At 44.1% G+C, this 71,441-nt stretch overlaps 1 protein-coding gene across 1 annotated transcript; it reads left to right on the forward strand.

Annotated features, from left to right (window-relative positions):
- The first annotated feature begins 267 nt into the window (after window positions 1-267).
- On the forward strand, window positions 268-33,657 carry Anapc4 (anaphase promoting complex subunit 4). The gene is made up of 28 exons (XM_021162022.2): window positions 268-570; window positions 1,833-1,938; window positions 5,838-5,970; window positions 7,769-7,843; window positions 7,957-7,983; window positions 8,075-8,119; window positions 8,875-8,959; window positions 9,563-9,667; window positions 11,145-11,228; window positions 12,893-12,979; window positions 14,251-14,315; window positions 15,253-15,295; window positions 15,414-15,490; window positions 17,114-17,214; window positions 17,299-17,350; window positions 22,182-22,237; window positions 22,444-22,490; window positions 23,247-23,303; window positions 23,610-23,666; window positions 25,546-25,639; window positions 28,529-28,626; window positions 29,234-29,295; window positions 29,376-29,414; window positions 29,508-29,609; window positions 30,850-30,924; window positions 31,776-31,949; window positions 32,810-32,933; window positions 33,310-33,657. Exons 1-28 carry the CDS (start codon window positions 442-444, stop codon window positions 33,532-33,534), a joined length of 2,424 nt encoding a protein of 807 aa, XP_021017681.1. The 5' UTR covers window positions 268-441; the 3' UTR covers window positions 33,535-33,657.
- The last annotated feature ends 37,784 nt before the right edge of the window (window positions 33,658-71,441 follow it).

Genomic DNA, 71,441 nt, shown 5'->3' on the forward strand with positions numbered 1-71,441 from the left:
CGGGCAACCCAGAGTAGGGGACCTCCGAGACACCAGAGCTCGCTCCGCCCTAGCCACGCCCAGCCACGTCCTAGCTCCGCTCCGCTCCCTTCTAGCCCCGCCCTCCCCCGCTGTAGCCTAGGCTAACTTTGCCTTAGGCACTCGCTCGCCCCGCCCACACGGCTCCGCCCTACATCAAGCCTCGCCCTGCGCTCTCCCCGCCCCACCGGCGCGGGGCCGCTGTGCCACTCACTTCCTCTCGCGAGGACGTCCCGGCGTCGGCGCCGGAAGCGTCCGCTCGGAGCGCGGAGGGCGGAGTGAGAGGGCGGGGAAGGCCGCTGGCTAGGAGTAGGCCGAGTCTGCGACTCTGGCAGGTACCGCTGCTGGCAGGGCTTTGCGCCAAAGCTTTGTGGCTGGGTGCTCCGGCGGCCTTCACGCGCACGTCGTTGCAGGGCCGCACCCATGCTGCGCTTTCCGACCTGTTTCCCATCCTTTCGGGTGGTGGGAGAGAAGCAGCTGCCACAGGAGATTATTTTCTTGGCCTGGTCCCCCAAGCGAGACCTCATTGCTTTGGCCAACACTACAGGCGAGGTAAGTGAGCTGGTGAGAGAGGTCGCCTGGGCTGGGACCCTCGAGCCTCTGTTTCCCCTTTGGCAGACGTGGCGAATCGCACATCTCTCCTGCCCCTACATCTCAGCGTGGCTGTTAACTTTAAGAGACTGTGTAAAGTACCGTGCCTTCCAGACAGGATGTGTATTCCATTTCCTGTATGGCCTAGAAGAACAAATTCCCTCCAAGTTCTGCACACCCAGGACTCCAGGAATTGATTTGGCCAGGGATGCACCATCAGACCCCGCCCAAAGTTGGTTTCAGATTAGTAGAGAATGAAGATGAACTGTCAAGTCCAACTGGAAGTGTGTGCAGTTGCTACAGAGGATGCTTGGTTCTGAGGTTTTACATCTTTGTTACATCTAGCTATTTAGACGATCTTTAAGTTGAAAGGCTGATGCCTCACAGGATTGCAGACAATGCGTGTGGACGTTGTCAGCATTTCTGACATTAGGAACATGAACATGTGATATCAAGTATAACTAGAACCATACCCATCTTTCTGTGGAGGATGACTATTACCTGACAGCCATCTTGAAAGGATCCCATCACCCGTGCCACTTAACACCCTCACCTATGTAAAACTAGGTGGTAAGGAAGTCCTAGCACCCAGAAATGCTTAGTGTGCCAGATTGCATTATCGTGTTGTGTGGCATGGCTCTGTCTCTTAGATCCATGGCTGGTGACATAGCTAAGGCGTGGGCTAAGAGTGCAGTCATTATTGTTGTTATTTTATATGTCACCTACATATTCGTGCTGTTTGTGTTACTTCTTTTGTGTGTTGTCTTGGACAGGCTTTTTAACCTTTTCAAAAAGGTAAGTTTAAAAGATACAAAAGGGGCTGGAGACTTGGCTCAGCTATCAAGAGCGCTTGCTGTTCTTATAAATGACCTGGGTTTGGTTCATAGCACCCACATGGTCACAACTGTCAGTAGCTCCAGTTCCAGGGAGAACTGATGCCCTCTTCTGGCCTCCTTGGGCACTGACTGCACAAATGTGGTACAAATACATACATGTAGGTGTACCTTAAAAAAAAAGAAAATATGTAGAGTACAGGGCTAAGTTGGGCCTTCTGAGTTCACCCATTTCTTTGAAAATGTCTTACATTCGTTTGGACACTGTTGTTCTGTAGATCGCAAAAATACTCAAAACTAGTAATTAAAATTTTTGTTCTGTGGGTCTAGGTTCATTTTATCTCTGCAGGTGAGTTTGCAGCTTTCTGCTATCATGTCTTTTCATCTTAGGTTTTACTGCATCGCCTTGCAAGTTTTCATCGAGTTTGGAGTTTCCCACCAAATGAAAGTACAGGAAAAGAAGTGACCTGCTTGGCCTGGAGACCAGACGGCAAACGTATGATAATGCTACAAACGTGTATCTCTTATTTCCAAAAGGATAGTCTAGAAAGAGGACATTTATCTTGGTATATTTTAGAATTATGGTTTTGTTTCTGTTGAGGTCTTACTGTATAACCCTGACTGGCCTAGGACTCTGTGTGTAAACCAGGCTGCATTAGAACTTACAGAGATCCACCTGCTTCTGCCTCCCAGGTGCTAAGGTTAAGGACGTGTGTGGCCTACCGTATCCGGCCCTATATTAGAACTATAAGTACTAGTTTGAGACTTTTTTTCTTATTAGAATGCTTATATTTTTCATGAAGGTCTGTTGTTGGCAGGGATACGTCTTTAATGAGCCCTGTCTTTGTGGCAGAGAGGATCAAAGTCTGAGACATTTACAGAATAATTGGCTTTGGTTCTCTCTGCTCTCTTGTCCTACATCATTTGATCCAGGTACCATTCACCACTCATGAGTTCATTCAGTGCCATCACAGTCTTTTTCTCCCCCAAATTCAGTTAGTACTAAATGTGAGGTTCATAAGTCTCCTCAATGTAAGCAAGGTTACCACTCCGGAGGGGCTGTGCACTGTGACTCTACGTTTCCCAAAGGTCTTTTCCTGCTGCCGTGCCGTGGCTCAGCTCATTCATCTTCCATGGGTGTGTGTGTGTGTGTGTATCTTGTTTAGTTTCTTTCTTTCTTTTTTTTTAATTTTTTTTTAAATTTTTTTTTTTTATTTTGAGACAGGGTTTCTCTGTGTAGCCCTGGCTGTCCTGGAACTTACTCTGTAGACCAGGCTGGCCTCAAACTCAGAAATCCGCCTGCCTCTACCTCCCGAGTGCTGGGATTAAAGGCATGCACCACCACTGCGCTGTCTTGTTTAGTTTATTAAATTGATAGTTTCTGGAGCAGTTAGTCCTAGTGTTAGAGTAGTAAAATGCTATGGGCTGCAGCTGGAAGTTTATCAGGGTGTCCAGCTTGTGGTCTGTAAGTCACATGGGGCTCTGTATAACAATGAATGTGGCCCAGCACAAAATTTTAACGTGCTTAAAACTTTGGGGTTTTTTGTTTCTTTGTGGAGGGTTTTTAAATTATTACTAATTTTTCTTTTTTGTTTTTTGTAATGTGATTGCATAGTTCTCTATGTAAACTTCATGGTTAACAACATTGTATCACTGTGGCAAAAGGTTGAGGAAGCCTGAAGGTACTTTAAGAAGAAAATAAATTATGTTTGTAATATGATTATGTCCTCCTGCTTAGTTTTGGGTGTTTGGTTGGTTGGTTGGTTGGTTTTTTAAATAACTATAAGTACTTAAAACTTGTTTGAAAGCATGTCAGCTAGAGAGAACTGTTCTGGTGAGCAGCTCTGACAGTCCTCCCTAATAAAATGTGTGTAGAGATCTGTTTGTGCATTTTGATCTGAATTCATCTATTCCGATAGGTTTAGTTCAGGCCAGTGTAAACCTGAGTTGCTGCGTTGAATGTTACGTGAACACTAATCACTGTGTCTCCATACTGTAATGTCCGTCTGTTGGCCGTGATGCTTTCAGCTGTATAAGCAGTGCATAACCATTGTGAACAAGTGGGAGAACTTTGTGGGATTAATTCCTAAACATAGAATTTCCAGGAATGCTCCAAGCATAGCCATTCTCGACTCCTTTTTCTTAGAAGATGAGTAGAACATATAAAATCAGAGGGGTGTGGGCCAGGGGGATGGCTCTGTGCAGGCGACAGTGTTTGCTGCCAAACCTGAAAACCTGAGTGTGATCTCCAGCATCCACGTGGTGACAAAGGAGAAATGATTCCCAAAACTACCCTCTGGCCTCCACACATTTGCTCCCATGAGCACTCACGAATAAGAATAAATGTGATAGAGGAACTTGTCACCCCCATCCCAGGTTACACTTGGGGCTTCCTGCATGCTCTTGTATTTACTAATAAAAGAAAATAATACTTTGACTTTACTGATCTGTAGCTCTGAAATTAGAGGTTGTGTTGTTGTTTGTATTTTGAGATAGGGTTGCACTTTGTAGCCCAGGTTGGCCTTGGGCTCGTAACAGTACTCCTTCCTCCTACCTCAGGATGCTAGGATTACAGGTCTGAGCCACCACACCTGACTTATGAAAAACAACCTTTTTGAGTTAACATTTTGAGGACTTTATTATTCATATAAAAGTATAGGATCTCCCGGAGAAATCATTAAAACCAAATGTGTGTTAAAATGTGTCTCATATAAACAGAAAGTTTCATGTTTTTTGTTAGAAAGCAATTGTTTCAAGTGTTTTAAGTGTTTTGAGAATGGTGGCTGGAGCCCAGCCTGGTGGTGTGCAGGCCTCTATTTGGAATGGTGAAGCAGGAGGATTACTGACTCTGAGTCTCAGGGATATAGCTTAGTAGTAGAGTGTGTGACAGACTGTTGATTCAGTTTCCAATACAGAAAACAAACAAAATCATAAAAGAAAAAAAATAGTCTAGCCCCTTTCCTCAGGCAAAGTTGCCTGTAGTGGAGTGAGGTGAAATTCACTGGTCAGCTTCGAAGCTCTGCAGCTGTCTATGTTAGGATGATAATGACTTACAGAGGAGCTAACTAGGTAATTCAGGCACATCAGAGGACAGATTCCTAGCATTCAGTCATCTTGCTTCTTGGCATGGGATAGAGTACAGAGAATAAGAAGACTTCGTGAGAACAGCACATGGAGCCCCTTTCTGTCGTATAGGCTGGTGTTTGGGATGTCTCTTGGTGATGAAGAGATAATCTCCTGGGACCCGTTAAGTAGTTTCTTGTTAAACAAAAGGTCCCAGTCTACAGACTTTGTGGTGTAAGTTAATAAGTAAAATTCGTGGGAAGGGAGTAGACAGATAATTTTTCTTGTTTGTTTGTTTGCTTATTTGTTTATTCATTCATGCATTTATTCATTCATTCACTTTACATCCCAGTACCAACCTCCTCCTCCCATTCCTCCCTCCCTTTCTCCTCTGAGAAGAGGGAGGCCCCCTCCTCCCACAACACACCAAGACCTGCAGGACTAGGTACATCCTCTCCCACTGAGGCCAGATAGGGTGGCTCATTAGGGGAACAGGATCCACAGGTAACATGTCATGTTTGAACACTTGACAATAAGCTTAAATAATGGGTTTAACTATATGCAAAGATCTCTCTAGTTTTTAAGATATTCTTTACAGGAATAGACACACCTATAAAAGTCTCACCAACATAGCTGCTTAAACAGGAACTGAACAAAGAAAACAACAATAACTGTGTTAATATGGACAGGGAAAGTCCAGGAGGCCTCAACCCCTCATGAAGAACTACAGGCAATAAGGAATTCGAGTGCAGGAGAAATCTCTTCCCCAGGGAAGAGCACATAACTGCTGATCCAATACTAAATGCTCAGCCCTGAAAACACCCACACAAGTAACATTATGCACATTGAGCAGGTTTTATTTATGTATTTAGGGATATGTATGTATTTGTGTAAGAACAATTAATAGAAAAAGGACATGAATTTGGAAGAGAGCAGGGAGTACTGTATGGGAGGATTTGGAGGGGGGAAGGTAATGGGAAATGATGAAATTATAACCTCAAAAAATAAAAGCTTCAAGGCAAAAGCGATTGTCTTAATTACATTTACTGTGATGTGTGTGGGGTGCCTGTGCCACAGCGCATGTATTCCGTCAGAGGACAGCCTATAGAAGTGGGTTTTATTCTTTCACCATGTGGGTCCTGGGGATTAAAGTCAGGTTGTCAGGCATAGTGACACATTTTTTCAGCTTCTGAGCCACTGGCCCTCAAAGAAGAATATTTAGATAGTTAGAATGTATTTGGAATAGAAAACTGGATAATAAGTGACATGCCCCAATAATTTTCTGAAATGTTATGCTAACTTATTCTGATTATTTCCTTACTTTGTTTGTAGTTTTGGCCTTTGCTCTTGCGGATACCAAGAAAATTATTTTGTGTGATGTAGAAAAGCCTGAAAGCTTACACTCCTTCTCTGTGGAGGGTCCGGTGTCTTGTATGCATTGGACGGAAGTGACTGTGGAAAGCAGGTAGAGTACCCCAGGGTGTGAGTGTGTGGGGACGGGCATGGGTGGTGGGGGTGGGGTCATGACTGTAGATAGATTCTGGATAACTGGAGAAGTTTTCAGAGCTTGTTTCTCAGGTTATTTCTCAGACATGTCCTTGGCTAGGCCACTCTCAAACTTGAGGTCCTCCTGCCTCTTGGCCTCCCAAGTGTTGGTGTGGGGATTGTAGACATATAGAGGTACTTCTAGCTAAGATTCTCATTGTTTAGAATGGAAACGAGGGCTGGTGCTGGGAGTGTGCATACATTGCAGTTTTTAGTTTAAATTATAAGTGTGAAATGGTTGTGGTTTTTATGATTTTATTTGTGTGTGTGCTGTCTGTTTTGTGAGGAGCTTCAGCCTATGTTAATGGATGTTCTTAAGGCATGAACATGGCTCAGCAGAGCAGCCAGCCTGCCGGTTCCTTCTGTTTACCTGGCTGGTGTCTTTCCCTTGTTGTTTGGAGCAGGTTTTCCTTAGTTTGTGTAGACGAGGAATGTTTGGGTTATAGTGAGGAATGTCACCCATGACACTGGCTCACTTGGGAGACAAGGTTTTGAAAATGCTTTTTTTCCCAATAGTGTTTTCTTCATGACTTTCACTAAATTACCATCAAATGAAGTTATAAATCATGAATTTTAATGGACAGCTTTCTTAAGTGGGACCTAAAAAAGAAAAAAAAGATGACAAGGATTTAGCCTGAGGTTTGAAGTTCATTATAGAGAAACCAAAGTGATTAGCACGTCTTCAAATAAGCAAGGATTGCAAAGAGTTATGGTTTTCTAGAAGGTGAGGGAAAGAAAGCATGTCTTGTGATTTGTGTCCCAGCCCAGGTACCTGCTCCTTAACCAGTGCGATTCTAAAGGCTTAGGAGTGAATGCTCCAGGGATGTTCTAGGATCTCTCAGGACAGCTCTGCAGGAGAGTTGCTACTTTTCCACTTTCTCAGCCATTTATTTCCAACTGTATTTGAAAGTGGAATTGAGAAAGAAAAGGCAATAGAGATTATTTCCCATCCACACATGGTGGTGGTACACACCTATAATCCCAGCTGTCAAGACTATTTTAGGAAGCTGGAAAGATGGCTCAGCTGTTAAGAGCACTTGCTGCCCTTGCAGGGGATCTGAGTTTGGTTCCCAGCATCCACATGATGGCTCAAAACCAACCATAACTCTTAATTCCAGGGATCTGATGTCCTCTTCTGGACTCCTCAGGCACACATGTTTTATACATAGATTCATGCAGGCAGAACATGGATGCACACAAGTAAACCCAAAAGAATTAAAAAATTATAGAGTATTTCTTGATTAATGGTATAGTTTCATATATCCCCCCAGACTGCCACATCCCCAAGTCTGCATGAGTCATAGAAGCAGTCATTAAATGATAGAATAATCTTGGTTGTTTTAAATTACTCTTTGTACTTTGTTTTCTGTGGCTTCTTAGATTAGCACTCAGAAATTATAAGTTCTCAGTCTACCTGAATATTGAATACATATAAACATACTTCATATGCTTACAGAAAGCTTTTATTAATATTCCTCAATATGTAAAGTGAGTAGGCCAGTAAAACATGCATACAAATAAATTGGGTGTTCTAGCGCTTTCTGTTCATACATGGGGTTGTTAACAGTGTTTGTTTTACAAGGGTAACAGTTTTTTTTTTACATGTATTTATGTGGTAAAGTTATACAGCTATACAGAATCTCTTGTAATTGCATTTTTAATGGAAAGAGAAGTCGAATCTTTGCTGCTGTGTAATGCTGGGCTCCCGTTTCTTTTAGCGTTTTAACATCGTTTTATAATGCTGAGGATGAATCCAATCTTCTCTTGCCTAAGCTGCCCACATTGCCAAAAAAGTACGTATCCGTTTTATCCCTTTGAAACGAGCCTTGCCGATTCACCTTCTCCTTTCACACGGTGCCGTGTGCTGTGCGCTTCTCACCAGTGTGCCTTCTCTGTTTTCTCCCAGTTACAACAGCACCTCAAAAATATTTAGGTAAGTATACCTTCCTTATTTCTAACAAAGTGGTCTTTTATTATTTTTAAGCTAATATTGAAGAATGACCCAATTTATGTTTTTATTTTAGTGAAGAAAATTCTGATGAAATTATCAAGCTCTTGGGAGATGTCAGGTAAATCCTACAGATATCTTATTTGATTTCTTGAAGTTAATATTTTGTATCTGAGGCAGTTTCCAGAACTGAACAGTTGATTCTTCATCATGTTACTTCACTGTTGGCATTGAAATCTTTGAATAGCATACAGATGGCAGGGTCAGCTGTGTGACCATTGGATGTTCTGAATTTTAGTAATATTATAGTGTATCTTAAGAGCATAGATGTACTAGAGTGTCTAGATCTAATTTAAAAATTCTCAATTATTAAAACCTATTTAATGTAATTTTTATCACCTTCATGATAGAACTGATGGCACTACGTGTTAGCTGGTAAAAGGATCATTCTGTTACTGATTGTGCGTAAATACAGTTGGTGCCATAGAATTTTACTGTAAACAGAATTTTTTGTTGTTGTTGTTGTTGTTTTTTCAAGACAGGATTTCTTTGTGTAGCCCTGGCTGTCCTGGAACTCACTCTGTAGACCAGGCTGACCTCGAACTCAGAAATCCACCTGCCTCTGCCTCCCAAGTGCTGGGATTAAAGGCGTGCTCACCATGCCCGGCGTAAATAGAATTTTTTTAGGCTCTTGGAAGTTTGTTATTGGAAGACTTGGGAAAAAAAATGTAACAGGCCTTAGTGGTAGGGGTCTTGCTGCGGTCACACCCATGTATAGTGCAGCTGGAAGCGTAGCTTAACAGTCCTACCTTGGGTTAAGAATATAGCCCACTCTGCTGTTGTCGGGCCTCAGTTTGTTGCATTGTTCTCAATTAGGCTGAACATCCTTGTCCTTGGAGGAAGCTCTGGATTTATTGAGCTTTATGCTTATGGGATGTTCAAAATTGCCCGAGTAACAGGGGTAAGTTCTTCTTTAAATTTTTCTGTTTCTCTTAGAAAATAGCAGCTGATTACTTACAGAACAAGATGAGAGCAAGTTGAGTTCGTGTTGGTGGTGGTGTTTTTCACGAGTTCTTGTTGAAATGATCAGAGGTTAATTTTAGTAGCAAAGAATTTAGTGTTACTGTGTTTGTAGCAGTCAGGAGCTATTGGTGGAATTAGTCAAGTTTTTTCATTTTAAAGAATGATTGGCATGAGCCATTTGATTCAGATTTACTGGTTTTTAAGCCTGCAGTGGGCAAGAGTTGAAGTAGGTGATTGGCATGTGAAAGTAGTCCTAAGCTCAAGTCTTCAGTGCTGTAACTCTAACTCAGAAAGGGAGAGAATATCTTAGAGTCTATGCAATATGTTGGTTCGTCAGATTTGGTGTGGGTCCCTTCATGGGAGGAGGACAGACATTAGGATAATAGTGTGTTCTTGGACCACTCCATAGGGAAGTCAGGAATCAGGGTTGTGCATTTCTACTTTTTAAAGTTCTGTGTGAATTTTTGCTTACATTGTTATAAGCAGATGCAACCCGTCAGTAATAGCAGATGTATCTGGCATGGTGATAACTGTTTTGCAGATTGCCGGAACTTGTATTGCTCTGTGTTTATCAAGTGATTTGAAGTCATTATCAGTGGTCACAGAGGTTTCCAGCGGTGGCGAATCAGAAGTTTCATATTTTCAGGTGAGTATTATAGCTATTCCAGTGTCAGGTACATGCTTTTCCCTTGGTGATAGGAATTGAACTCAGGGCAGAGCATGCGCTCTGCTATTGAGCTGTACCCCGCTCAGTTATGTAATTATGGGTTTTAACTACTCATATCACTGAAGTGTAATAAGTAAAACATGAAGGCCTCCTTGGGATGTCTAAATCTTGTATATTGAGTGTTATTATAGTGAATGTTATTTCTTGATATACTATCATTTAGTTTTCATAGTTAAGACTGTTTTGATAGTCTGTTATTGCCTTACTAATTGGTTATTTGACCAGCTTAGCTTTATACTGAGGTTTGTTTCCTTTTTTTCTTTAATCTTTGTCTCTCTTAGTAATGAAAGCTTATATTTTATTGGTTACTTAATGTGACAAGTGCTTCAAACACAGCAATATAATGGATAGGTAGTACTGTGTCCTAATTTGTAGATGAGACTTTGGGCACAAGAGGAACTGTAGAGCTCACTTAGTGTCATCACAGAATTGGAAAGTCATGCTAGGCTTTCTGGTTCTGGTCTGTGTTCTCAGCACATTGCCACAAGGATTAAATGATCACTCAGAATAAGGAAAAATCTTTTATAAACTGGCTTGTGTTATAGACCAGGATACTGCCTGGGCTTTTATATTTATATTATAGCTTTGCTTTGTTAGGAAATCTTCCCAAGTGTTTCTTCTGAGCTATCCCAGTGTTTTAAGTATGTCTGAACTCTCAGAAGGAGGACCAAAAGAATGTGTGGTGTGGTGTTTGCACAGTCTATTCAGAACATCCAAGAGCTGGGGACTATGGCCGTTTGCCTGGGCTCTTTTTGTGAGACTGAGAAACTGTTGATTAGCAAGTTTGCACCTGAGCTCTAGTAACGTGATTTTCTTTTCTGTGAGGTTTGTGATAAATTTGTTTTTTATTGTAGTTTTGAATTAGATCGCATGAAATATGTAGGCTTGCCTCCAACTCATTGCACATAGTTGAAGATGACCTTGCATTATGCCTCCTCCTCCTCCTCCTGCCTGCACCTCATCCTCCTACCTGCACCTTCCAAATGCTGTGATTACAGATCTGTACCAAGGCCAGACAATGACGGTCTCATTGAAATATGACTCATACTAACTGACAGTCATGCATTAATCCATAACCTTTAGTTCTTTTTACTTGCACTCAGTTTTTAACATTAATCTGTGGTCGTTTTAGATGTTGTCATAATGGTGCTATAGGTTACTGCATTTGTAGCTAAAGGAAGGGAGGGGGACTCAGAGTTGTGCCCCAGTTGGAAATCCTGAGGTAGTCACCTACTGGTTTCCACACTCACGGGACAGGCCTCTAAGTTTTTCTGGCATGTATTTAGATAAAGACTCTTTAAGCTAAGGGATTGTTTTTAATCTGGATGTGAATCATTTGTCTTCAACAGAAGTAAATGCTCCTGTAAGTCATTTTATTTATTGTTGTATTGTGTAGCTTGAAACCAATCTGCTGTATTCCTTCTTACCTGAAGTAACGCGGATGGCCAGGAAGTTTACTCACATCTCAGCCCTTTTACAGGTACGCATCCATATGACCGCCCTTTACTGGAAACTTTATAAAGAAAAACTATCGAAAGTTCATATGGTAAAGCTATCTGCAATAGGAGTGCTATAAACTACTCTTCTTATAATACTTATTAAAGTGAAAGCAAAAATTTAATTGAGAATCTCCTGTCCAGCCCTGTTAACTGCCTCCAAAAAAAAAAAAAGGGAAAAAAGGGGAAAAAAAAATCCTGTAATCTAAACTATTTATAATGAGAATGTAACTTAAAATTTTTTTATAGAAAAATTACTGTGCAAAAAGTATCTTCATGGGCTGGAAGGATGGCTCAGCGTTTAAGAGGACTGACTGCTCTTCCAGAGGTCCTGAGTTCAATTCCCAGCAACCACATGGTGGCTCACAACCATTTATATTGGGATCCGATGTTCTCTTGTAGTGTGTCTGAAGATAGTGACCATGCACTCACATACATAAAATGAATAAGTAAATCTTGAAAGAGAAAAAGAATCTCTATAAACTCAGCTTTTTTCATAATAAATCCATCCTAAGTTAGTTCATGGTTCTGTACTTGAGCAGTTTGGCTAGGGTGATCCAGAAGGTTCTATTGATCTGTGCCTGGAGTAGCTCACCTTAGAGAAACTTGTTATGCAGACAGATACATGTTCCAAGGCTGGAGCGGCTATGTCTCTGCTCCACCTCCCTCATCCTCTGGCCAGCCTGCCTGCCTGTGAGCATCCACATGGTGATGGCTGCACGGTTCTCAACAGTGTGAGTCTAAGGTGCAAAAACTTGGAGGCTTTGAGCTCAGTTTTGCTTTCTGCTGTGTTCTGTTAGAACAAGGCACGGACCAGGCTAGACTGTTTTCCCTGATGGAGCATCTACAAAGAAGTACTGATCTTTTGTTTGCTTTACCTCAGTCTTTATTTTGCTCGATGTTAATCTTTTTTTTTTTTTTTTTTTTTTTTTGGTTTTTCGAGACAGGGTTTCTCTGTATAGCCCTGGCTGTCCTGGAACTCACTTTGTAGACCAGGCTGGCCTCGAACTCAGAAATCCATCTGCCTCTGCCTCCCAAGTGCTGGGATTAAAGGCGTGCACCACCACGCCCAGCTAAAATATATATATATTTTTTTAAGATTTATTTATTTATTATATGTACGTACACTGTGGCTTTCTTAGACACACCAGAAGAGGGCATCAGATCTTGTTACGGATGGTTGTGAGCCACCATATGGCTGCTGGGATTTGAACTCAAGACCTTCAGAAGAGCAGTCGGTGCTTTTACCCGTTGAGCCATCTCACCAGCCCGATGTTAAAGATTTCTAGAGGTTTGTTTTTTCTTAGGGATCCTGTCTGACAGTTGAGTACCTAAACAAAGCAGCATCATGACAGTATGTGTAAAATACAAAAAAAGTACTTGTTTTCCCAAATACAAACTTGGGAATGTGTCATTGTAAATTTGTAAGAGTCACTGGATAATTTAGTTTCTTAATTAAGTGATTACCAAAGCTTAGTCATGTATTTCTTTTTCCTATAGCTTTATTGAGTTAGAAGAGTAGTTGAAAGTAAATTCTGCCAAAGAAGAATGCAATAACATGTTGTTTTGATATTTTTTACTGATATTTTTTACTGATATTTGATATTTTTACTGATATTTTTTACTGTACTTTTCTTTTTGTTAATAGTATATAAATTTGTCACTGACATGTATGTGTGAAGCATGGGAAGAAATTCTGATGCAGATGGACTCCCGTCTCACCAAGTTTGTACAGGTAATGTACTCCTAACCGAGCTTCCCTGTGCAGATACTGAGCTCGTTCTGTCTGTGTTTACTTTGAGATATATGAGGGTCAGAACTGGGCAGAGCGGCACACTTTGTAATCCCAACACTGGAAGAGACAAGACAGAAAGTCTGCCACAAATTCAAGACTGATGTGGGCTACAGGATGACGCCCTGTCTCAAAGAGAAGGTGGCAGGCCAGAGAGCTGCCTGAGTAGTTCAGAGCATTTGCTGCCATTGTGGAGGGCCCACGATTGAGTTGGTTGGCTCACATCCAACTGCAGTTACAGCTTTAGAGGGATCTGACATCCTTAGCCTTTGTGGATACCTTTTATACCTATATTCATGTGTGTGCATACACACACACACACTCTATAAAATACAGTCTTAAAAGAAAAAATTGGGGGCTGGAGAGATGACTCAGAGGTTAAGAGCACAGACTGCTCTTCCGAAGGTCCTGAGTTCAATTCCCAGCAACCACATGGTGGCTCACAACCATCCGTAATGAGACCTGACGCCCTCTTCTGGTGCATCTGAAGACAGCTATAGTGTACTTATGTATAATAATAAATAAATCTTAAAAAAAAAAAAAAAGAAAAATTAGTTTGATTTGCAAAATGCTAAGATTTATTTTAGATGGTTCAGTACAACCTTAGTATTTAGGGGCAGGGTGTGAGAAGAATATATTAGTCAGTTTTCTGTTTCAGTAACAGTACTGTGGCTTGTAATATATCAAGAAGGAATTTTTTTTAGCTCTTAGTTTTAGATTCTGACAGTTGTGAGGGTTATGTAGCATCATTTGTTTTCCATCTGTTGAGGAGGGTTCATGCCAGGTGGCATCGTGGCAAGAGCATGTTTAATAGGGGTCACACTGACACAGGAAGCCAGGCAGTGTGGGTGGAGAGTCTCTTTCTAACAACCACTCTGGGAAGAACTAACCAGTGTCCCCAGAGTGTCAACTTCATTTCTTCTCACTGACTCGCCACCTTCCATCCTTAGCTACTACTTAAAGAGTCTCCCATATCAGTGTCATCACACCAAGGGCAAGCCTTCAGCAGAGAGACCCTGGGGACAAGCCACATCCAAACCGTGGCAGACTCTTTGTTTCCCCTTTGGTACAGCTGGGTGGAGCTGTACTAAAATTATGTCCCTATAACTTTGAATAAATATGCTTATGTTTATTATAATATAAATATAACACATGTATAAATAAATATAAGTATATTTATGAGTATAAAATATGTAACTTTTAAATTTTTCTAGGAAAAACCTACCAGCACATCGGTGCAGGATGAGTTCATGCACTTGCTGCTGTGGGGGAAAGCCAGGTGAGTGCACGCCGGTGATCCCAGCGGGGCTTTCTGCCCCTTCTTCTCCTGACAGGGATTAGTCAAAGGTAGTTACTGCCTTTAGAAAGAGAGAATACAAAATTCCAGTACAAGACCTCTCCCCCCAAAAAAGTATGTCAGTTTTTGGGATTTTCTATGAACTTTTTATATACATGTGATCATTTTGTATGTATATATAAGTATGAATGTGCGTATGTATATTGGATGTATAAAAATTCCAGAACTTTTATGTAGCCAAGATAATCTTTTTCTTCTGGCACCTTGGGTAAATAACTCCCTAGGGTATGATTACTAATCCTTTCTCGATGTTCAGAAATGTATAATTCGTGTATTTCTGGATTTTCCTGTGACATTTCTGTCTCTTTGCGGATAAACACAATCCTCATTTGACTGGTGCTATTTCTTCATTGTCTTAGTCAGGGTTTCTATTTCTGCACAAACATCATGACCAAGAAGCAAGTTGGGGAGGAAAGGGTTTATTCAGCTTACATTTCCATACTGCTGTTCATCACCAAGGAAGTCAGGACTGGAACTCAAGCAGGTCAGGGAGCAGGAGCTGATGCAGAGGCCATGGAGGGATGTTCCTTACTGGCTTGCCTCCCCTGGCTTGCTCAGCTTGCTCTCTTATAGAACCCAAAAACTACCTGCCCAGAGATGGTCCCACCCACAAGGGGCCTTTCCCCCTTGATCACTAATTGAGAAAATGTCTTACAGTTGGATCTCATGGAGGAATTTCCTCAACTGAAGCTCCTTTCTCTATGGTAACTCCAGCTGTGTCAAGTTGACACAAAACTAGCCAGTACATTCATGATTATTTTGTTCCAAAATCCTGTTTGTACTTTGAAATTTAGGTTTTAAATGGCACATTCAGAGTTTGAATGGAACGATTACTAAAATACTTTCTTTTTTGTTGCAGTGCTGAACTTCAAACTCTCCTGATGAACCAGTTAACAGTGAAGGTGCTGTTAAAGTCTATATGTTTAAATGGCTGTGAACACATTTTTAATAGTGGTCTTTTTTGGGAATGACATATAGTATCATAGTTACATGCTAAATGTATTTTCTTCTCTTAATTAGGGCTTAAAAAAGCTTGGCCAGTCTATAGAGTCATCATATTCCAGTATACAAAAACTGGTTATAAGTCACTTACAGAGGTATGGAAGTGATGTAGAATTTTTTGATACTGCATTCATACATACATGGCATTGGTCATATTTCTGCCTCCTTCTCTCCACTGTTTGACATTGTCTTTTCAAGCCTTTTCTAGCTATTTGCATTGGCATTTTAGGGAACTTGGCATACCCAAGATTGAAGTCGGTAATGACAATTGTTATTGTGAAAATAGTTTTCTAATTCTTTTAACCAGGCTGGACTTTTGAGTATTTGGGCTTTTTTTCTTATTTAACTATAAAATAAGCCACATAACTTCTAATACTTTACATATTTTTTCATTTAATATCTTGGCAGTTTGTTCTTGTCATCTTGGTTTCACACAAGAGTTAGCTATGTGGCTGTCCCAGTGTTTCTCAGTACTAGGCCAAGGCTTACTCCTGGGTTTTCCAGGTCTCCTGCTGTTTCTGTGCACAGCAACTTGAGTGAAGCCGTTTGTAAGTGGATGCTGAGTGTTTGGTTTGTATTTTGACAACTCTTACGCTGGGTTTCTAGAAATACCCACAGTCCCCTGAGCTTGCTGAGTACCTTCTGCTTTGGTCTGTTCCATACTGCACCGTGTCTGTTTCCTTCCCTTTCCCCACTGAGTGTATTGTTACTTGAAAACTTGCAGTACCTTTGCTTTTTTCAAAGCCTCGAGCATGTCTGCTTCTGCTTTACCCATGCTAGATACCTTTTGGTTTCCCATTCTTGATATTGTATCTTCCACTCAAGGCTTTTTTTTCTCTCCCCTACCCTATTTTATCTTTGATTTGTTTGTTCATTTATTAATAATGATGCTGGTAATGGAATGTAGAGTCTTGGCCACGTTGTGTAAACAAACTCTACTATTGAGTTACATCCCCAGTTCCACCCAAGGACTTATATAACCTTCCTTTCTTTTTGGAACACTCTCATCTTCTCTTTACCTGAGTTCTTCATGTCTTTGAGTCTTCAGAGAAGCCTTCAGCAGTTCCTGGCGTAGATCAGGGTCTTCTATTTCACCTGTGTGTTGCCCTCAAGTCCCTTAGAGTAGTCAGTTAGGAAGATGTACTGCATGACTGGTCGTAACTAACTTGCTTATTAGACTAAATGCTGCGAGGACCTTACCATTATTTCCCACTTTGTCCCCAGTACCTGGTATCTGACATGAAGTCAGAGCTTAAAAATATATGTGAAGACAGGCTGGTGTCTTACATCTTTATTCCCAGCACCCAGGACGTAGAAGCAGGTGGATTTCTATGAGCTGGAGGCCAGCCTGGTTTGCACAGTTCTAGGCCAGTCAGGGCTACATAGTAAGATCCTGTCATTTAAACAAAAGTGTCTATTGTTGAACAAATGTCCACATGGTAAAGTGCCAGGGTTAGGACTGGAGGTGCAGCTCAGTGGGTAGAGAGCTTGACAAGCACTGCACGCAGTCTGACCGTGATAGAGAATCTAATCTGGTAGTCTTGTGTTGTGTTTTCATCTCAGTTGTCATGATGCACAGATGATTCTTCGAAATAGTTTGGGTCAATCTTTTCTGTGGAAAGATTATTAAGATTTGTTTGGTTTTCTGAAATCAGCAAGTGATTTGTTGACTACCACCTTGGTGATAGTAATGGTACTTATCTCTGCTCTTTTGCTAGTGGCTCTGAGTCTTTACTGTATCATTTGAGTGAACTTAAAGGAATGGCTTCATGGAAACAAAAATACGAACCTCTAGGACTGGATGCTGCAGGCATTGAAGGTATTGATTGAATTTCTCCATAGACTACACTAGATATAGTTCACTTACTCAACAAGTGACCCTTTTTTGTCTGTTTTTCTTTAGATGCTATTACCGCTGTGGGTTCTTTCATCCTCAAAGCAAATGAACTTCTCCAGTAAGTCATGTGCTAACCAGGAGTGTGGCTATGAGAATATTTACTTTTTACTTAAATAAGAACCTGAATCTCTTAAGAAAAAATTTTATCAGAATATGTCAGTAGCACAGAGATCATTTAATGAAAAACTTTATTTTCTGGTCTCTCCATCTTCATCCTCGTTCTAACTCCTGTGTCTCTTTCTGTTTACTTTCTTTATTCTCCTAAAAGCTTATTTTATTTCTTGTACCTACCAGTTTTGTTTTATTTATTTTTTGTCTTGATTTTCCTGAACACTGTTGGCCTTGTCTTTCTGCATTATGTTGTAGTGTTATGTTGTGTTATGTTATGTTGTGTAAGGGACTCCCTGTGTTTACAGGCTGGCCTGAAACTCTCAGCCTTGCAAATGCTGCAGCCACAGTGTTCTGTGCTCCCCACCTCCTTCCCTCTTAGATTCTCTTGTTGTCTTGTACTGTCCGTCGCTAGCATGCCTTTGCCTGGCTTGTCTTTCCGAAGGGTGCTGCACCATCCGTCCTAGCAATCCTCTGTCCCACAGGTTGTCCCTTTATACCCTGCACCTGCTCCTTCTGTGCTTTGTGCTTCGATTCCCTGTCTAGCTGTTTACAAAGACACTGTCTGTCTTGCTTTCCTGCATTAGGCTAGGGCTTTCAGGATAGCATATTCTAAAGTAACTTACTCAGAAAGCAGATGTTGAAGGTAAACGTCCCCAACTCTTTCTTACCTTCATATAAAATTGATGGTTTTGGTGGGACTTAGGATCTATAGAAATAATTTCTCCTAGAACTTTCAAAGCATTCCTCTATTACATTTAGGAGTTTTTTTTATTGCTGGTAGGCAGTTACTTGCTTTCTGATGGCTTTGAAGTGTAGTTTTAAATTTCACTTCTTATAAACATTATTAGTCTTAAATCTTTGACATCTTAAAGTTTCACAGTAGCAATCCTAGATGTGGGTCTTTCTGTTCTTGATCTGATATTAAAGCACTATCAAAACTTTAATCTTAGAACCTGACAGACACCCTAAAATTGGGTGGTGATGCCAAATGCCTTTAATCCTAGAAGTTGACAGGCAGAGGCAGACAGATTTCTGAGTTTAAGGCCAGCCTGATCTACAGATCAAATTCTAGGACAGCCAAAGCTACACAGAGAAACCCTGTCTCAAAAAACTAAAAACAAATAACAGAAAACCCCAGCTTTAATCCTGTTAACTTATTGTAGTAATTTCTCTTTTTCCCTTATTAACTGAAGTTTTCTTCTAGAAATCTGTCTGGACAGATAGTGGACTTGATGAAGTTTTGTTTTCTTTCTTTTTTTTTTTTTCTCAATGTTTCCTAAAACTTTTCCTCATAATTTTTAACTTTGCAGTTTATTTTTTGGAAAAATTTCTTGGCTTAATTGTTCAATATGTCACATTGAACACTTTCGTATGTTTGGGTTTCACTTTTTTTTCTAACATAGGGTCTTATGCTATATATCCAGGATTGACCTTGAACACCCTATGTAGCTCAGGCTAGCCTTGAACTGCTGATGTTACCCCTGTCTACCCGTACTATGAGTATGGGTGTATCCTTTACTCTGAAAAATTTTTTTGTTGTTGTTGTTTTTTGTTTTTTTGAAACAGGGTTTCTCTGTGTAGCCCTGGTCCTAGAACTCACTCTGTAGACCAGGCTGGCCTCAAACTCAGAAATCCGCCTGCCTCTGCCTCCCGAGTGCTGGGATTAAAGGCATGTGCCACCATGCCCGGCTCACTCTGAATTCTTAAGCTGTGTTTTGAAGAACTAGAAATTGAGTATATAACTTTGATCAAAACTGATAAAATTCTCTGCTCTTTTTTTATTATAATGAAGCTTTGATTACAATGTGGTGAGGCAGACAATAAACCAATGGGTAACTGAAGTGAATATGGGTCAGGAGTTATATGTAGAAACGGGAAAAACCAGGTGAAGGGTGAGGTGTGGTGATGCAAAGGTCCCCTTGTATACATGGATTCCATTTGCACGCATCCAACCAACTGCAGGTCAAAATATTTAGGAAAGGACGTTGTATCTTTATCATATAAGTACAGAGTTTTCTCTTGCCATTATTCCCTAAATATTACAGGAGGGCTGCTAGCTATTTACACGGTATTTGTTTACATTATAATAGACCTTGTCTCGAGACGATCACTCATATGCAAACACTACACATCCTTGGGCGTGGATATCCTGATGTTTTTGTTGATTTTCTGTTTGCATGATAAAATACCATGACCAAAGCCACTTAAGAAAGAAAGAGCTTAATTGGGCTTTTGGTTCCAGAGGGCTAGAGCCCATGAAGAGGGGGATGAAGGCAGGAATAGCTGAGAGCACACACATCTTGATCTGAAAGCAGGAAGCATGTTAAGAATGGCAGGAGTCTTTTCAAACCTCAAAGCCTAACCCCAGTGACAACCCCCAACAAGGCTATATATACCATTTAATTCTTCTCAAACCGTTCCACTAAGTGGGAACCAAGTATTCAAACATGAACCTGTGGGGGCCATTCTCATTGAAACACTCACAGCTGGTGTGGAAGAGGGTCCTTTAACTAGTCCCCTTCAGGATGAAGGACAAATGCAGAATCAAGAGAGGCCTAACAGAAAAGATGAAGTTAGGCATAGGGAGGAAGGGATGGAGGGAGTCCTGTTGACATTTGGAACATATTTGGCTTGGTCAAGGAACTTCAAGAGGCAGTGTAGCTGAAGTGGATTGAGTAAGCACAACCAACGGATCAAATTGAGAGGAGCAAGGGAAGTTGGGCTAAACCCCACAGGCACTGTAGAAGGCACAGAGTTTTTTTTTGTAGTAGAGGCTTTTGGACAGTTGGAAGCCACAGTGTAATTCTTGGTTGTGTAAGGATCTTTTGCTGTTAATGTTGAGAATAGATTGTAGTTAGGCAAGGGCAAACTCTTAACAGATAAGGCTTTTTTCTTTAACTTATCCATCTTTAATTATTTTACTATATTTTCTATATCCTAACCAGTGTTTATTCTTTGTAAACACGTGAGAGTGTATTGTGTGTATTTTGTGCCTTTTCCTTAGAAGACATTTGCATGTATTCTCTAAGAATATGGTTACTTTCCTTCATACCAGAGATGCAGGACTTTAGTCTACAGTTCACTTTGGGTTTGCAGCATTGCAAGAACGCCTCATGCATTGAGTGCAGTTGAAGTGGGATGCGTTAGTTGTCATGTCTCTAAGTCTGAGCTGCTTCTCATTCCTGCTGTGGTTTCCCTGGGCTTTGCTGGCCCCAACTCTGTGCTCCGCCTGCACTTGACCTCTGCTGCTGAGCCCTGCTCTCACCAGTCCTTGGTGTTTTGAATTTGTTTTCATTTTTCTCTTTTTGTGCGTTTATAAGCCTTCTAGCATTGCTTTTCTTCCCATGAAGTATTTTGTGGTTCACCACATTGGATGAAAGCATATATAAAATAGTAAGCCGTCCGTCATTGCCTTTCAATACAAATTGAAGGCAGTTAAATTACTTGTTTTTTTTTTTTTTTCAAGTAAGTAAATTGCAGCCTTGTTATACTGGCTTACAGATGGAGAAACCGAGGCAATGCGCATTTTGATGTTAGGCTGATTGCTTGGGGTGGAAAGCTTTTAGAAAAGGCACAAAGAAACTTCTTGTTTTCATTGTTGATGAGAAAGTTTTTGTTACATCACTTGGTAACTTGTGAGGAACGTTATAATCTTCTATCAGATATCTTTTAGAGAAAAGTAAGATACTGGCTTAGTTTAATTCCTGCTGTTATAAAATACCCTGACTTTTTAAAAATCAGATTGAGGGAGAAAGGCTTATGTCACAGTTCATTGTAACAGACAAGTCAAGGCAGCAGCAACTTAAAATAGCTAGCTACATTACATCCACATTCAGGAGTACAGAGAATTGAATGCACACATGCTTGCTACTCACCTTCCACTCCTGTGAGGCTTAGGACTCCAACCCAGGGAATGGTGTTGCCCATAGTGGGCTACGTCTTCCCACATTAGTTAACACAGTCAAGACAGTCCCGCACAGACAAGCCTGAAGGCCTGTTTGAGCCTGTTAGAGGCTCCCTCGTTAGAGTCTTGCCTGTGTGTCTATGTTGTGTCTAGTACCATCACTGATGCTAATTCACTTTGCAGAGCTGATGTGCACCATAGTTCTGGGTGAGGGTTGGAAAGCCAGGAAGGAGAGGTCCTAGTGTTACTTGCTTGGGGTAATTACCTCATAGATGTAAGCTTAAGGAGTTCAGAAGTGGTTTCTTTAAGATAAAGATGTACAGTACAAAATTTGGAGGTACATGTTTGCAGTGCCTAGGGAAATTTTATTTTTTTAGAGATTTATTGTCAAAATCAAAACTAAGCTTAGTGTGTCTATTGATGTTGTAGGTGGTGACATTATACAATTTTGTAATAAAGATTTCCTTTTGGAGTTAATATTTTTAATATTTTTTATTGACCAATAATAATATTTTTTAGCTGAAATAATATTGAAAAGTAATTTTTTTCTGATTTGTTTCTGAATACTGAAGAAAAACTGTTATAGAGCTTGTAGCAAGGTCTTTGACCCAGTTACAATCTAAGTTACCAGCCTCATTCTTTTCTCTTTTTTCTTTTTCTCTTTTCTTTTTTTTTAAAGAACTACTTTGATTTTTAGAAAATATTTTTAGGGATGTGTTTGATTTGTAAAATTGGCTGTTCTAGGTGTTTAAGTGTCATCCAGACAGGAAAAAAAAAATACAATAGTAAGCTGTATTATTTCTCATGACAGTTGAGCAATGATGTATGAACTGCACATGATAATCTCTCTCATTTATTTTTTTAACCTTTTTAGAGTTATAGATAGTAGTATGAAAAACTTCAAGGCATTTTTTCGGTGGCTGTATGTAGGTAAGTTGAATGATAATATAAATCAGATTTAAAGTCTTTACCAATTAATTTTGGGGGGGAGAAAAATGTTTCTTTTAGTGAAAAGAAACTCTTCAAAATGAGAGGTTTAGTCCAATAAAGCACATTTAATCTTTGAAAAGTATTTGTAATAACAATTGTTTCTGGTGACCTTTACAGATAACTTTCTAAAACTCTTTTCTTTCCAGCAATGCTGAGAATGACAGAGGACCACGTGCTTCCTGAGCTGAACAAGGTAGGAGTGTGGGCAGCATGTCCCTGCATGTCCACATCCGCACTCTCTAAAGGCAGCACTGAGCAGGTGCAGGCTACTTTCTGCTGCCTTTCCCTACAGAGTGCTGAAAACAAGCTTGCTTACACAGCATTTACATTCTGTTAGGTTTTATAAATAATGTACACATGCAGGAGGCGGTGCTTAGGTTATGTACCTGGCCATCTTATGTAAGGGTTCTGAAGAACCTGGATTTTGTGTATGTGGTGTCTCGGAGGCAGTGTCCCATGGATAGCTAATGACACCTGCTGTTTCTCTCCTATGTCAGCTGTTTCTGGTTGAGCTCAGCATTACTGGTCTTATGGTACTTTTGTATAGTTACTAGCTAGTCTTGGTTTTTTGTTACTTTTTTAAAGAGCTTTTTGTGTTTTATATCTTTTAAATTCTTACACATTATTATGGCTACCTATAATATCTGTGTGTCATAAAGTTCTGTGACTTGTGACAAAGCATCCATTTAGTCTCTACTTAAACTTCCTTAAGTCTTAAATGCTTGTTTATTTTCCTTCAAAAGGCTAGCACCTAAATCAAAGCTTGGTTAAAGTAGTTTTTAGTTGTCAGCACTGTGCTCGGTGTCCGTGGCCTTGCCTAGGGGTCTGTGCAGTGAGAATAGAGTCTGCGATAGGGCTGTCCAAGCCCTCCTGTCTGAACTGTGCCTTTTGTAGACAGTTGGGAAGCCATCTTGGTTTGATTGGTTTTCTTTGTCTCACTTGGTTACAGATGACTCAGAAGGATATCACATTTGTTGCTGAATTCCTCACTGAACATTTCAATGAGGTAAGAGATTTGTATTTCTATAGTTCTGATAATAATTTTGTTAACCCTCAGTAGTGGTAAAAGGTAATTGCATCTAAATAATTTAGTTCAAGACCTTAGCAATTACTTAAAAAAAATAAAAATAAAATGAAATAAAAACCCAAACTATTGAACTAATCAGTACCTGTACGTCCTTAGACAGCCCGTCTGCTTCTCTTTGTGAGGAGCTGCAACAACAGCTTTCTTACAAAATACATATTTTTTGTTTAAATTTAAGATTTAAAGCTAACTTTATTTATTTAAAGCTAACCTGTATTTATCCTGCAGGCTCCAGACCTTTATGATAGGAAAGGAAAATACTTCAATGTTGAAAGAGTTGGTCAGGTATGGACATTAAAGTTTTCCATTTTAAGAACTAACTTTTAAACTGAATACCGTTAATTTGAAAGGGAGTTGGGTGTGGTGCATAGGTAGGATTAGAGAGAAGGGGCATGATAGGAGGGATTGGTGGGAGAAAAGGGGAAGGGATGAAATGATACTATATTTCAATTAAAACTTTTAAAAACTTAGTACTAATCTATATTGTCCAAAGTTTATGAATTTAATATTCAAACATATTGCAAGTCTGCCTTTTTAGTAAGATGACCAAAGATATATGTTACTTAAATATTTGAGTTTTAAGCCCTTTTATATGCTACACAATTATTGAGAACCCCAAACTCTTTAAGTCAAGTGTTAACTGTCACATGTGGATACTATTGTTAGTGTAAAAAAGTAGTTATTCATTCAGTAATTAAAAATAATCTACTTCTCATTATGTTTTAGTGGAAAATTTCAGTGGCCTGGCATTCCTTTATATGTTAGCAAGCCTCTGATGTCCAGCTAGCAGAAGGCAGTTTAAGTCCCCTGTTCCCTCCATGTCCAGTTCCTGCTTTGATATGCTGATTTGGCTAATACAGTTCAAAGATATCTGCACTCACACATGCTTTTTCTTGGAAGGGACAGCAGTGTGATGGTGGCTTCTCAGAGGTTAGTTTTAGTGTGGACTCTGAGATTCTGTCAGTGAACTCTCCATTGCTTGAACCTTAAATCTGTCCATTTTCTTACATGGAGAATAATCTTTTACCCATGTGTGGCTTTGAAAAATCTGGTGGGTTTTTTGTTGTTGTTGTTGTTGTTGTTGGGTTTTGGCAAAGATTGGTTCTGTTAGATTATAGATCTATCTCCTAGGTGTTACTATCTTATTGCAGGTCTGTCTAGAAGGCATACTTTGTTAGTCACTAGCCCAATCAGAGAACTCTTTAATCCTGTGAAGCTGTCAGGCATAGCAGTGGCAGGTGCAGTTTCTTAACTTTTAATTCTTGCTTTAAAGTTTGTTTCTTACTGAGAGCTCTCGAAAAGCTTGAAGCTTTCCAGTGTCTTCCTGCTGGGGTCATAAGCCTGGACCATCACACCGAGCTGGAAGGTTAAATGTTACATTGGCATGAAATATCTTGGGCTGAGTGACAGGCCTGTTTTATTTTCCAGAAGACATCTTCCTAATATCCAAGATGAATAATTACAGTCTTTCCTCCAGTCACTTTTTCAAGTAAAAATGCAATCCAAATCTTTGAAAGTGTCTGTCTTAGGTAAAAGTGAAATACTTGTGTAAATCACTCTCCTTAGGGTAACCCTCCTGTTTGGTGTACCACGAAGTGTCATGTGCCTTCTGCCCGTTCTGTCACACAGACATGCAAGATCTGTACTCAGAGGTTGAGATTTAATAGAATAAATACTTCAAAGGCTCTTTACAGATGAACAAAACTAAGAGCATACGGTGGCTGGGGTGCCCTTCTCATCTGGGCAGCTACCTTGATTGGCTTTTCCCACCACCAGTGCAAATGCCAAGAGACTGGTGTTTGGATTGTTACAAAACTGCTGTTGATCTGTTAGATCCCTGCAGCGTCTTGACGACTTGCAGGGGTCTGTGGGCACTCTTGGAACAGCTAGTTACATTGCTAGCTGGCACTTAATTTATTACTATTTAAAACTTTCTCATGAAAATGAAGCACAAACTTAACCTCAGTTTTATGGTCTCTATGGTAACCATTCTGACTGTCCAACTGTTTACAGTTTGTTTGCTTGACATTTAACAGAATTTTGTGTCCTCACTTTTTAAACAGTGGACTTGCAGAAAATTTGGCAGTAACATTCTAAATAGAAAAAAAGTGACTTGGTGAGCTTTATTCTTTTCTGAATTGCAACGGTTCACTCTTACTTGTAGTATTTGAAAGATGAAGACGACGACCTTGTGTCACCCCCTAACACAGAAGGAAACCAGTGGTATGACTTCCTCCAAAACAGCACCCACCTGAAAGGTACTCATGAGCTTCCTCTAGTTAACTGGGACCAGCTCCTGAGTCACCAGTTGACAGTTGAGCTGCAAACCTGCCGAGTGTTGTGGTGCTTATGTCCATTGTCTTTGATTGGAGAGACAGCAGAGTGACAAATGGGGTGTGCTATTCTCATGATGTGTCTAAAACACTGGGATACCAAGTGACATCAGTCAGTCACAATTCCATCCAAGGGTTCTGATGATCACTTCAGTATGACACTAAAGACCTCCAGTGAGTGTCAGACACTGAAGGAGTGAAGGCTCAGTATCCCAACCAGACAGACTGTCCCAAGGCCAGGCCAGGTTGCCTGTACCTCTACCTGGCCGTCCATAGGGAGTTTCTACACCTTCCTTTTCTTCTACTTAGAAAAATTCAGGTTTCCTAACTTGCTTACTAAAAAATAAATACAGGACAGCCAAGCAGGAGATTCATGGAGGAGAAGCCAGAGGTTCTAGGCGCTCACAGCCTGGAGTCTCTGCAAGCCTTAGCATATGGGTTTCTTTAAGAGTGATTTCATTACATAGATGTGATTGATTATGTCCTTGGCAGTTGGTGATTGAACCCCACCTCCACTGCACTCCCCTCCTAAGGTTGGCAGATAGAGTTGGAAGGTAAAGCTTCTGATCAAGGTGCCCTCGTCTGAGGGCATCCAGGAGCCTCCCTGTTCACTTGGGAAATTCCAAGGGTTGGAGGAGTGAGAAACCAAGATCACATGCCGATCTCTCATACCATTCTCTGTTTGGTGCTTAACAGCTGTCTTAGTCAGGGTTTCTATTCCTGCACAAACAAACGACCAAGAAGCAAGTTGGGGAGGAAAGGGTTTATTCAGCTTACAATTCCACACTGCTGTTCATCACCAAAGGAAGTCAGGACTGGAACTCAAGCAGGTCAGGAAGCAGGAGCTGATGCAGAGGCCATGGAGGGATGTTACTGGTTAGCTTCCCCTGGCTTGCTCAGCCTGCTTTCTTTCTTTCTTTTTTTTTTTTTTATTGCTACAACTTCTTTTTTTTTTAATTTTTAATATTTTTATTACATATTTTCCTCAATTACATTTCCAATGCTATCCCAAAAGTCCCCCATACCGCCCCCCACTTCCCTACCCACCCATTCCCATTCTTTTGGCCCTGGCATTCCCCTATATTGGGGCATATAAAGTTTGCAAGTCCAATGGGCCTCTCTTTCCAATGATGGCTGACTAGGCCATCTTTCGATACATATGCAGCTAGAGACAAGAGCTCCGGGGTACTGGTTAGTTCATCATGTTGTTCCAACTATAGGGTTGCAGATCCCTTTAGCTCCTTGGGTACTTTCTCTAGCTCCTCCATTGGGGGCCCTGTGATCCATCCAATAGCTGACTGTGAGTATCCACTTCTGTATTTGCTAGGCCCCGGCATAGTCTCACAAGAGACAGCTATATTTGGGTCCTTTCAGCAAAATCTTGCTAGTGTATGCAAAGGTGTCAGCGTTTAGAAGCTGATTATGGGATGGGTCCCTGGATACGGCAGTCTCTAGATGGTCCATCCTTTCATCACAGCTCGAAACTTTGTCTCTGTAACTCCTTCCATGGGTGTTTTGTTCCCAATTCTAAGAAGGGGCATATTGTCCATATTTTGGTCTTCATTCTTCTTGAGTTTCATGCGTTTAGCAAATTGTATCTTATATCTTGGATATCCTAAGTTTTGGGCTAATATCCACTTATCAGTGAATACATATTGTGTGAGTTCCTTTGTGATTGTGTTACCTCACTCAAGATGATGCCCTCCAGGTCCATCCATTTGGCTATCAGCCTGCTTTCTTATAGAACCCAAGACTACCAGCCCAGGGAATGGCACCACCCACAATAGGCCCTCCCTAAGTAACCACTATTGAGGAAATCCCTTACAGCTGGATCTCATGGAGGCATTTCCTCGAGGGAGGTTCCTTTCTCTGTGATAACTCCAGCTTATGTCAAGTTGACACACAAAACCAGCCAGTACAGCAGACTAATGTTTAAATTGCATTTTAGCCAGCATACCAGGTATAAGGTGTTGTGTGTAGGGATGCCTGCAGAGCCATGGAGGAATGGGCTTCAGAGTCAGACTCGGCACTCAGATCTCTGGGAAGTCATTTTAATACCCGATTGCTGTGTGAGCTTGCTAAGCATGTTTTGTTTGATCTGTAAACTGGAGAATTCAGTGCTTACTTCATATAGTCGTTGTAAGCAGCACTGACAACAGAAACAGTCTCACAGGGGTTGGAATTGTAGTTCAGTTAAGAACTGCTTCCATCTTGCAGAAGACCTCATTTTGATTCCCAGTACCCACACCAGAGGTTCACAGCTGCCTGTAAGTCAGGCTCTAGAGGACGTGTTGCAAGCACCAGCACACATGTGTACAGACCCACACATGAGGACGTAACTGAAAATAAACACCAAAACAAAAAGACGAATTTCACAGAGCAGCAAGGGGAAAACACTAGTTCTACATCACTTTCTACTGGTAAAGTAGCCTTTTAAAGAAGCAAAAAGATACTCGTGTAGAGTAGTTTATTTCTTGTTTCTGTTTTAATGCTATACTCTCAAGGTAGCACTGGATGCCCCTTGTCATCATTCCACAGCAAAGACTAGAGCGGGGTGAGCAGTGCTTCACTACATGCTCATGGTTCCCTACGTGCTCCTCCGTTAGACCAGCATGAGTGCACTGGGCTGGACCAGACCAGCTGTCCTGAGGTGGGCTTAGCCGCTGGAAGGGGTAGTGATAGGATACAGATGCTGTGGTCATTCTGAATGAGGTCTATGGAGGTATCATAAATTCCACCATGGGGTACACGGGGCTGGTTCTAACAATGTTTCCTCCTAATTATTGCTTTGCTTCTGTTTTTGTTTGAATCCAGAAAGTCCTTTGCTGTTTCCTTATTACCCTCGAAAATCATTGCATTTTGTGAAGAGGCGGATGGAGAACGTTATTGATCAGTGTTTGCAAAAGCCAGCAGTAAGTCTGAAATGTGGGAGTGAGAAAAACTGCAGTGTCTTGGCCCACTTACATAAGTGACCATAATATTAACTGTTTTTCATTATTAAAATGGGTAGTTTCTTATGGTTCATCTTGTTAATTCCTTACACAGATTTTAAAAGTGGACTAGTGAAAGTGTTGGTGTCTTTAGGAATTTGTTCCAAGAACACTTAGTTTTTTGAAGTTTTAGTTTCAGGGCTGTTGTGTTGTGTCTTGTTTTTACTGTGGTAGGTGTGGAGATGCTAGTGAGAAGTGTGTGCCTTCCTGTGCCCCACTGCCAGCTCCTTTAAAACTCAGAGTTCTCTCTCTCTCTTCCTTCCCATTCTGTCACTAAGGAATCTCACCTCAAAGTTTGATGAGAGGGATGTTTTTAAAACCAGACTTTTAATAGTGGCACACGTTTTTCTGTAGAGTATCTTTATGTAAGTGCACTAATTATGTCTTTTTCTTTTTCTCTTTTTGTTTCATGTTGGGGGTAGGGTGTGATCAGGGTCAAACCCAGCATTTTGCACTTCCTGGCTAGACATTTCTTACCACAAACTGCATCCCACCCCTAATAATTTGTCTTAAATCTTACCTTATACAGGATGTAATTGGAAGATCGATGAATCAAGCAATTTGCATTCCATTATATAAAGATGCTAGGAGGTAATTCTCTTTACCTATTGTGAGCTATAAGTTTAACAATGATTATAAGTTTTTCTCATTTTGTTTTCTTGTTGTTTTAGTATGGACTGTGCACGAAGATTGTTAAAATTCCCATTTCTGTAAGTGTTCTTCCCAATCCTATATGGATAATACAGCTGTGTTTTACCCTAGGAAGCTTCATACCATATCTTACATTAAATTTTGTTCCTTAGGTGGAATAATAAAACTTCGAATCTTCATTATCTTCTTTTTACTATTTTAGAAGATTCGGTTTATAAAATGTGCATCTTAAGGAGACATACTGATATTTCCCAGTAAGTATTACTCTGAAGTTTGAATTACAGAGATAAGATTTTACTATTTTTAACAATTAACATACAATTTCTCTTTCATTGTTTTTTATTCTAAATAATGTGTTACCTTCCCCCCCCACCCATGTGTGTGTGTGCGTGTGTGTGTGTGTGTGAGAGTGTGTGTGCATGTGTGTGTGTGTGTGTGTGTGTGTAAGTGTGATTATGTCTGTATGTTTGCAGAGGCCAGAAGAGGGATCCCGTGAAGCTGGAGTTGCAGGCAGTTAAAACCTGCCCTGTGTGGGTGTTAGGAGCTGAACTCTGCTCCCCTGGAAGAGCAACAAGTGCTTTTAACTGCCAAGCCAACCTGTTCATGTTTTAGTGACGTTAACCTCCTGCCTTTACATTTGTCCCTTAACTGCTCTCAGTTGTAGTTTCACATCACTAAGGAAATGATACTGATTTAGAAGCTTCTAGGATTCCTTCTAGATTAAAATGATGTGTAGATACTGTATGTTGACTTTTTTTAAGGTCAGAAAAAAAGTCTTGACAACTGAATCAAGATTCTGTCTGAAGAACTCATTCAATACTGTGTTTTGGGTCCATTTTGGAAAGACTTTTCGTCTTAGGCTAACATGTTTTCCAGTAAATGGGAGGCTCTGTCCACAAAAACTTGCTTTGAAATTTTAAAGAAAAATCAAGTAAAAAGTTCATTAGCAACTTTGTTGTTGTTGTTTTGTTTTCCAAGACAGGGTTTCTCTGTGTAGAACTCTGTTTGTAGAGAACTGTGCTTCACCCTCCTCAGTTCTGGGATTAGAGGTGTGTGCCACCACCACAGGCTCCATCACCATCTTAAATCTCACTTTAAAGACAGTTTGGTCTCCCCTATATCCTCCTTTAAGTAACTACTTCATTCTTTGTTGTTTTTGTTTGTTTGTTTGTTTGTTTGTCTTGAGACAGAATTTACTCTGTAGCTCTGGCTGTCCTAGAACCTACTGTGTAGACTGGGCTGGCCTGGGAATCCCAGAGACCCACCTGCCTCTGCCTCCTCAGTGCTGTGATTAAAGGCATGCACCACTTTGCCTGGCAAGTATCTAACTACTTTGATAACTATGAGATTTTAAACTAAGGTGCTTTATCCTGGGATGTGTAGTCTAAATCCCAGCATTCTGTAGCAAGAGCGTGATGTTTTCCAGCTGCCAAGTTTATTGTTTAAACTATACAATGTTTCATAAAGTTTTCTTTATTCCCTTTTTTCTTCAAGATCTGTAAGTAATGGACTAATTGGTATTAAATTTGGGAGCTTCACATATGCCTCAGCTGACAAAGTCAGAAGAAGGTAAGTCTTGAGCCTGGATTACGTGACAGGCTCGGGTCCTGGGTAACAGTGTCTGTGTACCCTAGCTATTGGGTAGGAGAGTGTCAGGCTCATAGATGGTAAGGGCAGAAGTGTTCTCTCACTTCCAGAGGAGCGGGGCTCTTCACATTTTATCATAAAGGCTGTTTTACTTAGAACTGGTGAAAACTTTACCATCCACAGGAATTTGTGTGTTTTACATGCTGTGCTTTCCTGTAATTCTTTTAAGCCAGCGAAGTGATGTGGCTCAGGAAACAGATGTCCTGTGCTACCAAAGCCTTGTTACTTCTGTTGCTTTGTTACAGCAGCAGGGTGAAGTGGTGGTCAGCTCCTGGGTTTTCTTAGGGGTACAGAGGGGCACTGGTAACTAAGCCAGCCCCAAGGCTTTGTGGAGGAAGAGCCAGCACTGAGCACTGGCTGGTCCCTTCTCACTGTTTCCTCACACAGTGGTTTCAGTGATGCTTCCGGGATAGGTCTGTTTTTCACATGTGAAATCTTATTTTCACCTTCAGAATATAACATGAGGTGTCACTCATGAGTACTAGTAGACACAGGCTAGCTGTTGATGTCAGGTTTTTTAGAGCTGCGAATGAACTTCACAGTTTTTTTTTTTCTCATGATTGTCTATTTTTAAGATTTAGCTATATTGGGAAAAGTTAGTACAGAAGGTAATTTAGTGATCTTTTTAATAGAAATTAATGAGATAATTTGCCTTGCAGAGAATGTCAATGTCTTACATTACTTTTATGGCCTTGTGCCAGCATGAAGTGATCCATGCAGTGTTTCCTTAGTGGTTGTGGTCATTTTGATTTACTGGAACATCTCGATCCTAGCTCTTACAGTTGTCTAGACGCCCAGTTCTATGACGATGAGACTGTCACGGTCATCCTTAAGGACTCCATGGGACGTGAAGGGAGAGACAGGATTTTGGTTCAGTTGTCACTGTCCTTGGTGTATAACAGTGAAGATTCTGACGAGTATGAGTTCACTGGGACTTACTCCACAAGGTATGTGTCTCCTTAGGAGATTGGCGGCCTCAATGAGCAAGAGGCTTTCCTGTGTAGTCTTGCTGTGTAGACCAGGCTGATTTTGAACATAAGAAGACACATTCCCTCTGGGGATTAAAAGTGTGCACTGCCATGTTTAGAAACTATTTTAATATGAATCAAAGATTCTTATTGTTTTAGGCATGCCATATAATAGATTTTTTTTTTTTTTTAGTTTTAGTAGGATAACTATTGAGAGGCAGCTGAATGGAAACATTCCTACTTTGTATTTTTTTGTTTTTTATTTCTATATTGTTGATATACTAGAAATTGAACCCTAGATTTCCCACATGCTAAGAAGGTACTCTACCATGGTGCTGTATTCCAGTGTTTTTGCTTTTTTTTTTCCTTTTTGTTGAGACAGGGTTTCACTGTGTACCTTTGGCTAGCCTAGAACTCCTGAGGTAGACTAGGCTGGCCTTGAATTCATAGGACTCTGCATGCCTCTGCCTCCTGAGTGCTGTCTTTAAAGGCCTGTGCCACCACACACAGCCCTCCAGCCCTCTTTTTATTTAAGACAGTCTTACCAAGTTGCCCAGGCTGGTCTTGAACTCATTCTGTAGCCAGTAGCTTGTGATCCTCTGGCCTCACGGGTTTCCAGAGTATATGCCTGTCCTAAGAGGTGACTTCAGTTGAAAAGGAATTCAAACCTTAACTAGTGTGACATTCTATGTGTTTGGCATCACAGTATTTTACAGACTGTCTTATCACAGCTGTTTTGTGGTGGCTGCTAGGATTCTATTGAGAATGAGTGTGACTAGAAGAGCCTCCTGATACTGCAGGCAGGAGAGATCCTTCTAACTGCTGGTTGTTGTCCGTAGGCTTGACGAGCAGGGCAGCATTATCCCCACACGCACCATGCACTTTGAGAAGCACTGGAGGCTGCTAGAAAGCATGAGAGCGCAGTATGTTGCTGGAAACGGCCTTCGAAAAGTGTCCTGTGTGGTGAGTACTGCAGACCGTGCAGGATGTGACCTTGCTCCCTGGCAGGCATCCAAGGCCTTTCTTTGTGAATCATTTTATGATTCATAGTTTCTGCTAACTATAAGCATGGAGTAGCCTCAACTGTATTAGTTTCTTATTCTGACAAAGCTTACTAAATAGGTAAAAATAACTCTGGATTTTGCTAATCTTATAAATTGTTTTATTTAGAGGTCATTTTACATAAAGTGAAAGCTGAGTTGAGTGGCTTTGTGATAAATGATTAGGAATATAACTCTGTAAAGCCATCCTTTAAGCTTCTGATTTTAATTCCTCAATACATGCTGTATTTGTTAAGCTGTGCATTTAAACAGTGTTCATCTGTCCTTGTTTTCGTTAGTTAAGTTCAAACCTCCGGCATGTGAGGGTGTTTGAAATGGACATTGATGATGAGTGGGAGCTTGACGAGTCTTCAGACGATGAGGAGGAGGCTGGCGGGAAGCCTGTGAAGATCAAGGAAGAAGTGTTGTCAGAGTCAGAGACAGAGGCTCACCAAGACGCTGCTGCCCTAGACCCAGACGTAGTCATCAAAGTGGAGAAACTTGACCCTGAGTTGGACTCGTGACCCAGTTTGACAGCATTGTGTTAGTTAATGTGGCAAAAAGACATAGTGGGTGGACTAAGAATGTATCGGTCACATTGAGTTGTCTGTGTATCAAAGAAATAAATGGTAAATTTTATTTTTTCATACTCTGTTCCATCCTTGTGGAGGAGTGTCATTGTGGCAGACCCCTTTCTTGCTGGGTTTTTTCCCTCATACCGTGCAGAGCCAGTGTTTAAAGAAAACAAACACAGCTTTGATCCAAAGAGCCAGGCAAGTCATTCCTGTCAAAAGGGTCTCTCCTTATTCCTGTTGCGGAGCAGTGCATTTGAATAGAGTGCTTGTGATTGAGCACTCAGGAACCTCCGGCCTCAGGAACCTCGGGCAGGAGGCTGGAGAGAGTTCAAGGTGAGCCTGAACTAAGTTTAAATAGAATTTGGGTGTGTTTCAGGTATTTTTAAAAAATACTTAATTTAAATAATTACTTGTCTCGGTGTGTGTGTGTGTGTGTGTGTGTTCTGGCTTTGTAGTTTTATTTCCTTCCCATCGTAGTCTTGAAAATTTTATACTCATCACATGCCAAAATATTCCATCTTTTAAAATCAGAATAGTTGAGTCTAAGTTCAAAGGGACACCATGAAGTATTACCTTGGGTCTGTGGTTATATATAAAAAGCAGAATTTATATATGTGAGCTAATCTAGTAGTTTTGTACTTTGGGGGATGTCCAGTTAGTCACCATGCTAAGTACTTACTGTTAAAAGCTGCTGTAGCTAGAATTGGATGTCATGAGTTCACTAGGAGATAGTTCGTTTCAGTGGCACATTTTGAAGTTGTGACAATCATCTATAGCCTTGCCATCAACCAGCCTCTTGTTTTGATTGTCTGCCATGTCGGGGTTTTGTTTTTGGAGAGGGTGGAGGTTCTTATAGAGTACCAGAAACTAGTGCACAGGATTATACTTCTGGGGTCATAAAATCTTACAGTGTGGTAGCAAAGAAGATATAAAATCAGAAATGACCTCATGAGAAATATGTAGTCCAGAAACTGTTTTTGGTTGGTTGGTTTGATTTGGCTTTTTAAATTTTGTTTTCTTTTTCCAGACAGGGTTTCTCTGTATAGCCTTGGATGTCCTGGGATTAGCTCTGTAGACCAGACTGGTTTCAGACTCACAGAGATTAAAGGTGTGAGCCACTATCACCTAGCGTGTTTTTGTTTTTGAGATAAGGTCTCACTGTGTAGCCAGTCAGACCTTAAAATTCACTGTGGTCCAACTTTAGCTCCCCCAGTATAAAGAGTACAACATAGGGGATGGAAAAATAGCTCAGCCATTAAGATAACTGGCTGTCATGAGATCCAGAGTGACGTGTCACCATAAGCTAGCCGCAGCTTGCCTGCCGCTCGAGACTAGGTTCAAGGGGACTGAATTTCAGGCCTTGGAAGCCCTTGTGATTTCTGGGCTGTGGACTGCACTTGCTCACTCTGCCCCCTGGAAGGCCATCGGAGAGATGGCCAGGGTTCCACTGGTGTTAGACACGGCAGTTTTTCTTAGGCCCTACTGTAGTGGTTTTCAGACAGCCTGGGGGGAAGCACACACCAGCACAGAAAAGAAGGCATATTTATTGATCAACAGTAGTTGTCTTTTTTAAAGTTATTATTTTTGTCAATAAAGAGCACAACATAATCATCATCATCATCACTGGCTGTTTTTGCAGAGAATCTAGGCTCAGTTCCCAGCACCCATATTGGGGCTCATGACTCTCTAATCCAGTTCCACGGGATCTGATGCCCTCTGTGGCCTCTACAGGCACTAGGCTCAGACATGGTACACATAGATACATACACTTAAAACTCATACATGTGAAATATCTTTTTAAAAAAACGTACGATAGCCGGGCAGTGGTGGCGCACGCCTTTAGTCCCAGCACTTGGGAGGCAGAGGCAGGTGGATTTCTGAGTTCGAGGCCAGTCTGGTCTACAGAGTGAGTTCCAGGACAGCCAGGGCTACACAGAGAAACCCTGTCTGGAAAACAAACAACAACAACAAAATTACGACATGTTCCGCTATAGCCAGTACTGGTTGCTTCCTTGCTGCTGTGACAACATACCCAGAAGAAACAACTGACCAGGGGACAGGTTTGTATTGGCTCACAGTTCCCCACGGCATGAACAGGAAGGCCAGGCAATAGACCTACTCTGTCATGCCCATGATGGTGGAAAGGAGAAGCACATGGTTACGTTACAGCGGAGTGCTGAGCCAGGCTACAGGGCCCAGAGGCCGCCACCTCCTGACCCCCAGAGCATCCATCATTAGCTGAAACAGGGAGACAGGGCATTCCACATTCAGACTCCCAGCTAGATACCTGTCAAGTCGCTAATCGTAGGAACTGCATCGTGAGCGTGGTAGGGAGGCCGTAGGTTTAGTTTATATGGTTCTGTTTCTCTTCTTTCTAGACCAAGGTTTTCCACCAAGCACACTGCTCACATCAGGTTTTCCCCAGTTAGTGAATGCAGCTGCAAATTTATGGTTTTCACTCTTATTCCACACACTCAGCATATGATAAAGTCTGTCTCAAGGCTGAGAACTACTTTCTTTGAAAGCTGTTTTTTTAGAAATTAAATTTCGTAGCTGTAAGGACATAAACTGTTCCCTTACAGACATTGGAAATTATTTCTTGTTCTTACGAAATGATCCTAACTGGAAGTTAATTACACATGCAAGACGCTCACACATCTATAAATCTGTTTAAATGATGGAGGCATAATTGTACCTCAACTCTCTTTATGCACTGCAGCATGTAGAAATGAATCCCTTCGGGCCCCATTTCAGCCCTAACAAGATTATGTTCCACTGAGTAGTGGCTGCCGAGTCGGATCTGTACGCTCATGCTGCTGATAAGCCATTACAGTTCATAAATGTCACCTTTCCTCTGGTGTGTGCAGTCAAACTGAACTCGGGGCCCCAAGACACAAAGGGTGATGTGTACTTACTGTTGTACGGATGATAAATCTGCCCCATGACAAGACCTGAGATGAAACTAGTGTTTACTAGCTTGTTAATGTTTTCAAAGCTAAAATGAGAAGGTAAGCTTATTGTGTGCGTGGCCCGCCATCAAATTTACAAGGTTTGCCTGTTCTCCAAGACTAAAAGCTTTAGGGACGACTTTTCTTCATTTCTGCATTACTGACTCCTGTTAGTGAGTGGACATTATTGTTAAGTTGTATTTCTTGCCACAGTTTAGATGGTAAAGCTGGGTACTTGGGAGTGAGATGGGATGAATGGGCAGACGCTATAAACCACACTCCTCCCTGCAGACATGTCAGGGGAGCTGTAAAACCTGTAGCCACATAGGTACCTCCTTTCCCCACATCTCTGCTTGCTGTGCCCACTGTGACAGGAAGAGGTGTGAGGGGTCTCTTCTCATGGGGATGGGGTCAGCTTCTCTACGTGTCTGTGGGCAGCAAAGGGCTGCAGCCACTGCCCTCTGGCCCTATACAATACAAGATCATTTTCTCCTCTGCAAGAGCTGAAGACACACGCCATCAGAGCTGGGGAGAAGACCTGAGTGACAGATTCTGTCAGGCTAGAGAAGTCAAGCACACTACGTGCTGCTGCTGGAAAGTGGAGAAAGGTAAGGTCAAAGTGGGCTTTTGTCTCAGAAAAGCTGCACATACATGGTGATGTGGGTGACACATCTGCAGGAGCGTTGGGGCTGGAGAGAGGTGAGCTAAGGGAAAGGAATCATGGGTAGGCAGCTATGGGTAAGGGAAGCAGAGAAGCCAATGGTAGCCAGAGATGACTGTGATATCAGGGAGCTTTTTCTTGAACGGCGGTGATGCTAATCTATATTCAACCATCAATAAATGAAGAGTGGCCATTTTAGAGAAAGGGGAATGTTGCGAGTGAAAGCCTCGACTGGGAAAGGAAGGGTCAAGATCGACACTGGTAAGATCAGCCTCAAGGCAAAGCACAGGTCTCTTCCTCCTGACCGGAAGGGCACATGGGGCAGGTGCTGGCAGGTGGTTCAAGAGCGGCAAGTGCAGTTGTTTTCTGACATAGAAACCGTGGTCTCATTGAGAGTTACTGAATAGCGCTGTCCTCAGCCAAGTCCAAAGGGTAAGCTGTGCCCCTTGTAAAAGACCATCACTGCTTGCTGATGATTGGTGCTCCCGCACGGGAGGCCGTGGAGATGGTCATGGGAACTCCGAGTGTCCAGCCATGCCTCCCAGGACGTTGTACGAATGTTTGCCCTAATAGCACGAGGTCTTGAGGATGGGCTAAAGTATATATACGCTAGGAAGGCTGGGTAAGTAGGGCTCCATCTATGCAGCCATGGGGAAGTCAGCAATGCCGGCCAAAAAGTTCTCAGTGGCTGCTTTGGTCGGTAACCCCTCATCCATGCTTTGTAAATAAGCCCCAGAAACCCATCAGTTCCCTAGAGGGTGGAATCTGACCTCAGTTTGTCATTGGGACCCTAGGTGGGCAAAAGGTAGATGGCCCATTGTCCTCTCCCTCCCCAACCCCTCCAGGGCAAAAGTTATCAGAGCAAGAGTGGACAGATTGGAAAGTCACTTTAGAATGATAATGTAAATTCACCAAGGGTGTGTGGCAGTTACGGTCACCCAAAACAGTGCAACAGTAATGGAGAGGGTGGCGATGGATTGGGTGCTGAGGTCACTGAAAAATGAGATTAGAAAGCCACTTACTGTGCCTCACGAGGCAAGGCTGGAATCTAAGCCCTGGAGACCAGAGCAAATCTGTTCTTCAGCCCTACACTGCCTGCCCTGCCGGTGCCTGTAGCAGACACTGATGGTGATAAAGACCACAGGATGAGAGCAAAGGACCTACACAGCAGGGCATTGCCTTTCAGTCAACTCCAGAGGTAGCATGGGGCTTCTGACACCCTACCATCCTCTCAGTGATCCTGGCCTGTGATAGAGTTGGAGCCAGTTCTGATTTGTTTCCAGACCTAGAAGCAGTAGCTGTCACTGAGGACCCTGGGAAACAACTGTTGATGGTTACTCTCCTGCCTCATATCTTTAATGCACTGCTGATCACACATGGGGCCCAGTTTATCACTATCAGTTTATTAGTTCAACAGTTTTCCTTCTTTCTTTCTTTGTTTCTTTGTTGCCACCCCCATTTGGACTCTTCAGGGTTTTATTTCCATACATTATACTGAATCATCTGCCAACAGTGACAATTGCCTTCTGATGTTATGGCCTTTATGCCCTTTATTTCTTTCTCTTGCTTTAGTGTCCTGGTTCGGAGTTCCATTGCTGGGCTGAGGAAGAGCAGTGGACATAGAGACCCCTAGCCAGGCATGGTATTCCAATGCCAGCACTCAGGAGGCAGAAGCAGGTGGATCTCTATGAGTTTAAGGCTAACCAGGGCTTCGAGATCCTGTCTCAAAACAACAACGACATAGTCAACACCACCACCACAGCAACAGCAAAGGCAAGAGAAGAAGGAGGAGAAGGAAGAGAAGGAAGGGAAGGAGGGAGGGGAGGAGGAGGAGGAAGAGGAGGAGGAGGAGAAAGAGGAGGAGTAGGGGAAAGAAGAAGAGGAGGAGAAGAACAAAAACAAATAGGCATCTTTACCTTCTAGCACTTTGTAGAGAGAAAGCCTTCAGCTCCCCACAATGTCAGCCATTGGAGTATTATATATGTCTTCACATTGAGTCACTTTCTTTCTATACCTAATTGTTCAGAGAACATTTTTTATCATGAAGGGATGTTGAGTTCCCCCCAAGTGGCTTTTCTGCATCCTATGCTCCGGCTACTATGGTGAAGCCTGTTCACTGGCTTGTGTTTGTTGAGTTGTCCTGCCACACTTAGTATAGATCCCACTTAACTGTGGTGAATAATGTATTGATTGTGTTGCTGGGCTTGATTTGCTGTGGCTTTGGTGAAAATGTCCCATCTATGTCCACTGTGGTCAGTGGCCTACAGTTTTCTCCTTTTGTAGTTTATGTATTTGGCCGTATTGTCAAGGTAATGCTTGCCCTGTAGCATGAGTTTGAAAGAATTACTTTCTCTTCAATTTTTGGTTAGTAACAGAGGAAGAATTGGTAGAGGTTTTCTTTGTACATTTGGCAGAATTCGTCAGTGGAGCCTTCTGCTCCCAGGCATTTACATTGTTTAATTTACATCTATTTTATGTGTGTCTGTGTGTATATGTGGCAACACACACACACACACACACACACACACACATACACATACGGGCTAAACATTCAAACTCATGAGTCTATGGGGGCCTTTCTTAGTCCAACAACCACAGTAGATGAACTTGCCAGGAAGTTGTGCAGGCAGTGGGGCAAAAAGAGACGCTCTCCCCTTACTATGCCTCTCATCTACCTGGCAACCCAAAGGCCCCACCCACACTTAGAGTGGGTCTTCCCCACTGCAAATAATCTCAAGAAAACCCTGACTGGTGAACCCAGGCACTTATCTCTTAGTTTATTTTGGATCCAGTCAAATTGACAAACACCATCAATATCAGAATCCTGGTGAGAAATCCACGTCCAGGAATGGGTCCCCCCCTTCTAGGTTATCAGCTGGATTTACTGCACTTATTACCACCTTAAACGGGCTGGAGAGATGGCTCAGCGGTTAAGAGCACTAGTCCAAAGGTCCTGAATTCAAATTCCCAGCAACCACATGATGGCTCACAACCATCCGTACAGCTGCAGTGTACTCATATACATAAATAAATAAATCCTTAAAAAAATAAACACCTTAGATGCTCCTTTGTATTTCTGTGAATTCTATTGTTGTCTTGCCTTCCTCGTATCTGGTTTAAATGAATGTTCATCCTTTTTAAACTTAGTCTAGGTATAGGTGTGCCAATTTTATCTATTTGAAGAATTCACTTTGTTTTAATTTTTTTTTTAAAGTCTCCCAGTTACTTCTGCTGTGGTTTTTGTTTTTGAAATTGTTTTGTTTTGATGAGACTCATTGGGTCTCTCAGGCTGGCCCCAGATTTGAGCCGTTCCTGCCTCAGCCTCAATGTGCCAGGGTTGTAGGCATAACAACACCAGGCCCAGCATTTGCCCTGGTCTTTATTCTGTATTGGTAATTCATCTGCACGGTAGGTATATCCTGGGCTGAAATACTAGTTTGTTTATTTGGCATCTTTCTGCTTTTATTGTGTCTGTGCTTATAGGCAACCTCTGGGCCTTATTCATGGTAGGCAAGTGTTCTACCCCTGAACCGTTCTCCCCATCCATCTGAGTTTTTAAAAATGTAGCCTTTGATAGCTATAAACTTTACTTTTTAAAAAAAGATTTGTTTATTTATTTATTTATTATATGTAAGTACACTGTACCTGTCTTCAGACACTCCAGAAGAGGGCACCAGATCTTGTTATGGATGGTTGTGAGCCACCATGTGGTTGCTGGGATTTGAACTCAGGACCTTCGGAAGAGCAGTCAGTGCTCTTAACCGCTGAGCCATCTCTCCAGCTGTCTAAACTTTATTTTTAAGACTGCTTTTGCTACAATAAAAGTTTTCAAAAAAAATTTTGTGGGACTTCCTTTGTTTTTTTTCTCTCTGTTCTCTCCTTTCTATGTATTCATATGTATTAATTGCTTTTCTATTGATATCATTAAATACCATGACTATGACAGGTTATAGAATAATTTATTTTGTGCTTATAGTTCCAGAGGTTTAAGGTCCGTTATGGTGGGGACAGCAGGGGAAGACATGGTGGCAGGGACAGCTGAGAGTTCACATCTTGAACTTCAAGTAGGAAACAGACAGAACTCAAAATGGTGTGTCTCTTGAAACCTAAGAGCCTACCCCCCAGTTATATACTTCATCCAGCAAGGCCACGCCTCCCAATCCCACCACCACTGAAACAGCCACTAACTTGGGACCAAGTATCCAAATGCCTGTGACTTATAGGGACATCATCTCATCCAAACTGCTGCATCATACAAACAGCTTCTCTTACTTTTAAACACTTGTTGCCCTACTGTCTTAGGGTTTCTATTGCTGGGATAAGACAACATGACTGAAAATAATGTGGGAGAGAAAAGGGTTTATTTCTGCGAACAGTACCACATTACATTACAGTCCTCCGTGAAGTCAGGGCAGGAATCTTGAGGCAGGAGCTGAAGCAGAAGCCATGGAGGGGTGCTGCTTACTAGGGTGCTCCTCCTGACTTGCTCAGCTTGCTTCCTTATATGCCAGTCAGGAGCACAAGTCCAGGGGTGCCACCCCCACAGAGGGCTCGACTTCTCCATATCATTAGTCGAGAAAATGCCCTGTTAGGTTTGCCTACAGCTAATCCGAGGGAGACATTTTCTTAGTTGAAGTTATTCCCAGGTGCCTTAGTTTGAGTTTCTATTCCTGTGAGGAGACGCCATGACCATAGCAACTATTTTAGAACATTTCATTGGGGCTGGCTTACAGTTTCAGAGGTTTAGTCCGTTATCATCACGGGGGAAGCATGGTGGTGTGCAGGCAGACAGGGTGCCGGAGAAGGAGCTGAGAGTTCTACTTGGTGACAATCCTCAGGCAGCAGGAGGCGGTGACACACTTCCTCCAATAAAGCCACACCCATGACAGCAAGGCCACATCTCCTAATAGTGCCACTTCCTGCCTGTGAGCCTATGGGGGACATTTCCTTTCAAACCACCACACTAGGTAAGTTGACTTGGGTTAAATTGACAAAAAAGCAAAACAAACAAACAAAACAAAACTAGCCAGGATACCTACCTTTTTTTAATTTTTTTTTTTTTAAATCTCATTGCTCTTTTGTTCTTCTTTCTGAAATACTTGTTCTCAGCTCCACCCCCCCCCCCCCCCCCGCGCTTTACTGATGGGCATCGGGTTGATTCCACATTGGGGCTATTAGGAATAAAACAGCCATGGTATTCATGGTAGATGTATTTGGTTAACATCCATGGCCATTTCTGTTGGGTACCTAGGAGTGGATCACAAAGCAGACATCAATAGTGTTTTAAAAAAAAGAGATTGTACCAAGTCATACTCTGCAGGGAGTGTTTACAAAACTGAAGGGAGGAACTTTGGGGCCAGCACTATATGAAAGTATGATACTCAAAGACACTCAGGTTTGGGGTCACTGGGATGTTAAATAGGGTGTTCATAGCTGAGAAATTCCTCCGCATGTCATCTGTCTCCCAGAACGTTGCTTGTCTCTCCAGTGTGTTTAGGAATATAAAATACACATTAGGGACTGGGTCCCAGCCTGGTTCATAAAGAGGCACCCTAACTCCAACCTCCAGTTCTGGCACATCCTGACTTTACAATATCACGTTAGTCACAAACTATAGCACTACTGAACTTATGTGATTCAGGCCCTCAAAGCCCGTGTCATACAGCTGGCCAGAGGCAGTGTGACTTCTCCACTTACACGGTTACTTGTGTGCCTCTCCACCCACGTGACATTTATTTGTACTTTAGATGAATAGATAACACCTCTCTTTCAGTGGCTGCAGCAGTGTAAATGGAAAAACTTGTGGCTCGGAGTGAGGATATCAAAGTTTAAGTCCCAGTTAAACATCTAACTACCGTGCTGTCTGGGCTCAGTTGCTTTATTGCTGAGGTTCTGTGCTTGACGCATGGTGGATCGGCCTTACAAGGTTAGGCTCATGATGCAGAGCCAAACAGCAAATTTGAGATTACTGAACACTTGATTATGTTAAAATCAGATTTGATACATCTGGTCATCAGAACCGAAGGGTAGGCTGAGTATTAGAGGCTAGAGGAAAAAAAAAAACAAAAAACAAAAAACAAAAAAAAAAAACGGGGGGCGGGGCAACAGCAGCCCTTGTGCCTAACAAAGGGGCCAGTGCAGAAATTCATCTGACCGCTAGAGGTCGACATTAGTTCATCTGCATAAACGACTCTAGCCCGTGCAGCCTGCCCCTCATGATGCTTGCGGATGGCACTTAACATTTGCAAGCCCGACATTACTTCTCCTTTCTCCTTTTACTTCTATTACTTAAACAAACAAACAAACAAAAACCCATCTTTTAACACCATCATTATTATTTATCTTGATTTTTGGTAACTGTTAGTCTTATTACATTTGCCGTCTTGCATTAGTAAGAAAAAGTGTTTAAAATAAAAGCATTGATAGGGCCCTGGTTCAATCCCAGTACTGCTAAATAGGTAGGTAAAAGAATGAATGAATAAATAACAATTAACAAAGAGAATTCTCCACAATTTGAAGCCTGTGTTTTCTTTCCAAACTTTTCTTTCTCTGGACGCTGAAACTCCCCAAGACTCCAGCTCTGAGACCAGCAGCAAGCAATGTCACTGTCACGCCTGTGTTTTCAGAAGGGAAAAAGCGAGGACACAGGGAGGGCCCACTGCAGGAAGAATCTGTTTTATGTTGGTGTTCATGATAAGGTCAATACATGAATAATAAATGAACCCCTCCAAAGGCTGAGTATCCAACAAATTCATTATACTGATAATTTAAATAAACTGGGAAGTGCTGGTGTAGAAGCCCAGGTCCTGACCTCTCTTCAGACTCTTAGCTGACCGGCTTACAATTCTGAGCTCACAGTATGGGCACTGCACTTACAAGCAAGATGTGTTTGCCCTACAAGCCTGATGCCTGAGTTTGGGTCTCTGGAATCCATGGAGGAAGGAGAGAATCCATTTCCCAGAGTTACTATCTGATCTCACAGGCATGACCTGGGACATCTGCATTCACACAGACACACGGACACATAGACACACTACTACTACTACTACATGAAACTTACAGCTCAACCTCACCCTCTAAATCTGATAGGCGACCCCAATAATCATTCAAAACTCACAATACACTCCAAATCCTGAGAGGGTCTGGACTTAGGACTCCCTAATGATTCCTTTTCTCATCTTAATAGCAGAGTGCTCAGGGGGCCTGCCAACCTCAGAGTGACCTGTCGCCTATCCTTCCTCCTTCTGCCCATACGCCCCTCTTTCTGCTCTTTCTGTATTCCATTCCAGCCATGGGTCAGCCTGGTCTCTGCATCTGCCTCTGCCCTGGCTATGCCCTCTTCCAGGGACCCTGTCTCTTACACTGCTGCCTTCATGCCCTCTTTTCCTTTAACTCTTGGGCTCCGTTGGAACCCTTCTTTAAAACAGGTTTCTTCTTCAGGCTCCCTGCCATCCTCACTTCACACAGCCTTTCTAGTCAAGGCACCTCTGTGTGCAATGATACTTTGACTGAGTTCAGGTCTCTCTGTGTGCAATGATTGATACTTTGATTCGAGTTCAGGTCTCTCTGTGCAATGATACTTGGAATCTGAGTTCAGGTCTCTCTGTGTGCAATGATACTTTGATTCGAGTTCAGGTCCTTCTGTGTGCAATGATTGATACTTTGAGTCAAGTTCAGGTCTCTCTGTGCAATGATACTTGGAATCTGAGTTCAGGTCTCTCTGTGCGCAATGTTACTTGGAATCTGAGTTCAGGTCTGTCTGTGAGAACAAGAGTTCTTATTATTTTCTTCACTGATGTATTCCAAACGCCTGCTGCACAATGCTCACTGGGTGAAACCCAGTAATGACTGGGGACACAGTCCAGCAGTAAAGCTCCTTAAAGAAAACAAGCAAACAAACAAACAACAACACTTCTTTTAGATTTCTTTATTTTATTTTATAGGTATGAGCATTTTTGGCTGCATGTGTGTTTGCAGGTACATATGCATGGGTGTGTGTGCCAGTGGAGGTCAGAGGTCACCTTAGGTAAGGCAGGGTCTCTCACTGGGGTCACAGGTCCTGCTATGCTGCCTGGGTAATGAACTACAGAGACCTGCCTGTCTCTGCCTTCCCAGTGGGCACTAGGCAGTGAAGTCAAGTCTTCAAGCTTACACTGCTGACTCCTCAGCTGAGCTAGCTTCCCACCTCTGTTTATATGAGTAACCCAGAAGCTGTCTGCTTATCAATTGCTATTCCCCGTGTGCTTTCTAACTGGGTGTGGACCTGAACTCCCAGGCCAGCTTCCCACTGTTGCTGCCTGCAGCTCCTGCTCCAGAGAACTGCAGCTTCATGCTCTCCATAGCAGGAAGTTCTTGCCAGTATGGTCCACTGCCTTGGCTGCTCTTGGCTTGGGCTGAGCAGTGCCAGGGTGTGTGTGTGTGTCCTTTAGTGTCTTCTACTTCCACAATCTCTATGCTGTGTGTCCTCTAAGCCTTCAGCAGGGCTATAGAAGGCTCTGGACTCTGAAAGTTAGCTGGCAATTGCCATTTAAGTGTGATGGGAAGAACCTGGGCCCTCCTCGAGAGCAGCACATGCTCTCAACCACTGAACCGTCTCTCCATCCCTGAATTTAGATGATTTGTAGGGCTGCATTGACTTTCTGGAGATTGGAAGGCTTTAGTGCAGAAATACTAATCTGCTTGATTGCAGCGTCTCCCGCAGGTCCTTCGCGGGGTCCAGAGATAGTCACCAGCACAGCATGAGATGTCTAGAATAAGAGAATTGGGGTACCTCTGAGACAATGCTCCTGTAGTCAGACTTGGCTTCCAGGACCACATCCTAGGCTGTGTGATTGCGGTGAACCCCATCACCTCCTAGATCAGCCTCTGTTTCTTCTTCTGTGAAATGGCAGCAATGACATTGCTCTCCCAGTACTGGGACAGGGTCCATCCCTTGCTCTCTCACCATCTGTATCTCCTATCACCTCCTCATATACTTTTTTTTCAGACCATGTCTCTCTCACATGCCTCTTTAGTCCCCTTATTATGTTTAGGGGTCAGACTGTCTAATGACCTCTCCTGGTCTCCTCTGTCACAGGGCTCCTCCTCTCTCCCACTCTCACTGTGATTCTGTCTGACACAGACCCTGTCTGTATTATGGGATGGAGTTATTTGTCCCCCTGGGTATAAGCCCTAGGAGGCCATACTTTTTCTCCTGGCTCCCTGTGGAGCAGCCCCACTGGTGGGCAGTGCAGAGCCCAGACGGTGGTGGCCTTGCGGATGGGGAATAGAGTCAGGTGCTGAAGGGCAGCCAGACGGGGGCAGACTATTTGTCTTCGCTCCAGCTTCTTGTCTAGTCTTCCCTGAATCCCACATCAGTTCTCTTAGTGTTAGAAGAGGCTGGGAGGCAGAGGTGAGCTGTGTGTGTGGAAGACTCTGATGGAGAAAAACAAGGGCTGGTTTTGGTTTCTCTTGAGATTCCAAGGCTAAACTGATTGTATATTTTTATTAAGTGTCTTTTAAAGTAAATTTTGGGCAGTCACTTCAGGAGCACTACTGTTGGCCCTCCAGACACTCCAGGAACCCCGTGAGTAGCCCTGATGGGAGGTAGGAGTGGACAGTGTCCCCAGCTTTCTGGCTTAGGCTTGGTGACAGTTCCTGGGAAAGCTTTGATTCTGGATAAGTGTCCTCAGGCTTCCTGGTACCTGTTATTGAGGACAGTCACCTGGTGAGAAAAACAATGTTGCCCTGGTCCTTCTGTAGCACTTGAAACCTCTCCAGGAAGTCAGGAGGAGAATGTCAAGGGCTCTTGAGTGACTTGGGATCAGATGATCCGAGAAGAAAGGAAGGAGCTCAGAGCAACCATGGGGTGGGCACTGCAGGGTGCCAGGCCAGTGAACTCACTGCCTGGGGTATCTCACTGAGCTGCTAAAGCAGGACTAGAGGACTAGAAGCCCGGCCATGGGCAAGTGAGCTTAGGTAGTTAAATAAAAGGCGATTGAAGACAGTAAGCCCTAGGGTCTCAGAAAAAAGTTCATGAAATATCAGAGACCTTAAAATTTTATGTGTGATTTCAACTATGGGAGGAGTAGAGCAAGCATCAGCATGAATGACGACACTGCAGGGATATGGGTTTGAACGGGGGCTGTGCCTTCTAATGTAACCAATGACAGGGATGGCTCAGTGGGTAAAGGCACTTGCAGCCCAGCCTGATGACCTGAGTTCAATTCTAGGACCCACATGGTAGAAGGAGAGAACCTATTCCCAGAGGCTGCCATCTGATTTCCATGTGCATGTGCCATAGAATGCGTGTGCACATGCAAATACCTATACATATATCCAAAAGAAGACAAGATCGCAGATGCGACTGAAGTCCCCCTTGGTAACCTTTCTCAGTCCTTTCTTTCATCCGACTCTCTGGGCATGCTAATCCCCAGGCACGTGCTTACACCGTGACTATATGCATTGTCTCCATATCATGTATAAGATCATGTTTTTTTTTTTTTTTTTTTTTTTTTTGGTTTTTCGAGACAGGGTTTCTCTGTGTAGCCCTGGCTGTCCTGGCACTCACTTTGTAGACCAGGCTGGCCTCGAACTCAGAAATCCGCCTGCCTCTGCCTCCCAAGTGCTGGGATTAAAGGCGTGCGCCACCACGCCCGGCTATGTATTTTTTTTAATGTCTCTGTGTTGTGGATAAAGCACAGAGTAAGAGAACCGGAAGTGGGCGGGGCTATAAGCTCTCAAAGCCCGCCTACTGTGACGTACATCTTCCAGCAAGGATCACCTTTTAAAGATTCTCTAATCTTCCCAAACAGCACGACCAGCCAGAGAGCAAGTGTTCTAATACGTAAACCTATGGGGGCATTTCTCACTCAAGCTACCACACCACCGTACACACTTATGTTAGGATACATACTTGTCCACTGTTATGTTACTACACCCATCTAGCCTTCTGAAGTTTACCTGTGTGTGTCATTCAGTGTCTGCTTTGGGAGCCTTACTCAAAGTGACACAGAGGACAGTTACAGTCCCTCTGAACCTGCCATCTGCAGGGTCCTCCAGTGACCTTACACATTACAAGCTTCTGGTCCAGACTTCTGCCTGTGACCATGTGGACCATTGCAAGTTTGGGGCGCTGTGAATAATACTTCAATTAACATTTCCTTATGCCCATCTCTGTGTGCTTGTGAGAGTTTCACTAGAGTATTGGTCAAACTGTCATGCCTTAACCAAATAAACCGATAAGCAGGCCAGGAGGGAACTGTATGGTGAATCTTCGCTGTCAACTTGACCAGATTTAGAATCACCCAGGAGACCAGAGGTGCGTCTCTGCAGGTCTTAAAAGGGGTTAACTGGGGCTGGTGAGATGGCTCAGTGGGTAAGAGTACCGGACTGCTCTTCCAGAGGTCCAGAGTTCAAATCCCAGCAACCACATGGTGGCTCACAACCATCCATAACGAGATCTGGCGCCCTCTTCTGGTGTGTCTGAGGACAGCTACAGTGTACTTACATATAATAAATAAATAAATCTTAAAAAAAATTTTGAAAAAAAAAGGGGGGGTTAACTGAAGGCGAGTGGCAAGATCCTGTGGTCTAGAGATCCAGACAGAATAACGGGGCGGGGGTGGGGGTGGGGTGGGTGGAGAGAGAGCTCAGAATGGCACGCCTCTGCCTCCTCGTTCCCGTGAGCAGATCCACTGTGAGGACCTTTCTCCTTACTCTCTGTGACTATGGGCTTTCCCCAGACTCTCCTGCCACAGGCAGTGCCACCATGCCTAGAACTAAGACTCTGCAACCATGAACCCATTGTTCCTGCACAGTGTGCTGACACAATGATGACAAGGATGGAGTCTCATGCCCATATGCCTGCTGACAGAACTACCCCCACAGGATTGCGCTAGGTCACTAAAATTGCCCAAAGGCCACTGTAGACGGTGCAGGAAACACTTGTGTGGGTACACCGCCCTTCTTTTCCTCCTTCCATCCTTACTCCCTCTACTTCCAACCCCACATCCCTGCTAGTCCCTTTCCCAGGTTCATGTTTTGCTTTTGTTTTGTGACTCAGTTTTGTCAGGGGCTTCGGTGCAAGCACTGGATTGGAGCTACCCACTGGAGCCTTGGGTGTGTGTGTGTCACCAGTGGATATACAACTGAAGATAGTGACTCACCCACCCTCCCTCCTGCCCCCTGAATTATAGCAAATAGTTCAGCAGTGAGGAGCCATGTCCCTGGATCACGTCCTCCATCTACTGTCTGCCTGTTTGACAGGCTCTCTTCCGGGGCAGATTCAGTGCAGGTATCTGCAGCTGCTGTGGTGTGTGACTCCAAGGTGGTACTACGGTAGCTTGAGTGAGAAATGCCCCCATAGGTTTACGTATTAGAACACTTGCTCTCTGGCTGGTTGTGCTGTTTGGGAAGGTTAGAGAATCTTTAAAAGGGGATCCTTGCTGCTGAAAGATGTACGTCACAGTAGGCAGGCTTTGAGAGCTCATAGCCCCTCCCACTTCCGGTTCTCTTGCTCTGTTTCTGGAAAACGCGACCCATTCACTCCCTCCTGCTGCCTCTCAGACGGTTGCCCGCCTACCCAGTGGGATGGACTGTATTAGTCAGGAACCTAAGCCAAATAGATGTTTCTACCTGGCCTTGCCTTTGTAAGGGTTGCGTCACAGCAGAAGAACAGTAACTAGTATAGATTTCACAGCCCGACTAGTCAGTGAGCTCTTATGTTAAAAAAAATTAACATACAAATTTTCTCAGTTTGCCTTTAAAGAAGATCCCCTTGCTTCAGCTTCGTTCATCACTCAATACCACAGTATACGGATCTCCACGGACTGTCCATCCCTGAGTAAATCCAATACAACGAAGAAGGGAGGTGTCCCTCTGTTACATTGATTTTAGAGTGGAATTGTCAGACCAAGGAAGCTACAAAAATGCAGCCTCATGGTTTACTGCCCAGTCGTTCTCCACAGTGAACAGCACCCAGTTAAACTCTCCCAGCAGGGCTAACAGTGCCTGTCACATTTCGTCTCTTTTAGTTCTTCCAAATACTTTATGTGCTAAAGGAAATGTGTTGTTAGCCTACAGTCTAAGAACTTAACTGTGGACACGGCACTTCAACACCACCTGCCTGAGTCTCCACTCACCCTTCTAAGCACTTTCTGAGCTTCTGCTTCTGCCGGTGAGGAAACTGAGATGTGCTCAGGGTCCTAGAGAGGTGGGGAGGATGCTGTTGGACACAAGACTGTTCACCCACTACTGAGTCCTGCCCACCTCCCACCAACTCCTCTCTAGTTCCAATGTCTTATTTCTGCAGAGAAGGGCAGCACTGTGTGAGGCAGTGAGGGGTACAGAGCCTTGAGCACACAGGTCTGCTCCCTAGAAGGGCCTCCAGAGGTGCCTTCGGGAACATGGTGTGTCCCCTCTGCTGCTGCGTTGTTTCCAGAACCTTGGCATGTGACCTTGGGGGAGAGGAGACTTGAGGACAAGCATTTATACATTTATTTTTTATTTTATGTGTATAGGTGTTTTGCATGTGTGTGTGTGTGTGTGTGTGTGTGTGTGTGTGTGTGTACTACATGAGTGTGGTACTCACAGAGGCCAGTAGAGGGCACCATAGAGCTAGAGTTCCAGATGGTTGTGAGCAGCCATGTGCATGCTGGGAATGGAACCCAAGTCTTCTAGAACAGCCAATGCTCTTAACAACTAAACCATCTCTCTAGCTGCAAGAAGGGTAATTTAGCTGCTCCAAGTTTCTGGTCATTGCTATACACTATGGTCAGTGCCAACTCTGTTTCATTTCATTTAGTCATAGAGAGTATTCCCATACCCATTATGTAAGGAGGAAAGGTGGGGGTCGTCACCCCTGTGTTCTTATTCCCACAGACACCCTTGGTCTTTTGCATTTTTTTCTCCTCTTCTTTCTACATCAAGAGAGATGTTGAGGAGATGGCGCCTCAGGGGACAGAGCTTCAGTTTATGTTTCGACTCAAGGCTCCTTCAAAGCTGCCAGTCATCTTGTGTGAGCTACGGTTCACATCTGACATCAGATCATCACAGCAACTGATCCCACATGACCGTCACCTATAGCATTTCCTGTTATTGACATTATTAATTTTGTTTACCTAGCTGAGGCAGTGTTGATCTGGCACCCTCACTGTAAACTGTACTCTGTAAAGAAGTCATCTAATCTGCTTGATTCCATGTGAGAGACTAGGAGTTAGACAGACTCCCTGTTAGGCAGAAAGATGGGGAGAGAGTAGTAGGAAATAAAGATGGAGAAGTTCCCAAGACCTAATCCTTCCTCAGCCTCCTTACTTGATATAAAAAACCAGGCAGCTCTTGTATCCCACCAACAGGTCCTCTGCTGACGGACTGGCTCAGCAAGTTCAAGACTGGATCAGAACAGACACACAATAGTTGCAGACCAAGCAACCATCTTGTCTGTCTTCAAATTGACTAACCGTAAGGTGGGAGGGGAAAATTCTCTGGAGGTTTTAAAACCCCAGCCCTCAGGAAGAAACTGGGCTTCTGGATTTTCGAGTTGTCCCTCTGGCGCCTCCACTCCCCACCCCCGTTGGCTTCTCAGAGGGTCTTTTTCTCAGTCTTCACCTGTGCTTTCTCCCCCCTCAATAAATGCCTTTCTCCAGCCTCTGGGTATGTCTTCAGTGCTTGAGGTTTCTCTTTTGCTACCTGTTGCGCTGCAGAATTTTCCTGTCTTTGAATTCTTTTTTTTTTTTTTTTCCGAGACAGGGTTTCTCTGTGTAGCCCTAGCTGTCCTGGAACTCACTCTGTAGACCAGGCTGGCCTCGAACTCAGAAATCTACCTGCTTCTGCCTCCCAAGTGCTAACTGGCAGAGAAATCGAACCAGAACAAGACGCCTAGACTGTATCACGTGGGTGTCCTCCAGAACCTTGGTGTGAATCAATGTGACCATGCTTCGTGGTAAACACTTGGAGAGAGACCGGAGATAGAGCCACCAGGGTTACTAAGAACTGAGGTGAATTTCCTGAGGAGCTGTGTACGGGGAGAAAGAGAAAGACTCCCTCTAGTGGTCAGCTGTGGGAGCACCAACTGGGAACTCTGTTGAAAGAGCAGTTAAGGGACTTAATCTTTCTCGGTCCAGAGAAGAGTTGCCCACGTTGGCTTCTCTATCTTCGTGGGACTGTGATTCACATTCCACTGTGGATGTCTTGATGAATAAGTACCAAATTCTAAGTCCGTGCGTGCATGTGTCTGTCTGTCTCTTTTCCTCAAGAGTGCTTATATGCAGCTCTGGGAATTGAAGCCAGGACTTTACCCATGGTGGGCAAACTGCTCTACCACTGAATGTCATCGCTAATATATATTTTAATACTGCCTATCTGTCACCCCTAAGATTCTAAGTCCTGTTATCAATATTGAATACCTGTGATTCACCCAAGAAGCCTATGAATGATGTTCGGGAGAGAGACTAGAAGATACACATGGGGAAGGACGAGAGAAGAGGGCTTGGTCTTCGTAGCTTTGGAGGAGCCACTATCCCTTCTGAGTGCAGACTTTCCCCTGTGACTGTTTTAGTCACCCATGCTCCTGTCCTTAATTCCCCATCCCTTGCTCTGTAAGTAATCCTAACCACTCATTGGTTCACCCAGAATCACTTTGCGTTGTCATTGGGACCCTGGGAGGAGGAGGAGAAGGAGGAGGAGGGAGAGGAGGAGGAAGAGGAAGAGGGGGAGGAGGGGGAGGAGGGGGGGGAGGAGGAGTAGTTGTCCGTGCCTCCTCCAGGGGAGGAACTTTAGTAACAGAGGCACTTTGAGAAAACGTGACGTAGACTACCCTTCTCCATGTACGCTTGTTTGTGTGTGCGCAAGCGCAAGACATGCGCATGCGTGTAGAGCCAGTGGTCACTGCCTTTATCCCTCGAGTGCCATCCACCTCATTTTCATGAGACAGGGTCTCTCATTGGCCGAGAACTCACCTAGTGAGCTAGGCTGGCTGGCCAGTGACCCTCCAGAATCTGCCTGTCTTCACCTCTCCAGCACTGAAATTAACACATGCGCACTGCTACAACTTGGCTCTTGGAACAGGTTCTGGAGGGATTCGAATTTGGTCCTCACGCTTGCAAGGCACATTTACTGAGCCATCACCCCAGCCCTTTGCCCATGGTTTCTTGACTTTCTCTATAGAGAAGGCACCATAGACATCCCACCATTTAAGAAATCAATCTGGTCCCAGGAATGACTCAGATATAGTCATCTAAAGTGATTCTGATTTAGGGACCAGTTCTCCTGCCAACAGTGCTTCTGTGAGATGTAGCTGTGGGTCCAGCGACAACCATCCCCGGCCAGTGATGCAGCAGAACTGAGAGCTGAGATGACCAGGGGTGGCAGCCTGAAATATCTGTGTGGGACTGCAACACTCTACTCAACAGCACCCCACCTGCGTCCCTTGCCTGAGAAGTCCCGTTGCCCTGGTGATGGACAGCTGGGGAGCGGCGTGCAAAGATACAGAGACAGACTCGGAAATCTTCATGGAGAGCAGTTGCATCTCTTAAGTCCACCTGGGTCAAGATGCTGACTCTGGCGGCAAGATGGATGCATTGTGAACAGGACTGAGCCTAAGGGTAAGCAGACGGATGGAGCCTGCACTTCATTACATTGTCCTGATGATAATCCACACGTAGGTGTGGGCCTGTAGCCGAAATGGATGGCTACCCCAGGTTCTTTTCACTGTAGCTGTCTTCAGACACTCCAGAAGAGGGCGCCAGATCTCGTTACGGATGGTTGTGAGCCACCATGTGGTTGCTGGGATTTGAACTCTGGACCTTCGGAAGAGCAGTCGGGTGCTCTTACCCACTGAGCCATCTCACCAGCCCCCCAGGTTCTTTTCTATACGGATGTTTTGGTCTCAGATAGTGATCTGCCTGAGCTTGAACCATTCTGCTTTGCATACAGAGAGGACAGGGAAGCTGGGCCTGGTGGAACAGGCCTGTATTCCCAGATACCTCAGAGGCTAAGGCGAGAGGGTGACAGCTTCAAAGCTTGCCTGGAGCTTGCTTGAAATTTCAGGACAGTTTAGGTAGTGCAGGAAAAAAGGGGTGGGGTGGGGCTGAAAATTCAGCTTTAATGGTAGAGCACTTGCCTAGTATGTGGGAAGTCCTAGATTCATTCTTGGGTGATTGGGTGGGTAGGAGAGAGAGAGAGAGAGAGAGAGAGAGAGAGAGAGAGAGAGAGAGAGAGAGAGAGAGAGAGAGAGAGGGCTTGACTTGCATGAGACAGTGTCTGCTTACAGCCTTCATCACCGCCCCTCACCCTGGAGACCAAGTTGGGAGAGCCATAGGCAGCTGGCCTTCTCTCCTCATCACTGCTGTGTCCACTCCTAAGCTCTCTCTGTGGCTTTGGAAGGGAAGGTTTGGAAGAGCTGGAGGAAACAGCCATGCTCAGGGCCAACCCTCAGCCTCTGAGGCCTCCTTGTTGGCTTTGTGTCATTATTCTTTGTTTGTTTGTATGAGGCTGGATCTCTGTAGCCCAGGCTGGGCCCAGAACACGAAAAGGTCCTCCCAGTTGTTGGGATTATAAGCATGAACCACCACATATCATGCCCTGTCTAGGGCTTCTTAGGCTTCCATTGTGGTTCAGCTTCTCAATTTAGAGGAAATACCTGTTTCAAAAACACAGGGGTGGGCTGGTCCCTGTGGCTATACTGGTTTACCTAGTCCTCGCAGGAGGAAACCTCAGGCAGGAAGCCACCACCACTGGGATTCCTTTACTTCACAACTCTGCCTCAGGCAGGAGACATGGCGAGATTCAGAGCTGGTCTTCGGGAGGAAACAGTCTCACAGGAGAAGTCCTGTGCAGAAATAGCCACAGTGGCCAACATGGTCCCCTCTGAACCACATACGGGCTAGGTACAGGTCAGGACTGTCAGTTCTGTCTGGGAAGAGTCACTTGTGCATTCCTGTGTGGGTCACTGACTCGGTGAGCAGACACTGAGTGATCAGACAGGCTAGAGAGGGCCAGTTCAGTGAGCAGGCAGAGAGGACCCCTTTCTCTGGTGGTGACAATGTGATGTAACTGTCACGTTGGTGGCTTTCCTTCACTCTGTATCCTCTGTCTTCTGGAGAAACTTGTAGATGGCAGGGAGTTCAGCTTTTTGTTTCCACAAGACTTGTGTACCTGGACTCCTCCGTTGTACATGTTCAGGAAATAGTGAAGGAATGAATCGTGTACATTCATTCTGGCATCTTCTCGGGCCAAGTGCTGGGAATGTTATAGGTGAGAGAGTCTGGGCCCTAGCTCCAGGGCTCCTGGTCTGGCCAAGAGAGGGCCCAGTACACAGCGACTTCACAATCCCATGTCCTCAGGATGGTGTAAGCACAGAGGGGCCAGGCCATAATAATCCAGGAAGGCTTCCTGGAGGAGAAATCCTCATTTTAGTTCTGAGCAGTGGGTTGGTTTGGTGACATTTTGGGAATTCTGGAATTTTGATTCCTTTAAAAAACAGAGACAAATGATAAGACTGTGCTTTCATTTTAATCCCAAGTGTGGGCTGTGGGGCTGCTTCAGACACAGCAGCTGACTATGATTTGCCTCGTGCTCTAGCAGAAGCATGGTTTTGCCAGCTGCAGGTAATTTCTGCAATTGTGTGATGTTTGGAACTCTGGGAACTTTTCAGAAGGTATACACATTCAAGGTCCCTGAGGGGGTGGGGCGGGGTGGGGTGGTTGTTGATCTTTTAGGAAGGTCTGTTGTGGTTTGTTAGTAGCCATGGTCAAAGAAGAAACAAACAGAAATTAGATTCTGGGATTCTCTCTCTCTCTCTGTCATTTCCCCTCTATCCTTGTTTCTCTCCTATCTAATGTTAGGTGGTAAAACAGTGGGGATAAAAGGTGGGAAAAAGAAGAAGCTACAAAGTAGCAAAGACGAGATACAGAGGTTCAGAGACCGAGGAGAATACTAGCCTTTAGGGAGCCCAGTTACTGTGTGCTGGGAGGGGACGCTGAAAAGAAAAGAACCTGGCTGACCTGTTAGGAGACCCAGGAAGGATGCTGCGCTGTTTCTACTGGCCTTGCCTTCCCTATTTCTCAAATTCAAGAGCATGTTTCCGTCTGTGTTAAATATGCCACCGGGTCAGTCATGCCTGCAATTACATATTATAAACATACTTGAGAAAGATGGCGGCTGAGATGAATTGAGCACCACCCAATTGATGCCTCACAGTTCCTGTTAGCCATGGAATCCCAGCAAGTACAGTGAGTGATGAGTGTTGCTAATCTGCCCATTTTAGAGCATCCGTTGCAGAGCCTCGGTGTCCAACTAGTGAGGAGGACAGGTCTCATTCTTGCTTGTCCTGGCTCCTCTGAGGGGGTACTTTGCCCTGGAGAATGTGCTGAGCAGCAACAGTAGAGTCTCATTTAAGCCCTGGATCCAGGCCACCATCCTCAAACATGCCCACAATACTAGCTCTTCTCTTCAAAGTCAGGAGGCAACCCCCTCCCACCCCAGGCTACCAGCCCCCTATGCTCTCACAGAAAAGAAGACACTGTCCTTTGCTGATAAAAACCAGGAACCTGGCCCTCTTCCGGCAGCCTGGGGAGGGGCTATCTTTCTCTTGCAGGTGTTTACGGGTTTTCTTTGGTAGGGCCAGAGAAAGGCTCAAATATTTAGACAGTGAAAACCCCCAGCTGTAAGGTGGAGGCAGAGGGAAGGGCTGGGCATTGGTAGATTAAACCCATATCCCATCCCAGTGCACAACAGAACTGTGCAAACAGTACCAGTTGGTGTTTCTCACCCACAGTTCTGGCAACCCTCTCGTCACTAGGCTGGAAAGTCCCAGGCTGCCCCTGGGGAAGAAGAGAGGGAGGTACTCTCAGGCACATGTCTGGCTGAGATGTTTCTTTGCAGGGAGCGTTGATGTTCTGTGTGCATGGAGGTGGAGGGAAGACAGAGCATCTACTTGGTAGCATCCTGTCTGTCATGTCCTCATGTTCCTGGAGAGGTCACGATTTAGGCCCAGTGAGGTGGTTCATTGCTTCCAAGCCTGATACTCTCGGCCAGCAATGATCCCCAGAGCTCGAATGGTGGGAGGAGAGAACTCGTTCCTGTCAGCTGTTCTCTGACATCTGCACACAAGCACTCAGTCACTCACACAAACACAAAGGGGAAAAAAATGGAGGGAAATCAAGAATGTTGTGGTCTACTTGGGGATCAGTTGCTAGTTCGTCATGGTTAGTTTGAGAAAGAGAAAGGACCACTTGATGACACAGGAAAGCCCAGCCCTACCTCGTCGGCAATTACATCACTCATTCATTCATACCATCCGTACTGACGGTTTTGTGTGTCAACTTGACACAAGCTGGAGTTATCACAGAGAAAGGAGCCTCTCTTGAGGAAATGCCTTCTTGAGATCCAGCTGTAAGGCATTTTCTCAATTAGTGATCAAGCAGGGAGGGCCCATCCTGTTGTGGGTGGTGCCATCTCTGGGCTGGTGGTCCTGGGTTCTATAAGAAAGCAGGCTGAGCAAGGCAGGGGAAGCAAGGCAGTAAGCAACATCCCTCCATGCCATCTGCATCAGCTCCTGCCTCCAGGTTCCTGCCCTGTGTGACTTCCAGTCCTGACTTCCTTTGGTGATGAACAGCAGTGTGGAAGTGTAAGACGAATAAACCCTTTCCTCCCCAACTTGCTTCTTGGTCCTGATGTTTTGTGCGGGAATAGAAACCCTGACTAAGACAGTGTTGTCTGCTCAACAGATCTCCTGGCTTTGGGTGCAAAGCTGGGAATGAGGGTGTGAACACCACGAAGCAGAAAGGAGCTTTCTAGTATAACTTTCTCATGACTGCTGAGCTGCCTCCCGACGCTTCCCGTGGCACTCCTGGAACCCACATCACTCACGTCCTCCCTTCCTTTTTTGATCTCCTCTCTCCAATGGTCCTCAGTTTCCCTGAAATGTTCTTGGAATAAGGGGGCTGCTTCCCCTGCACCCCACCACCAGCTTAGAAGGACACTCTTGAAAAAAAAAAAAAACAAAAACAACAAAAAGCCAAAACCAAGTCAAACCAAACGGTAACAGCAAAAACAGGACCACAGCTCAGTGGTGGAGCCCTTGCCTGGTACTCATGAGGCACCGGTTGCCATGCTAAGCATGGGGAATAAAAGACTGAAAATAAATGAATGGTAGACCTGATGGCTCAAGTCTGTCATTCGAGCACTCTAGAGCTGAGTTAGGAGGATGTCAGGTTTGATGCACAGACAGACCCTTCTCAAGAAAATCAGTAAGTAAATTAGCAATGAGGGGAATAACACAATGGCTTAAAAATCCCTGCACATCACACTGGTAAACTAGGGGTACATTTGACCGTTTGGATGTCTGGGGGAGGAAGAAGCACTTGAGGAGGGGAAAGGCTACTACCACAGGGAGACGAAGCAGAGAGGGACTGGGGCAGGAACCAGTGTCAGATAACGATGATGGAGAGACCGAGGAGGCAGAAACGCCAGGATTCAGGGTTCCATAGCTCCTCATACATGGGAACGGCAGCTGCTCGGAGCGAGAAATGATTCTGAACTTGACCGTGTGAGGTTGCAGAGATGCATGACAGAGAAGTTTCTAGATGATGAAAAAAGATAATAAAGGGGTAATTTGGAGCGCCGGAAGAAGAGGCAGCTGCTCTTGAGGGACACAGAGGCAGAGACCAAACTCTGCTGCCTGGAGTATCCTTTCTGCTCCATTAACTCTCGGGCCCCTCCCCCACCTGTTTTGCAACTCCCTTGTTCACTCGGCTTCTGCCTGGCTACTTTTCTCTTTCCTGTCCTTCCAAGCTACTTAGTCATGTTTTCTCCATTGATGCTTGTTGCTGTCCTTCTTCGTGTCAACCTCCAAGGCAGCTGCAGAGCTCTGCACCCCTCTGTCAGAGTCCAGCCTTCTGCACCCCAGGGATTTCCATACTGTGTAAGTGTTTGCTTATATTTTGCTCTTCCGGCTGACCACAGTTTTTCATGCGTGGGCCCCCCAAGCCAGGTCCATTCTGGCCTGTGGTAATCAATTAATTGTCGAAAAGGATGAGTGACTGGGTGGCCTGCAGTTGAGTCCCTCTAAGAATCAGGTCTGTGGTGTCTGAGCCATCAACCTCCTACTTTTCCCACAAAAATCACCATGCCAATCACCATGTTCATCACTGAAGATCTTGATTCCCCCAAAGCCAACAAGGACACTTCTAGAGCTCCTTGGTCTTATCTAAAGGAATGCCTGGTCTCTGGGGGCTCAAGGGTTGCCTCTATGGTTAAGAGAGCTTGCTGCTCTTCCTGAGGTCCCGAGTTTGGTTTCCAGCACAAATATCCAGCAGCTCACAATCATCTGTAATTCTAATTCTAGCAGACAGGGCACCCTTTTCTGGTACATGCCCACAGGTGGTATACACTTACACAGACACATAAAATAATTTAACCATGTTTCGTCTTTTCTTTGAAATTTTAATTTTTGTTCTATGTGTCATGGGTGCTTTGCCTGCATGTATGCCAGTGCATTGCATACATGCAATACCTATAGCTTCCACAAGAGGGCGCATGATTCCCCAGGACTGAAGTTACAGATATTTATGAACCATCCTGTAAGTATTGGGGCTTGAACTCAGGTCGTTTGGAAGGTCAACCAGTGCTCTTAACCACTGTGCCATCTCTCCAGTCCTCATAGAAACAATTTTTTTAAAAAGCTCTAAAAAAATAAAAAAGAATGCTAGGTCTCTCCTCTTATCGTGACAGTTGTCACTGTAATCCAGAAAGGGTAGTGAGTGAGCTTGGATTAGAATTTTGTTGGATCAGGTTTTTGTTTGTTTTGAGACATGGTCTCATGTAACCCGGGCTGGCAATCACCGGGAATGACTTAATTTCTTAGGACACAGCCTCTTGGTGTGCATGTGCCATGTATCTAGAGTAGCTAAATCCCCGAGCGTGCCTGAAAAAGATGATCTAGATTGGGTTAGTCCAAGTGGGAAAGACACATGGGCAGTCCCTGTCACAGGATTGGGTCCTGGGCTGACTGGAAAGGGGGAAAATGAGCTGCAAATGAACATTCCTCACTCGCTGCCTTCTGGGTGCCATTCAAGTGACCGGCTGCCTCCTGCTCCTGTAGCCGAATCTTCCTGAGGACTGAAAGTCTGGAACTGCAAGAAGAAACATCTTCCAGTTCTTAAATTACTTTTGTCAAATACATTGTTGCAGCAATAAGACAAGTCCTCCGGTTTCTGCCTCCTGAGTGCTGGGATTGTAGGTATCCTGCACCGAACTCCCTTGCTCCCTTGCTGTGGGGATGCCCCGCACCGTGCTGGGGGTTGAAAGCAGGGCTGTGTGCACACAGGCAGGCCCTGTACTAACCCCATCTGATCAGGGTTATCCACAAAGATCAGAGAAGGTGGGGGGTTCTTTACTCAGAACCCTTGCTCTGGTCTTCAGTTCCCAGAGCTGAGTGAGCCTGTGGGCGTCAGTGGATTGATTCCCCCTTGTTGAACAGGTGAGGCTCCTGTTACCAACCAGGACTCACTTAATAGATAGTACCGGGGACTAAAATGACTAGGAAACAGCCCCTCTCTCAAAGATGCTACAGACTGTTGGGAAAACACACCTTTTGGATTAAGTGCACGAGAAAAACAAAAAATTCACCGAAGCGTGTTTTCTCGGAGGCTGGAGAGACGGCTCGGCAGGTAAGAGTGCTTCCAGAGGATCTGAGTTCTGTCCCCAGCACCCACGTTTGCTAACTCACAGCCGCCCTGTAACCCCAGCTCCAGGGGATCTGATGAAAGCCCCCTGGCTTTCAGAGCCATCTGAGCACGTGCACGTGTGTGCACTCACACACGCTTTTAAAATCAAAATAGAAACCACGTAGCTCTAAGGTCTTTTCCAATGTAATTTAGAATCTAATTGAGAACAAGTGCAAACACATTAAAAAATTTTTTTTTTAAATTTTAAATGGTTTCCATTGCTCCTTTCTCCTCTGGGCAATAAAAAGGAGAGCTGATGAGAGGAAACCAGACTCCCACACAGCTGTGGGTTCTCGGCTCTTGCTGGACTTGGGCAGCTCTGCTGAGATAAGCCAGGTATGGCAGGGCAGATGGTGGGAAGCAATGTACAAAGCAGCCTCTATCTTCCTTCTTATGATGGACACTGAGAACCCAGAGATGGACAAAAGGAAAAACCATTCAAATGTAATCATTCAGAGATGTAATAACTTTATCTTTTAGGTAATGTGTCTTTCTCTTTGTTTGTGTTTGTTTTGTTTTTGAGACAAGATTTCTCTACCAGTCCTGGCTGTCCTGGAACTCAACTCCAGGTTGGTCTCAAACTCACAGATTAAAGGCAAGTACCACCACGCCTGGCTGGTTTTGTTTGTTTGTTTGAGACAGAGTCTCTTGGTATAGATCTGGCTGTCCTGGACTATGTATGTCACCACTCTATAGACCAGGTCTCAGACTCAAAGAGATCCAGCTGCCTCTGGCTCCCCAGCGCTGGGATCAAAGGCCTGGGCCACCACGATTGGCTCTTTTCTATTTATTTTAAACAAGAAAACCTTTTCAGCTTTTTCTTTGTATTTAGAGATTTTTGTTTAAGAACAAAGCATGGTTAGAGTGGAAAGAGCAGAAAAAAATGTAAATGAGAAAACACCAGGAGAAGAGAAATTGCGCTCAAGCTCCCTGAACCAGGTCTCAGGTTACAATGTGTCTTTCCTTTGGGTCTGGCAGCTTCTCCTCTTCTCATTTTACACACAAGATAAACAAACAAACAATCCCAGTTTCCCGCTCCCTGCCTCCTGTCAGTCCCGTTTTGTACCAAGTTGGAAAACAGACAAGAGAAGTGAATGCAAATATAAAGAAAGAAAAGGGCTGGAGTCCAAGCTCCACAGCATGGTGACCCCGTGTGGGAGCCTCTGCTGCAGACAAGGCTGCCCAGCATCTGGGGTCTCTGAGCCACACTAGACAAAGAAGAATTGTCTTGGGCTACATGTTCAATCTAGGGAGCAAATCTCACGCTGTTTTAAGTAACTTTATGATTTTGTATTGAATCGCACTCATGGCTGTCCTGGGCTTCCTGCAGCCTGTGGACCACGTGTTGGATAGGCGTGAGTTCTAACTCCCCATCTGTCTGTCTGTTCTTTGTTTGTTTTCTTTGTTCTAAAGGAAAAAAAAGAAAACAAAACAGAAACAGAACTGTCTGGTTAGCCAGAAGCAGGTCAGTAGAACACACAACCATCTCTAATATTGCGCAGCTTAATTTTCCTTGTTGGTGATCTGTCTTTAGCTGGGCTAAGGGAGGCCAAGAAAGAGCATAGGGCCAAACTGTGTCCTGCCCTTCTCTGTAGAATAAGAACAGCTTTTGAAATGACCAGTCTGCCCCTTTCTAAGATGTCCTGTAACTCAGTGAGGTACAAACTTTCCCTGGCAGCTTTGTATAGGCAAAGACGAGGCAGAGCAGTACCCTAGGCCATCTTAATCGTAAATACTCGCCACCAGTTTCTGTAGCAGCCTGGAATTCTGTGTGTGCAGGGGATCACTCAGAGGGAAGCAGGAGAAGGAAGGATGGGGTGGAGGGGACTGGAGTTTACGATGGCTCTAGATTGCCTGGGTGAAGAGGCTCCAGGTCATTTCAAAGGACCCAAGGGCACTCTGGTCCTATTCAGTTTTGCCAACTCCTAGACGTCTGGTCCATCTGAATCACTCATTTCCAGCCTTCCTAGCACCCGCTCTGCCCTGTGCTGGAAGCTGCTCTGAACTCCAGGATGAGGAAGAAAGATGCAGCTGGTTCTGGAGTCAGACACAGGGATTATTGGTCTCCTTCATTCCTTCCCACTCCCCACCTCTATTGCTTAGAGCTTTTATTTCAATGTAACATATCTAAATTATTGCTCTAGAAGTTTAAAAAAATATATAAGTTTAATTAAAAATATTTTTACGGTAATGTAAAGTTCGTAGCTTGTGAAGCCATGAAGCACATTGTTTCTTCTCTGTTCCTATAGAATATTAAGGGAATGGTCCTAGCAGTGATGGGAGAGCTACAGGCCAGATGAAACTGATAGGCTCTGCCTCTGCTGCTATGCCAGAAGATGCCAGCTGAGAAATGGTCTTCCTGGAGCCAAGAACTAGGTAACTCTGACATACAGTCTGGGTGCTGGACCCAAGGTAGGGAGAAATGAAGTGGTTCCCCTTATCCCCGGGGACCTTTGAGAGATATACAGGGATAACCCTTATTCACGGGGACTTCATGGAGATACACGGTGACCACTGTGGTGGTTGGAATATGCTTGGCCCATGGGAAATGGCACTATTAGAGGGTGTGGCCTTGTTGGAAGAAGTGTGTTACTGTGTTGGTGGGCTTTGAGGGCTCAGTGAGGAAGGGACAGTCTCTCCTGGTTGCTTCAGATCAAGATTCTTGGCTATTTCTCCAGCTCCATGTCTGCCTGCATGCTGCCATGCTTCTTGCTGTGTTGATAATGGACTGAATCTCTGAAGCTTTAAGCCAGTCCCAATTAAATGTGGTCCCTTATAAGAGTTGACTTGGTCATTTCACAGCAACGGAAACCCTAACTAAGCCATCACCCTTATTCATGCGGACCTTACTGGGCTTCTGGTGAGTGCTTGAAAGCATAACACCAAATTCTATATATACTTTTTTTCTCCTCTAAATGAGTTTTAAAACTCAATTTATGAATTAGACAGAGTGACTCACAACAGTCACTGTGAATGAAGTAGAGAAATTATAATAACATTGTCTTGAAATAAAAGTAGTCTATTTCAAATTACCACATACTTTCATCTTTTCATGTAAGTTCTTTACAGCATGTCTTAGTCACCAGCATCTTATGCTTGTGCTGGGAGCTAGGATAATATAATGTTACTTGACTATGATCACTGTGGTACTGTGCCCATCCAGCTGACAACCGAGATGGCTAATAAGAGGGTGGTGTATGGGGCTAAACAGATGGCTCCTTGGTCAAGAGCACTGGCTGCTCTTCCAGAAGACGTTGCCTCACGTTGAATAGAAATTGATTCAGTTCTGATTCTCCGTCTGGATGCTCATGGGGTTCCTGCCAGGTCCAAATGAAACTCGGGAAAATGGCTAACTGTGTTGTCTGTTAGCACACAGAAGCACATGCTGGTCTCTGGGACTCTCTCAGTGTCACAAGTATGGTTACCGAGTTGATGCTGTCCTCCTGACTCAGCTCAGTTCTTCTCACCCCTCCCCTGTCATAAACGTCTCCAGCTCATGGCTTCCCTTCCCCTTGCTTCTCCTTTCTGTATAACCTGACATTTTAGCCATTTGCTCTCTTGGTACACCCTGCCCCTGCACTCTTTTGTCCTTCTTTCTCTTCCCCTCTCTCTTGGTCTTCTCCCCTTCCTCTCGCCCCCCTGCTGCACGTAGCCTGGTTCAGTCTGTTGGTCATCTTTAGCATCCTACCTTTGCTCCCTGCTCAGGAAGGACTGTTCCAGATGCCTCTGGCTGTACTCTCCCCTCATTCCTACAATATAAACCTTTCCCTCAATCATACTCTGGCGTGGTCATGTCCTCATGTCCTCAGCTTATACAGCTGTGGCCCACCCACCCTCACTTTATATGTAACCCCCTCATGTTTTGACATTTCATGACCATGAGAGTGTATGTGGCTTTCTTTCTTTCTTTCTTTCTTTCTTTCTTTCTTTCTTTCTTTCTTTCTTTCTTTCTTTCTTTCTTCTTTTTATTTTCAGTGTTCTTCAGCTTGGGCATCTTCTCTTCTATCATCTCTTTAATGATGGCGCCCTCTTTGTTTTCTTTGCCCTTTCCTCTATGTCACTGTTCATCCTCTCAGTGCTTGCTTGCTTGCATGTGCTTTTCTTTGCATTTTGAACCATTCATTCCAAATGTAAATGGTTCCATTTACAACCATCCAGTTCCTGTTTCAGGGGTACATTCTCTTTTCTTTTTCATTTTTAAGGTGTCATGTGTGGACTTGCAAGCTTTTCTTCTGTTTCCTGTTGAAGTTCCTTGTGAGATTTCTTTACGCTTTGTCCTTAGATGCCCGGAGTTTACTGGCAGCGTTTCCATCTTTAAAACCAAGGCTCAGAAATACTGACGAGTGGAACTTTGGACCAGGGGGCATCACTAGAGGACATCTGGGTTTTTCACTTCCTAAAATCTTCAAATACAGTCGCTGCATTTTCTCTTGGGCTGTTTTCTCAGTTTGGTTCATTCAGAAAAAGTTCCCCCAGGTTTCAGCCTGGAGCATACAGGCCTAGCCACCAGCAGTAGACACAGAGGTCATGTGGGTATGGAGGCTTTAGAGAAAGATCATTCAGCAAGCTTCTTCTGCCTAACACCTTGACTTTCAGTTGTGTATGGCTTGCCAACTCTGTTGTGACTCAGCCAAGGCATCTCCATGACTCAATCTGATTCTTCACATCTCTCTAATACATGACTAACACAGGGTTCTCACCCAGCTGGAGCTCACATGATAATGTAGGGAATGGATGTCGTGGCAGCCTCGATGTTCTGTGGGATGCTGTGAATGACTGCAAAGATAAGCACAAGTCAAGCCAGCCTGCTGTGTAACCAGGTCAGGGAGGGCTTCCTGGAAAGGCTCATTTGGCCCTTGTAGAAAAGGCTGTAGTGATAGCCTGGGCTCCCTAGGGAAATGCCAGTCTGTGGTCAGATGAAAGGTGAGGAGGTCTGCTTAAGGAGGGGTGGTTGGGGGTAGGAGAAGGGTATTCAGGTTCTTAGAAATTTTTCTGCCCCTTCGCTATGTTCTGTCCCTCTTCAGGCACAAAAAGTGCTTCCAGTTCTTTTTGTCTTCTTTCAGAGCTGATAGATGAGGCCCAGTGGCCACTGTAGAGCAGGTTAGCCCTGAGGAGAACCTGAGGCATTCATTCACTGAAGAATTTCATCCCCATGTTTTCAGCCTTCCTCTGCGCCTCAGCTTCCTGGGTAGCAGAACTGGGCAGGTTAGAGTGAAGTACACTTTGGTTGCTGACTAGTCCCCAAACCTTGGTCTCTGGGGTGATGCTAAATGATCACATGGAGAATTCACTGCTTGCCAGGGGTCCCCCCAGAGGCTTCTGTTATTATTTTCAGCATGCTAACAACCCAGACTTCACTGTGTGTGTTCTAGGCTTCTTGCTGCCTGCCGGGGTCAGTTCCTTCTTCAAAGGCTGCCCAGGAACCACTTGAGCTTTGGTGCTAGCACTTTTTAACAGTATGTTTAAGAGTTATAGCAAGGAGTCAGGCATGGTGGCATGTGCATTTAATCCCAGCATTCAGAAGGCAGAGACAGGCAGATCTCTGAACTCAAGGCTACCCAGGTGGTATACTGGCTGGTTTTGTGTCAACTTGACACAGGCTGGAGTTATCACAGAGAAAGGAGCTTCAGTTGAGAAAATGCCTCCATGAGATCCAAGTGTAAGACATTTTCTCAATTAGTGATCAAGGGGGAAAAGCCCATTATGGGTGGTGCCATCCCTGGGCTGGTAGTCCTGGGTTCTTTAAGAAAGCAAGCTGAGCAAGCCAGGGGAAGCAAACCAGTGAGTAACATCCCTCCATGGCCTCTGCATCAGCTCCTGCTTCCTGACCTGCTTGAGTTCCAGTCCTGGCTTCCTTAAGTGATGAACAGCAATGTGGAAATGTAAGCTGAATAAACCCTTTCCTCCCCAACTTGCTTCTTGGTCATGATGTTTTGTGCAGGAATAGAAACCCTAACTAAGACACCAGGGCTGCCCAGAAAAAAATCCTGGCCAAAACCAAACCAAACCAAAAACCATTAAACAGCAACAAAACCAAACAATAATAGCAATAACAACAAAACCCCCAGTGTGCACTCCCCACCCCCCAACAAGGGAACAATGAGGAGTCTGAGCATTCGTCAGAAAAGGAACAAGAGTATCTTCATGAACACAGTTGCAGAGTTGGGAATGTGGGATCTGAATGAAAAAATGAGGATATGACTGTTCCAAGATACGGTTGAGAAGATTTGCTGTAGATATGATCGGGGCCGGCCGTGAGAGGAGTGAGAGGAGGGGAGAGCGACAGAAAACAGAGGGGCCAAGTAAGTGGTCCCGGAGTGATCCAGGAAGGGAGACAGCCAGGAAGCAAGAGATCAGGATCAGGAGGGTGCATAGCCAAAATGTCCGAGTTACACAAAGAATAGACTACGGAGGGGCGGGGGTGGGGTGGGGGTGGGTGGGGTGAGGGACCGGAAGCTCAGCCCCAGGAGAGGGAGGTTTAGCAGAGGAGGCGGGGTGAGATGTGCTGGGAGGAACCACAGGTACTGAGAGAGAATTGCCGGGGTTTCTTTGAGAATTAATGGCACCTACTGGGCTCAGAACTGAATTAAACTGACGCTTGTTCTGTAAGCGAGTATGTCAGACACACTGTGCTTGTGTGTGTCCACGGACTCCGCCTGTCACAGACTCAAGGTGGCTTCCAGCGCTTCCCAGAGATAAAGTAGAACTCCCTTTGCATTTACAAGCCGCCATCCCTTGGAATCCACAAGGGTTGCCCAAGGTCTACAGTTTGAAAGTCACAGTTGAAGGGCAAATCCCGGTCTCTTGACTTTCATCCTCGCCTTCTGGACAAATTTAAATGTCATTGTTATCATTATTAACATCGACGCATAGTAGCAGCATACTGTAATGCTGCCGTTGTCTCGGCTCCTGCTCTGCGCTTCACATCATTGACTATTTTAAATTCACAACCTTTTACAATAGTTACAGCTCAGGATTTCCAGAACGAACAGCAAGGGCTCTTGCTTATGTATTACGGGACTAAAAATTCAGACTTACCACTTTTTCGACTATTGAGAAACTGTATTAAAAATAACTGCCCCGTGTGCGTTTGTCAAGCTTTAACTACATTTCACAACACTGGGTTGGTAACGTGTCTATGTAAGAAAGGAACAATATTGATTTGCAGGAAGGGATGTAGAGAAGGAAGGAGACCCGTGGCCACCATGCAGGACACAGCTCATCACGAGGTGGGCTGAGTGGGGCATGGCACAGAGGGTCTTAAATCTGGCTTGGGTAAGGGGAGATGGACTTCAATTTAGCCCTGAGGGATGGAAAAGGCAGATGGAAGGAGGTAAGGCAAGCGGGAACTGGTGATGAGGTAGAAACTCCCGAAGACATTCTAAAGAAAAGAGAAGGATGACATGAGCAAGCACCCCGTGACATTGCCATCTTTGTATCCTAGGCCCCACCCAGCCCCACTCTATACATTGAGGGTAGGATGAGAATTCCTTGAATGGATGGATCATCAAATGCTCATTTTGTGTGGGTGAAGACGACTTTCTGGGCACTGCAAGTTCTGTCTTTTGTTGGACTGGGGCTATGTGTGTGCTTGGCCGGCCTAGAGACACATAAGGTCTTTTGTGCTGTTTGGAACCCAGACAGGAAGGGCGTGGCCCAGCTTCTTCATCTGAATATTAATATTAATTGACATCTGAATGTTGGAGACAATTGCTGCAGAACCAGTCCCCGGTGTCTCAGGAAGCCCGGGATGGGTTGGGGAGGTGGGTAGGTGTGGTGGCATTGGTGCCTTTGACTGATGTCAGGCTCCGGTCACTGTCGGCTGTGCTTTTAATGAGCTTCTAAACTGGGAGACTTGCCTACTTCCTTAGAGGCTCCCCTTGTTCTGCCAGCTCTTTCTTCTCTTTCTCCATCTCATTTCCTTATCACAGTGCCTCCATGAAATGAGGTCAATAGGCAGGGAAACGTGGTCCTGATGTTGCAAGCAGGTTGTGAGCTGCCCTATATAGGTACTGGCATCCAAACTGAGGTTCTATGGAAGAGTGCATAAATGATTTTTATTTTTTTGGATGGGACATCAGTCATTTATTTTACCTCAGGTTCCCTTTCTGTAAAGTTTCTTGAGTACAGCCAGATTATAATCCCAAATCATTTGTATAGAAATAATAAGTTTTTTTTTTTTTTTGGTTTTTTCGAGACAGGGTTTCTCTGTATAGTCCTGGCTGTCCTGGAACTCACTTTGTAGACCAGGCTGGCCTCGAACTCAGAAATCCGCCTGCCTCTGCCTCCCGAGTGCTGGGACTAAAGGCGTGCGCCACCACGCCCGGCTTAGAAATAATAAGTTTTTAAAAGAGATATAATACTTTTTTTTGCATAAAGCAGGTCATGTGTCCTGTCATATTGTAAAACTATTTTAGTAAATGAATTTATCAGTTAGCAAGTCTGGGCCCGGTTTTCTGGGATGTCAGTTGGCTTACAGGCAGCCATTTTGGCCTCTGTGCCAGGAAGTTCCCTTTGGGCTTAGCGTTTCTTTCAGCTGGTAAGAGCTGTCTCTTTGCCGTGTGCTCACATGGCAGAAGGGTCACTGGTCCTATTCGTAAGGTTTCTTCTGCCTTCTTTTTCCTCTTCGCTCCTCGAACACTCTACCTCCAAGTCCTGTTACTTGAGGGACTAGGATTTGACAAATGAAGGGCGGGGGGGGGGGCGGGGGGGTGTGAATACGAATACTTCAATAGCATCTCACTCATCACATTGCTACCCTCTTACTGTTTTTCATCCCACTGGGAACACAAGAATGCTGGCCTCCTCTTTGCCCTGTCCACTGTCATGTCCCCAGTGCCAGGTAGTTTCTGACACGCAGAGCACCTTGGGTGGAACAAACTTTAGCTGAATTTTACATGTTCGTGTTTTCTTGATTGATCCTTAGTGCCCACCACAGTGCCTGACATATAAAAAGGAGTTGGCCGGGCGTGGTGGCGCACGCCTTTAGTCCCAGCACTCGGGAGGCAGAGGCAGGCGGATTTCTGAGTTCGAGGCCAGCCTGGTCTACAAAGTGAGTGCCAGGACAGCCAGGGCTACACAGAGAAACCCTGTCTCGAAAAACCAAAAAAAAAAAAAAAAAAAAAGGAGTTGTTGAATGAGCTGATGAAGGAAACGAACAGATGTTAGACATTGTTGGAAGGTAAGTAAACACTGTGACCTTGACAAATGGAGAGGACAAGAGATGGGCGCTCCAGGAGAAGAAGGATTCCTAGCAAGCCTGAAACTTGTTAGCCCCTCTGTTCTCAGCTTTATAGATAGTTATAGGTGTGTTGGGGGCGGGGCCTTAGGGAACATCCAGGAGTATGGGAAACAAGAACCAGGTGCATAGAGAGCTCAGGCTCTTCTAACAACATCCCTGTGAGCTTTGCTGCTCAATGGGGAGAATAAATTGGAGAGTTGAGCTGTGGTTCATGAAGGACCATCTACTTTTCTTCCCCTCAAATCAGGCTGGCTGGGAGTCAGTCATGGGAGAGTCACTGAGATCTCCTACAGACAGAGTCTTTCCTGGGTGCCCACCCATGTGGACCGAGGGAATGCAGGACCAAGCCACGGAGGTCAGAGACCTCCCACCCCAGGATCCCTGTCAAGGAGCAGAAGCAATGGGAAGCACCAGGAATTGGGATGAGCTGGTCAGAGGCAGTAGGGTGCTCAGATGCTTTGTGTGGGATTTTCATCAGGCACTAGGACACCAGGCTCCTAGTGATCTGGGTACCTGAGGGTGCTTCATGCCACCTCTCGGAACCCCAGCTACGTGTTATTGTCCTGCTGATTCTTTCAAAAATATGGTTATTATTGTTGTTGTTATTTATTATTTGTGTGTGTGTGTGTGTGTGTGTGTGTGCAGTGCAAGTGCGTATGTACACTCGGAGGACATCCTCTTGTGTCATTCCTAATGAGCCATTCATTTTCTCTTTTCTTTTTTTGGATAGTACCTCTCATTGACCCAGAGTTTTAAAGTTAAGTTCAGCTGGCCCCCGGGGATCTGCCTGTTTCCGCCTCCCTAGCACCGGGTTGACAAACATATACCATCAACCCCAGCTTTTTACAGTGTGGGTTCTGCAGATATAACTCATATTCATGTGCTTGCACGACAAGCAACTCACTGGCTGAGCTGTCCTCGCAGTTCATGATCCCACGTTTTTTCAAACGACCCTTTGGCATAAAGTGGATTTCTCGTTGACAGGTTTGGAAATCGGTCCAGATTGGCTCACTGTGAACTCAATGCCCTAATGGGATTTCCTCATACCACTGCCTTGACATGGATTTGATAGTCTCCCTTAGAAGAATTCTATAGCAAAATATCCTTCAAAGCCCTTTGAACTTTCCAACAGTGCAGCCAAGCCACAAAGAAACAATCACCTGTCAGGCTGGTGTTTCAAATATACACTGAAAGCCAGCAGACATTTTTTTGAGTGTGTGGTGTGGATGGGTGTGAATTTTAAGGATAAATCTGGGTTGGGGAATTGGCTTTATACATCGAGTACTTGCTATGCAAGTTTG

This window comes from Mus caroli, unplaced genomic scaffold (assembly GCF_978045245.1).
Source record: "Mus caroli unplaced genomic scaffold, Mus_caroli_1 scaffold_4, whole genome shotgun sequence".
Classification (NCBI taxonomy): Eukaryota; Metazoa; Chordata; class Mammalia; order Rodentia; family Muridae; genus Mus; species Mus caroli.

Excerpts from the sequence above, each read along its gene's own strand:
- Anapc4 (XM_021162022.2), top strand. The coding sequence starts at position 442 with ATGCTGCGCTTTCCGACCTGTTTCCCATCCTTTCGGGTGGTGGGAGAG. Across the intron at positions 22,491-23,246 it reads TGCTTCCTGAGCTGAACAAG|ATGACTCAGAAGGATATCAC; the intron begins GTAGGAGTGTGG and ends ACTTGGTTACAG. Across the intron at positions 23,667-25,545 it reads ATGTTGAAAGAGTTGGTCAG|TATTTGAAAGATGAAGACGA; the intron begins GTATGGACATTA and ends TCTTACTTGTAG.